General features: G+C 37.3%; 1 pseudogene; it reads right to left on the reverse strand.

Moving 5' to 3' along the window:
- Positions 1-33,218: 33,218 nt before the first annotated feature.
- On the reverse strand, positions 33,219-57,555 carry LOC119047021 (transcription elongation factor A protein-like 8; annotated as a pseudogene).
- Positions 57,556-72,089: the final 14,534 nt, after the last annotated feature.

Below are 72,089 nucleotides of genomic sequence, written 5' to 3' on the forward strand. Positions count from 1 at the left end.
AATCACCATACTGTTGTTTGTTTGCTAGGAGGTTTTGTGACTATAAGGTTTCTTTCTTACTCTCTTTTTCTTAATCCTTTCAACTTCTTCATCCAGCCCTGAAAACCTCCCTCCCTTCTGACAGGTGTCAGTCTTTTCTGTATGTATCAGTTTGTTTCTATTTTTTGTTAGTTTATTTTGTTCATTAGATTCCACATATGAGTGAAGTCATATGGTACTTGTCTTTCTCTGGTTGGCTTATTTCAATTAGCGTAATCTTCTCCAGATCTATCTATACTGTCTCAAAGAATAAGATTTCCATTTCTTCACAGCCTAGTAGTATTCCATTGTATAAATGTACCACAACTTTTTTACCCACTTATCTACTGATGGGCACTTGGGTTGCTTTCATAGCTTGACTATTGTAAATAAGGCTTCAATGAATATGGCTGCATATATTCTTTTGAATTAGCATTTCACAGTTTTTTTCCAGTATATTTCAAAAAGTGGAGTTGCTGGGTCATAAGGCAGTTCCATTTCTAATTTGTTAAGGAAACTCCATGCTGCTTTCCACAGCAGCTAAACCTATCTGCATTCCTACCCACAGCACGAGGATGCCCTTTTCTTTCCATCTTTACCAACAATTTTTGTTGATTTACTTAGGATAGCCATTCTGATGGGTCTGAGGCCACATCTCAGCGAGGTTATAATTTGCATTTCTCTGATGATTAGTGACATTGAGCATCTTTTTGTGTGTCTATTGGCTGTCTGTGTATACTCTTTGGAGAAGAGTCTATTCAGGCCTTTTGCCCATTTTTAACTGGATTTTTTTTGTGTTGGGTTTTATATGCTCTTCATAAACTTTGGATATTAACCCCTTATCCAAAAGGTTTAAGATTTTAAACCAAGGATTATAGTTTACTTCCTCCCTCCTCCCTTCCTTCCTCTTTTTCTTCTCTTCCCTTCTTCCTTACCTTCCTTCCTTCCTTCCTTCCTTCCTTCCTTCCTTCCTTCCTTCCTTCCTTCCTTCCTTCCAACTTCCTTCCAACTTCCTTTCACACTTTCTTTCATCTTTTTTTTCTCTTTTCTTAGTTAAAGCAATTCAGAAGTTTAAGTATTATAAATATTTTTCATCCAGTTTTGACACTGGGCCAAATTATCTAGGGACTCAGTGGTAGTTATATTCTTCCCACTAATTTGATTTCCTTTTTTAAAAAATCTTTTTGCTTTTTGCTCATTTAACTTTTTCTCTTGGCCAAATTAGGTTGTTATTATTACTATATTAGATTAGTGTTAGATAAAATAACAGGTTTATAGAAGCATGGTGGAAAGTAATTTGTTAAACTATTACATACTAAATTATCACATGAAAACTGTTTAGGTGAATGGTAGTACTTCTTAAAAGGTTTTTTTTTGAAATGATACTTTATTTTAATTTTATTATTTAAAGTTTCCAGCTAAAGGTGGTGTTAGAGTAAATTCCATGTACTTGGTTTCTGAAAAAATAGAGAAAATACTTGATTTAAAAAGCTGGTTTTCAGATACAATCAGTTCCTATGAGGCCATTTTACCCACTTTCACGCTCCGAACCATACATTTCACATGTCTTTTTTTGTGCGCAAAAAACTACATTTCCTCCTAACCATTCAGCTTTCTCCAAGATGTTTGTTTCTTTGGTCCCTTTTAGATTCTCATCATATTTGCTACATTCAAAAACTATAGTTTTGATAGTAAACTATATGATTCCAACATAAATTTATGGCTGAGCGCTTTCTGTATTATGGCTGCTGTACTTTGTGAGGTCAGTTATTTTTCTTTCCAATGCTGTCTGTGAAACTAATTCCCTAGTCCATGGTTTTCCTTCCCCACACATCATTCTCTGTGGGGGAAATGCCATACTTGGGAAATGTTTTTCTTCTTTAGTGGTAAATCATTGGAGCAACACTTACTCTGTAACTTTAAATGGTCTCTTTCCATAGTTACAGACCTTGTTTTTTGACACAACCCTACGTGTTTATTCTATTAGTGAATTAATAAGATCTTGTTTTGTTTCAAGAATCAGGGACCATTCTTCAAATTGGCTTAAACCAAAAAGGGAATTTATTAGCTGATAGGACTGAACATTTCAGCAGCACGATTGTATTTAGGCTCAGATATATGAAGGTGCTGAAAAATTTCTGTTACCTGTGAGCTACTTCTCCCATTGCCCAGTTCTGCCCTTCCCTTTGTCATCTCCACTCTCAGGCAGGTTCTTTTGGTGACTCCAGGCAGCTCTCGGGTTACACGCCCACTGCCTAGAAATCCTTGCAGAACGAAATTTTCCCTTTTCAACCCTCTGTTAAACTAATTAACTGTCTGTTAAACAAACTTTCCTGTACTGTCCTACTGGACTCGCTTGTCTCAGAAGTTCATCCCTGGCCAAGGAGTTTTAATACATTTACTGGTCAGGCCTGGGGCTGATGACGATGCCTGGAGCCTGGAGGATAAGATAAAATCCACACTGTGCATTGACTCAAAGACTGAGAATATGGAAAGGGAAATTTTCCAAGGAAAATTCAGCCTTGGAGATTTATACCTGATACTCAAGAAAGTGTTCATTGTGGACACTTTCTTACTAAAACTCTGGCAGTGTACCCATTCCTTGAGGATAAAATCTGATTTCTTTAATTGGCTATTTAAGGTCCTGATCATTGTTACCTCTTGAAACTTTAGTCCAATTACTGTAGTCTTATAAATTAGATGAATGTTTTTATTATGCTATTGTACTTGTATCTAATATGTTATCCTAGTCCATGACAATGTATCAGGCCATTGAGCTCTAAATGGTTTTGTTATTTACAATGTTTTGGAGTCTTTTAAATTATGTATTTATTTGTTTGTGCATCTAGAAGACTCAAAATCTGCGATTCTTTGTTAGTTGTGTTTTGGATATCACTTGCTTGAAAAAATTACAGAGAAAAAAGGCTGTTATGAATTCAATAATATATTCAAATATGATTAAATATATTAAATTTAAGGGAATATACTTATATGTTTTTAAAACATTTTGTACCTATATGTGCAAAACTTTATTTTGGGGAAACTGTGCATGTGGATTCAGGTGTTTTCATCCAAACCGCCTCACACTTATTGTTCCTCAGAACAATTAAGGTGGGACATTATTGGTTTATACCAGCTTTGACATCTCCCTTGATATTTCTACTACCATAATGTTAATTATAGTTTTATATATTAATATCCTGAAACCTTGGATTAATGATAAACAATGTAATTTTTATTTTTTAAATCTATTGCTACTTTGTGTAACCAGATCAATATATTTATCAGAAATTTTCTTTTCTGGTTTGATAGCTTTATTCCCAACTGTCTTTTGCTATTCTTAACATATCCTAATGTTATGACTTCCATTTTATCATGGGTGGGACAAATCAACATAGATAGTTTGAAGCTTTAAGCTTAGTAACAAATAAAATGAGCATATTTTAAATAAATCTGCTGACACTTAACTTTTTTAAAAAGGTAACGTTATGAACTGAAATGTATTGTTAAAACCTTAACTGCCAATGTGTCTATATTTGAAGATAAGTCCTTTAAATAGATAATTTAAAATAAATGAAGTCCTGAGGGATCCAAAATAATGGCAGAGGAGGTAGAAGCTATGCCCACATCCTCCCAGGACCAAACTAGAATTACAAGTAAAATATGGAGCAATCAACTTGCATAACCAACTGAACACAGCAAAAGGGAAATCTTCTAACCAAGGATTTACAGAAGAAGTCATGTTGAGACTGGCAGGAAGGTCAGAGATGCAAAAAAGGGCTGACCCACTTACATGGGCAGTGACTAAGGTTCTGGAGACCTATTTCAACTGCAAAGGTTCTCCCTGAGAAGCATGAGGCTTCAACCCCAAGCTGTATCTTTGGCCCAGAGCACCAGAGACAGGGAGAGTTGCCCACATAACATCTGGCTGTGTATATATTACCTGCTTTGAGGTTACTCTCCCTCCCTCTTTCTGTTTTTGTCTCTCTCTGTATGTGTATGTGATTACACACACATACACACACATATGAGTCTTTCAAAGCAGATCATGGTGGTGCAGCACTTAAATTTGTGAATATTTTAGTGGCCGAGTACACTAGAATCATATTATTTGCTAGTTTCATTTAATTATTTTTAGCAATGTTTTGGGGTTTCTAACATGGACTTATTAAATTTTCCAATTTTTTCTTCTTGGTTGTAACAAATTAAAAAATTGACCTAAGATCTGAAATGAAGCAAATTTTTATAGTATCAGCTTTATTGATGGAAAAGTTGGATTGGAAAGTGTGGTGGTGACCTGAGGCCACAACAGAACTTGCCTTTTAAGATGATGTAAAGTGGAGCTTACCTGGCTCTTCACGAGTGTCAAACAGAGGAGGTGAGACAGAGTTGAGACCTGCATGGACATTCTAGAGAGGGTGTGTTTTGTCTGTTCACCACATGGGGACCACATTTGGGCACAGACAGCCACGAGCAGGAGAAAAACTGAGCACGGTCAGCACTGCTTCTTTAGAACCCACTGGTAACGAGAGCCAATCATTATTCATTCCCTTGGGGAGGAGTCAGTAGTAAGATAAATGTGAATACTTCTTCCCCAGAATGAGCTTTATTAGCTAAATTTTCCTCCTAGGGACCATAGTAGGAATTTAGTAAGAAACAGACATGAGTTCTCCTCTATCCCCATTGTTATGATCTTGTCACACATAATCTGAGCTCCAAATCCTATCCCTGTTCTATATTTCATACAAATTATGCTCAGCCATGCTGCCCAAAACAGCTTACCAGAGATGGTACAGGCGACCCATGATGACATAAATACCACAAATACTGTACCAGCAACACAAGATCCAAGTAAAACCTTTCCCTTTATTAAATTTCTATGTATAATGCCACAAATAAAGTGCTCTTGAATTATAGTCAAAATGCTAACTGTTCAAATGCTTCATAGAACTCCTGCCCTGGTATTCTTATGTAATAGGATTACTCTGAACACACAAGCCTGAGATCTTGAAGCTATTGCTTTCTGAGTCTGCTTAGGACAGGTGAGAGTCCAGACCCAACAGGGCATCTGCTCTGCAAGCATGAGTGACATATTCAGGAAATGGTTGATTGTGACAGCTTTGCAAGTCAGTAAGTCATGTCAATTTCTTCAGAGTCTGTTACTCCCTGGATGGAGGATGGTTGACAACTGGAAGCAAGCCCTTCTGAAACATTTCTACTCACCAAGAAAGTCCCCTCCTTACACAAGCTTCAGGAATTTCTATACATCCTTTCCGTATTGAGTAAGGAATCAATCCATGTTAGAATAACCTTAGCAGGTTTTAAAATCCACAGATCCACATCTCACTTCAGATTGAGTCAGAGTCTCCAGGGGTGGGACATAGGCTTTGGTATACTTTAAAGTACCCCATGTTAAAATCTACTAAGTAAATAGAAGATGACCATTTAATGGTAGAATCTTTGCTCCTAAGCTCAGAAACGTGGCCAATGCTTCCATTAATTTTTGGCCAATTTATAGTGGTTCCCCAAGTGCCTCAACAAGGGCATTGTGCTCAGGAATACTCTAGAGGAACTACAGGACTGAATAGTTTCCAGACATACTACAGGCATGGGTTAAAGAATCATCTTCATGTTTCAGATTGTGTTTTGCACAATTAATAATCTTATTCTGAGTCACGTTATTTCCAAAATTAGTAGGTTGCCTATGTTTGAATCAAATTTCTCATTTGAACACCAGCATCCTAAAGAAGCACTTTGCATATCCTTAATCATTATACTCTTGAACAGATTCTTGGTGCCATGCAACCCTATCAAAGCCCTTTGTACCCAAGAGTTGTAATATAGGGCCTGTTTCACATTATTTAGCATATTTTTGCCTTGACATTCAGGAATTCTTGATAATATCACTGCTAGAGCCTGGTAAATTAAGTGTGTGTGGCCACAGACTGTTTTCTGAAAAGTGCATGATGCTGATCACTTCTTAGGGTTTCCAAAGGTCAGCCAACCTTTCCTTTCCTTTCCTTTCCTTTCCTTTCCTTTCCTTTCCTTTCCTTTCCTTTCCTTTCCTTTCCTTTCCTTTCCTTTCCTTTCCTTTCCTTTCCTTTCCTTTCCTTTCCTTTCCTTTCCTTCCTTCCTTCCCTTCCCTTCCCTTCCCTTCCCTTTCCTTCCTTCCCTTCCCTTCCCTTCCCTTCCCTTCCTCTTCCTTCCTTCCCTTCCCTTCCCTTCCCTTCCCTTCCCTTCCCTTCCCTTCCCTTCCCTTCCCTTCCCTTCCCTTCCTTTCCAGAAGAACCTGTATTTTATTTTATAGATTGAATACAGTATGCCTGGATCTGTTACTCTGTAGAAAAATATGCTTTTTAGGATTTTAATATTTAACACAAAAATGGCAACTTTTGGTGGTGTATTTCAATCCTGGTAGACTAAAGGCATTTAGCCAAATCAAATTAAGAAGTAAAATGAGTCACCTCTGCTCACATCACATTAGATGCATGCATTATATTCTAGATGCCTCCTCTGCATTTCTTGTCACATAAGTAGTTTCAGAGAGTGATTGATATGCTGGGATACTGGTAAAGAGGGACTCAGTCATGGAGGAACGAGAGAATCTGTAGTGAATTTATATGACAAAAAAGCAGGTTATAGACTGCTTGCTATCCAGAGAGTGTCTTTATTCTCTAATAGCTAGAATATATTCTAAAGAATAATGGAGAAATGCTGCACATACTTCATTTCTAAAACAATATCAAACTATTTACTGGCATAATAGAAGGTTAAACAATTTTTTTCTTACAGCTTCTATGCCAACAGAAGCCAAGAGCTAATGCCAGAGTTCACAGTATTCCATAAACATATGGCATGAGGTTGCTACTAAGGACTCTTATCAGCCCTCTACTAGCTCAGTAGAGATGGACTACTCACACCACAGGTGAACTAACTTCTGGATATCAGCAATTTCCCAGGAATAGGAAACAATGCACCTTTTCCACCTCACAGTGTGAAAATGAGCACAATCCTTCACTCCATTCTGAGTTCATGCCCCTTTGCAATATCATTCTGCAGCATTTCTCATCAAAAGGTGCAGTCTAGTTCCCTTGCCCCTTGAATTTGGGCTTGCAGAATGACTTGTTTTGGCCAACAATATTCAGTAGAAATGATGCTGTGCTAGTCTGCGATTAAACTTTAAGAACTATCGTGTGCTTCCACAGACCCCTGGGACCCAGCCACTGCCCTACAGGGCAGTGCCCTACCAGAGCAGGCAGGCTGTTGTGGGTGAGAGACTGCCACACCCAGAGCAATGCCAGTCCAGTTTCCCCAGTAGAGGGCAGAAACATGAGGAAAAACACACATAACGTCAAAGCCATGACCCCAGATGGCAGCTGACACATAAGGAGAAGTCCAGGCAAGCCAAGAACGGCAAGCCAAGAATGACCAGCTGAACTTGGCCTAAATAGCTAAACTAGGGAGTTGTGACTGAATGACAGTGGTTGTTTTAAGCCAAGTTTTATGTGTTTTAGTAAGTGGTAGTAGCTAATGTCATCACATGAAAAAGCTATATTTGGGTAATGTTTCTGCCTCAGTGTGTGGATCTGGGCTTAGGATGGAGGGATATTTATGTCCTTTCAAGCTTACTGTGACACTGAAATTTTTAGGTACAAATATCTTTATTCAGATCACAGTTCTTTCTCCCCTCTAGTAGGATACCTGTATGGCAAGAAAAGTAAAGTGCATCAATTTCTATCCCAACCCTAAGCTGGTAAAACTTAACCTTTTCACTCTTATGGCAATGGTTAGAAAAAGTTGATGTCTCAGGAGCCTCTTGAAAAATGGCATCAAGAGCTGCCAGTGGCCCTGGTGGCTTTCTCTCTCCTCATAGGTACCAATTACCAGGTATCAAAGGCATTTTATATAATGTAATGTGGGCACATGCACAACCACACACACAGATAGAATAGCTGAAGTTTTGGAAAGCACCATAATAGCCACCACTATTACTATTTCCAGATGAGTTTCTATGCTGGTATTTCAGAGCCAGAGTGACAACTTGATAAGGATTATTAAGAAGGAGGAGGAGGAAGAGGAGAGAAGAAGGAGGAGAAGGAACAAGAGGACAGCATCCCTCTTCCTCCATGCTAAATAAAACTATCCCCTGGGATGCTGGTTCCCAGGTGCTAGCTGGCTCACCCACTATTACCTTTGAGTTTCCCTAATGTTTAAAGGAGTTGACACTATGCCACAGTTCTTTCAGTGGTATAGGGGAAATTCTGACATTAAGAAGTACTTTAGGACTTCTGGCCAAGATGGAGGTGTAGGTAGACACACTGTACCTCCTCACACAACCAAAGGACAACAAAAAGTTTAGAAACAAAAAAACAACCAGAACTGACAGAAAATTGAACTCTATGGAAGTCTGACAACCATTCATCCAGGCTGGTAAAAGGGGCAAAGTTGGAGGCCCGTGGAGAGGAGTCACAGCAGCAAAAAGTTGTGGCTGGTGACCCGGTGTGCAGGCGGTGATTGGCAGACCCCAGACAGGGGGTGGAAATGATCAGACCCAATGAGATGTGCAAGGTGGCTGGCTGACCGTGGTCACACATTTGGGTGCAGATAAATGAGGTGAAAATGGGGAGTGAGACACTCTGCAAAACCCAGGGTCCCAGTGCCGGGAAATAAAGCCCCAAAGCACCTATTGAAAACACTTGTGGGGGGTGAGGTGCCAGGAGAGATTCACAGCTTCACAGGAGAGTTCGTTGGAGAGACCCACAGGGTCCTAGAATATACACAAGCCCACCCACCCAGGAACCAACACCAGAAGGACCCAATTTGTTGTGGGAAGCGGTAGAATGGACTGAAATCCAAGAGAGAGCAGAGCAAGCGCCATTGTTCCCTCTCTGACCCTGCCCCTATATACAGTGTCACAATCCAGCAATGGGGGTTGTCCCACCCTGGTGAACACCTAAGGCTCCACCACTCACTATGTAACAGGCAAGACCAACAACAATAAAAAAAAAAGCTCAAACAGAAGAATAGATCGAAGCCCCAGAGCCAATACATCTAAGTGACCAAGAGATAGCCAACCTATCAGATGCACAGATCAAAGCACTGGTGATCAGGATGCTCACAGAACTGCTTGATTTTGGTCACAAATTAGATGAAAAATGAAGGCTACACTAAGTGAATTGAAGAAAAATGCATAGGGAGCGAATAGCGGTGGGAAGAAAACTGGGACTCAAATCAATGGAGTGGACCAGAAGGAAGAAAGAAACAACCAAACAGAAAAGAATGAAGAAACAGGAATTCAAAAAAAATGAAGAGAGGCTTAGAAACCTCCAGGACATCTTTAAACATTCCAACATCCAAATTATAGGGGTACCAAGAGGGGAAGAGGAAGAGCCACGAGTGGAAAACTTATTTGAACAAATAATGAAGGAGAACTTCCCCAATATAGAAAAGGAAATAGACTTCCAGGAAGTTAGGAAGCCCACAGAATCCCAAAGAAGTTGGACCCAAGGAGGAATATACCAGGGCACATCATAATTACATTACCCAAGATTAAAATGAAGGAGAGAATTCTAGAAGCAGCAAGGGATAAGGGGACAGTCACCTACAAAGGAGTTCCCATCAGACTGTCAGCTGATTTCTCAAAAGAGACTTTACAGGCAAGAAGGGGCTGGAAAAAAGTATTCCAAGTCATGAAAGGCAAGGACCTACATCCAAGTTTGCTCTATCCAGCAAAGCTTTCATTTAGAATGGAAGGGCAGATAAAGTGCTTCTCAGATAACGTCAAGTTCAAGGAGTTCATCATCACCAAGCCCTTATATGAAATGTTAAAGGAACTTATCTAAGAAAAAGAAGATAAAAAACATGTGCAGTAAAAAGACAGCAAACTCACACTTATTAATAACCACACCTAAAACAAAAGCAAACCAAGCAAACACCTAGAACAGAAACAGAACCACAGAAATGGAGATCACATGGAGGGTTAACAACAGGGGAGTAGGAGGAGGAGAAAGGGGGAAAAGGTACAGAGAATAAGTAGCATAGATGGTAGGTAGAAAATAGATAGGGGGAGGGCAAGAATAGTATGGGAAATGTAGAAACTAAAGAACTTACGACAGATGGATGTGAACAAAAGTGGGGGAATGTGGGTGGGAGGGAGTGTGCAGGGTGGAGGGGAATGAAGAGGGGGAGATGGGACAACTGTAATAGCATAATCAATAAAATATATTAAAAAAGAAATAAAAAACAAATGTACTCTTTTCTTAGTGACTTGAAAAAAACAAAAAGAACTATTTTACACTTTCTCAGTATGGGTTTCATATATTGCCAAAACTGTGACTTATATGTCCAACCCAGGTGACCAATGTTCTTGAGGAAGCAAATTAACCGAAATCCAGTTTTCGAATTTGCTTGTGATTTCACATGGATCTTGGTACATTAATTTTGATAAAGGATGTAGAGTAGCTAGAATTTTCAAAACATTATCTCCCATGATGGGGCAAGTTAGGATATCTTTGAAATATGCAATGCCCGAACTTACATTGTCTTATGGTGAACATTTTGAAGCAAATGCAGGGGGTGTTTAGGAAGTGTGCCTTTTAGTTGTATTCTTTCAGTATTTTCTATATCAACAGTGGTAAAAGTGATGAGGAAGTGTTCTTAATAATTTGAGAAGGCGTATATATTCTTTACTTGGAAACATATTCTGTTTCTTCATTAGGACTAAAAATAAATGATGGGCACGGTCTTTTCTTACAGTAGTCATTTGAAGCTTAATGTATATTATATAGTGTCTTCTGTCTGTAGGAAAAAAGGTGGGATGTGGCTATAGAGACTGTGTAGTTACTGACATTAATTCTTACAGTAATGACCTTGCCTCACTGTAAGATGACCTTGCACAGCTCTCTGTGCAAGGAAGTACAAGGAAAAAGTTACCCATTTGGCATTTTCTTGAAGAAACTCTATCAAACCTTGGCAACAGTGTAAGATGTCTCCTTTTAATAATACCAGTTCATAAATTTCTCCATCTAATTTCAGTTCTGCTTAAATGCACTGAGATGCATGAAGGAATGGAAAAATTGACCAACCAAGAAACCAGGAAACCCAAGCTCCTGCGTTTTCCATAGCCTTGATTATTTGCAACCCTCCTTTGCCCATGTAATACACCCTAGAAGTTTCTCATCACTTTTTTTACAATGCTTTCCATGCAATTTAACATAAAAGACAAGTTTTTTGTGTTCTAGGGGCCCTTCTGGAAAAACACAGTTATTCCTTTGTATGTTGAGCTGTTATCCCTTAAAGCCTCAATTTCTAATGAAAACTAAGAACTAAGCAATTAGCAATCATTAACTTGGAAAAATATGAAGGCATTTTATAATTGCTAGAAATATATTTCATGGCATCAAAGTTAATCATTAATGTGAATTTATTTTTGTAAAACCTAGGCAAAATGGAGACATATCTCTTTTACTCAGAACAGTGAACTTAAGCTAGCTTTTATTTACTAAAAATTATCTTAGGTCATATAAACTTGAAAAGCGTGAGTTAGTTTCTATATTTATCTCACATTTACGATACATGTATAGACATACATAGACACAAACAGAGAACAGTTGGGTCCAAATTTTGTTTTAGATTCATTTTCAATTTATATCTATCCTTGACAAGTCAAGCTCCAAATGAGGATTGCCCTTTTAAAAAAAGGACAATCGTGTTTAATACCTCAAAACATTGGCCTGATGCCTAAATCACATCATAGTTTTATGCACTTGTCTAAGTCCTCTATTTGAAGCTTCCACAGAGTAATTAAATGTTTTCCATTTGTTTGGCCTAATTGTATAGCCAGCTTTTACTAGTTACTTACACAAAATATAATTTTAGAAGTATTCAAGGATCCCATTCTCTGCCATCTAAGTATTAATGGGGGGCTGACTGTCATGGGTCTTATTGGCCTGGGAGGCAGCCTTTCCCCTCATAATTTTGAGTGTGCAGGGGCTGTGCAAACCCCTGAAAAACTAGCCCTTGTGTTCACATCTCCAGATGAGCCAAATGCGGTGAATATTCCTTGGGACTGCTTCATACCCTGGAGAAAATTTTTCCTGAGGAAGCCCCACAAAGATTCTTAGTCACCTAAGAGTACCCGAGTGAGGACCACCCAAACTGGAACCAGAAGTTGCCCAAGGCAAGGGCCCCTGTCTTGTAGTGAACCTATTCCAGGGTGCCCTGCCCTTCTCTGTTACCACACTGGGAAACTCCCGGGGACCATCTTCACCAACCAGACTCAAGGATCCGAACAATTACCGTCGCTCCATTGGCCATTTGTGTTGGTGAACCAAGTGCCCTTTTTTTCCCTTTTGCATCCAAAGAGAGTTCAGTCTCTCATTTGACCAGCAAATATTTTTATCAGATTTTCAGTGAACAATCTAATTAAAATCCAAAATTAAAAGCGCAACCCATTTTTTCTCTTTGTTGACCTAAGAAACCTCCAAACCTACAGAGAATTTTTATGAGTTTATTTGAGTAAAACAGGACATACCTGCAAGCAAGATCTCAACAGACTGAGACTAACGCTTTCAAGATATGGCAGTTTGCAACTTCTTTTAAGCACTTGGAATTGAAGAGGGAATGCAACGAAGATTACAGAAAAGCAGGAAAAAGGAAGGCAGGGGTCGGATTACAGGACGGTTAAAGCCAGTGTGTGCTCTTTTGCAGATATTCACCCCTCAGAAGGAGGGGTCTGAAAAGAAGCATTTCAAAGAGGCATCAAACTAAATGCACACAAACAATGGACATGGCTTGCTTAAGGCAAAGATGAGTCTTTTATAAAAATTCTAAAGAAGTTACATTCCTGGGGTGTGACTACCCACCAAGACCTGCCCAGTTAGCAATTTACGATAAGACAAACTTGGAAGTTACTTTCCAAACCTTTTTTTGTTGTTGTTGTCCATACCTCATTACAAAAATACCCAGGGAAGAAAAACCCTTGGTTAAATACCACAATGAACTTAGTTCATTCTCTAAAAAATTCTAAGGATTACTAAAAATATAGGACACTTAAATTGTCTTATGTGGGCACTAAAGATGAAAAGGTATTATAATAAATCTCTGGTGGATTTATAATAGTCCGATTAGAATGGGTAAATCAGATATTTGGAAGGTAATGAACAACCCATTGATTTTTTTTTTGCTAGAGGAACAGCATCTCACCATTCACATCTCCCAAACACTGACAGCTAATTACTATCAATTTTGTTCATCTGATATATGTTTTTCTATTCTTTTTAATGAAGCAAACTGAACTGAAATATTGATTACGGGAGCTGGCTTTCAAACATGAATTTGAGACATCTGGGTTGTTTCTGGAGCTGCTTAATGCAATGAAGGCCTGAGGGGTGAGTGCAAATCATAGATGAAGGAGGTTACCTGAGCCTTGCCAGAAGGTTTTAAGGTTTTAAGTAAATTTACAATTTTTGTTGGGCCTCATTCATAGCCATCCTGGGCCACATGTGGCCTGCGAGTCGTGGGTTGGACGCCCCTGTAAGCATTAAGTACATCAAGAGTAATGGGTGATAAAAGGTGGATGACTATAAGATAATTGTAATACTGTTCAGTGGTCAGAAGGCATAATATAAATCTGCACTTTACACAATATTAAATTGATCTCCAAAGTATTATGTTGAAAAAACAAACCAATCATTTATTGTAAATTATAAATCCAAAACTTCATCAATATCACAGATATATACACAGGTATGTGAATTTATGAAAAATGGCCTAGGAGGACATACATTAAACACGTCAGTGTGGATGCCTACAAGGAAGAGGAATAGTATGTGAAATATAGGCTGAAAGGGAAAAAAGAATAAATAGCTATGCACAGACAAATAATAATAAAAGGCTAATGAATGAGAAGTAAAAATCAAATCATGTGTTGCAGCTACACTCCAAAAGAATGAAATGAATGAAATTAAAATTAGTTAGTAAGTGTGAAATCTCTGTCTGTTTTTTTTGACCAATCAGCAAGTTTCGTGAAGAGAAACCATTTTGGGGTGGCAAGTTGTCAAATTTATCCAATTGGATTATCAAGGGGAATTAAGATCACTTTGGATTTGGAACGTCTTTAGAACTGTTTTCAGGGATTCTTCCTGGAAGTGCGAAAGGACACAGGACAGTGATGTGGATTGCTCACGCAGTTGGTACAAGCACCTCGCAGCACTTGCTGTGATTTGTGCTTCTTGGTTTACTGTTTGTTATCCTTACCATTTGGCACAGAGGAGCACAGTGCCAAGAAGTGAGAGGATGGGAATCAGATATTGCTGGAGAGAGGTTTCTCAGTATTTTAAATAGCTGTTCAAAAATTAACATTGTTTTACTTGCCTCTGTTAATAATGGAAGACTATTTATCCTGTGCTGAAAGAGGACTTTTGACTGGACTAATTGATAACATGAAATAATGTATATACAATATGACAAACTAAAGGAGAAAGGAGCAATGCATCTCAGAGGCCACAGGGGCTGAAGAAAACAGCTGAACTTGAAACTGGATGGATTGTGTGCTAGTCTGAGCTCTCTTTTTTTTAAGCACCTGCATCAGTAATTTGGGCGTGATAGTTCCTTCAGTAAAAGATAGCAGATTATAAAGTCCTAGTTGTTAAGGTCAACTTTCTATGTGGAAAACATGTTCCCTTACTAGGAAATTGTTAGCAATCTTAGCTCATGTTGACGACTGAAGGACTGACAAACAGCTGTATTTGATTTCTGAGCACACCAGGGAAGAAAGCAACTGGCACATGGACATCTAGATGGAAGTGAGCTTCATGTAAAAAATACTTTCATAAAATATTTTTAGTGGTAATATTATTTAGATAATTGTGGCTTTACAAACTCCTTAATAAAGTTACACAAAAAATTATGGAAACATTAGATAGCTACTTGTGTTACTAGACCCAGAAATAACAATGTTACTATTTACATATCTCCATAAATTTTATAAAATATGTTTTCTTATGTCATATTATTTTTAACTAACCACAATTTTCCAATAGAAAAGGTTTGGTATTATTCCATTTAGAATTTGGGAAGCAGGTTTCTGAGTGATTTCTTTAAACAGGCCACATATTCCAAGTGTTTGAAAACCACTGCTATAGTGAAATGATTTTCTTTTTGTCTAGGTCTCACATGCTCCTAAGTTTCTTGCGTTGTAAAATAATAAGCTTAGTAGTAGTAAGTCAGCTTTGTCCTGTTATAAATATCCATCATATTATTTTTTTAATTTATTGTTTTTAAAGTGAGAGAGGAAGAGAAACAGAAAAAGAGATAGACAAAGAGAAACATCGATTCGTTGCTCCATTCATTTATGCATTCATCCATTGATTCTTGTGTGCGCCCTGCTCAAGTACCAAACCCACAATCTTGGTGTATCAGGATGATGCTCTAACTACCTGGCTAGGGCTCCATTATAATATTTTTTGTCCTGAGATGTAAAAGTACTGGATCCCATTACATGCAATACAAATACATAGGTTACGGTTCAGTATAAGGAGGTCAGTATCTGATAGCATCCATTAGAAATTTTGGCTGTGAGAACTAGAATAATAAAATTTTAAGGCTTTTATCTTATAACATCATAAAAATGTATACTTACAGAGAATGTGCACTAGGATAAGTTTTATGAAATAGCAAGCCTGCCGCTGCACATATCCCAGTGGTGATGACATCTTCTATATAACTGGTATGAGTGTGTCCTTGCCTAAATGTCTAATCTATGCAAGCTACTCACTATGTATGAGGTGGGCAATTTGGAAGTGATGTGAAGTGTTCAAGGGTACCAGAACATGCTGATGCACTGAGGCAGCATTAAAGCTTGAAGCCTTTTCCAAAGATGCACAGTTTACTCCATGATACTGTTTTGATGGGCTTGGCAAATTTTCCCAGTGCCCAGTAGAGGGTTTATTTCCCAGTAATGGGTTGCTTTTCTCCATCTTGCTTTGAAAACCTCTGGCAGGGTGCAGACTGACAGACATGAGCCTGCTTCTGCCATGGCTCTGAGGAGGCCATCTTGGTCTTGGCCTTGCCCTTCATGACAGAGGTTACCTCCTCAGCTAGCTCTCAGCTGCTAGGTCTATCTTCCAGGAATGTAGCACATTTGGCTATTAAATGGTCTCTATTGCTATAATGCTGCAGTGTTTCTTTCTAGATAAACCCTGGACTTGTTTCATGCACACACTTCTGTTTAAGAATGTATACATGGCCTCTAGAACTCCTCCAGGCCCTCTGTAAATATCCCACAGAAGAGGGGGGTTTCTCTGGGAATTCTGACTCTAGTTCTTAAATTTAAATATGAAGCCAAGTAATTCTGTCTGCATCTAGGAGTCAATTTGCATCATCTTGCAAAAAATTAGCCACTTTTAATAAACCTTACCTGAGGATATGTTTATTGATTTTTAGAGAGAGAGGAAAGGGGAGAGAAAGAGAAACATGGATTGGTTGCCTCCCATGATCAGGGATTGAACCCACAACCTAGGTATGTGTCCTGACCAGAGATCAAACCTACAACCTTTTGGTGTATAGGATGATGCTGCAAACTGAACCACCAAGCCAGAACAAAAAAAAATTAGCTATTTGTAATGATGCAGCTCTCAGAGGTGAAATGGAATAGCATATGTTGATAGAAATATAGAAAAAAAAGAATATACATAGTGTAAGCAAAACATACTGCAACACACATTAAAATGATGTATAGAAAATAGTCTGTCATTTATTAAAAATATTTTAGGCTAAGATCTATAGGGGAAAAAAGCAAACCAAAAAAAGGAGAGTCTAGCAGCCAACTATATCTTGGTGTTCAGCACTAAACTGAAAAACCTTGTATGGTTGTGATGTAAATATTTCTGATAGCTGAGGTTCTGGTGAGTGCGGACTGCAGAAAGCTGAAAGCCTCACCACTGTATCCCCAGCATGGTCCCCACTTATGTTCAAGCTGGAAAGAGGTTTGCTAACCTCACTCCCTATTTTCTGATTCTGGTGGGAGGAAGCTTATGGAGTGACACAGGCAGAAGCAGACTTATGCTCCCTGTGCTACATGAGACCAAGAATTTGTCTTAATTATTAGAGTAGCAACTCAGGAGAGGAGAATTATTCTAGTGCTGTTTGAATACATCAAAATAGGTGGATAGTAATAATCTTGAATCAGAAAACTTGATTCAGACCAAGTATCTGAGGCTCATATTCAATAGTAAAGGCAAGAGAAGCTTGCAGCAAATTTTTGAGCAATGAAAAGAGGGTCATGACTTACCTGGTTCTCATGAGAAAAATGACCTTTCTAATTTGGGGAGTTAGTGAAAATGAGATATAATTAGATCCTTATCTCATCAATGAATATGTACACAACTAGGGAAAATATATTCTCATATTTTATACAAAGTAACAATAATGAACATTTACTGAATTTTTATTACGTGACAGGCATTATTCTGGGATTCTTTTCCATGCAACTTTATTCTGACGCAGATCTATGGGTCAGGTACTACTATTGATTGCACTTTACACATAATAAAACTAAGGCTCAGAGAGGTTACTTTGCCCAAGATTAGTAATGGAGCCAGGACTCAAACCTAGACACGTCACCTCCAAATCCCCGATTCTTAACTGTCATACTGTAGAGAACTGTACATTTACATGTGCTTGAAATACTCTAATCCAAAAAATAAAAACCGATGAACTGAAAAAATGCTGGTAGAAAACAGGCATTTGGAATAAGTCTTTCTAGAAGCACTACAAAATCTTGAGAATGGTTAGATATACATTTAGACATAAATTTTTAATAACATATATTTTAATTTATGAAAATAGGAAATCATGTGAGGTCTTTGGTGATAATTTCACATAAAGAACAGAGTTCAGAACTAATTTTTTTGGTGTGGAATATATGATTATTATTTCAAGCTTGTCTGCACATTGACTCACATGCAGAACTTAAAAGAATTTATGAATGTCTGAGTCTCACTCCAAAGATTTTCACTAATTTGGTGCCAGGGGTGGTCTGGCCAACGGGATTTATGCAAGCTTCCTGGGCGGCATCTACTGCAAAAGTTCATGACTTGACTTATGGCCAGATTTGTGACACGGCCCAAGCACTCAGGATGGAGTCAGGCTGACCTGCGTTTGAATTCATAAACCCACACGTGTGAATTGTGATTCTGGGGGACTCACTTTCACTTCTTAAGACTGAGTTTTTCTCATACATACAATGGGGATAATAAAAGCAGCTAACTCTGGATTTGTAAAATGCATATATATATCTCTGGACATTACATACATGTTTCTTAGCATAGTGATTGGCATGTCACGAACACACTATACATTTCCGTATTTTTTTAAAGACAGAAAGAAGATCATAGGTGATATTTCCCCCAAGTCCCCTATAAATTGTGAGACAATTATGTAAAATATCAATAAAGTGGAGCTTTTCTAATCTGAATTTAATGGTTTATTTGATAACTTTGGATATCATTATCTATCATCTATCTATCTATAATATCTAGCTTTTTAGATTTTTTAGAGCAGAAGTTCATCCTCATTTGCTCAGAACTCATATTCCAGGGCAGAGTAGAGAGTCAAAGAGCATGCAAATGTGAAAAAGGAAGCTTTTTATCCTCTTTTTTTACATTTCCCCCCACTAAAGGTCCTTTTGATGACCTTGATTCCTGGAGCAGGCATTTGATTTGATGACATGTTAGTCACATCAGTCATTGCCCTAGGAGGCACCGAACCACAAGTCATTCTATCTTTCTGTGAGGTCTTATACTGACTCCTGACTTAGCTCTAACATCTGCTTTTCTGATTCTGCTTAATTCCCTATTCCCTGGTTCATAACCATGACCATATGAAGGTTTCGTGTTCATGCCTGCCATAGCTACTGTTCCCAAGTGCTGTAGAACATGAGCACTCGGGAAACAGCACTTGGGGGCACAAGCAAGTGCTTCAGGACATGCTGGAGTTACTGCAAATATCTTGGCTACTGGCCTTCTTCACTGGACCAGAAACATTTAAGAATGTACCAAGCTCTTCATTTTATCCCAATTAAGCAAGCATGCTTAAAAGGGGCTTGTTATGTACTTCCTTTCTTATTAAGTAATATGATAAGACTGTAGTGTAGATGATGTTTAGACAGGCAATAGAGAAACCATCTTTTAAATCTAAAGTATAAATACATATTTGCTTTTTAAAAATCATAATTGTTAATGTTTTAAAAGAAGCATTTTTAACTTAGTTGTTATGCGAAGGCTGAATTCCATGCATTCTCTGTGTAGTATATCAATAAATTGATAGAGCGTAACAAACTTGTGTGGTTGATGTTATTATATCTCAAGTTTACAGCTAAAGAAGCCAAAGACAGCCAACTAGAAATTAGTAAAGGTAAGATTTAAAGGCAGAAAACCTGGTTCCAGAAGAATGGGGTAATATCCTGGTAATAATAAATAGCAAAGGTTTACAAACACAGTAATGCCCTTTCTAACGGTGTGCAACAAATCCCTTTCATTTTTTCCTGGCATTTGAACACTGTCAAATGATAATATTGGGCTTGTTATTTCTTTATTTAACTCTGTTAAGAGATGCCTTTAACAAGGGCATTTTGGTCATTAAATTATCAATAATTAAAGCTTTCTTAATTTACAAAATAAGCAATCTGAACCAATGCTTCTCTGATTTAGTAGGTATATATACATTTTTGGGGGGAGTTGGTGAGTTGCCTTTTAATTTTGAAATTTTTTTCCCTTGAGGGGGCCTGTTCAATTAGAGAATTGTCTCTGAAGTAAACTTCTACCTTTACTTCTTCCTTTTCCTAGTGGCTATTCAACATCTCAAAATTTTTTTCTGATTGCCTTAAAAAAATGAAAATCCTGAGTTTTGTCAACTTTTACAATGAACTACTTAAATTGGAATTAGTGATAAATGCATTTATAAGAAGTTTTAAAAGGCTCTAATTAATATTTACCTAGAAACATCCTAGATAGAGCAACCTTGTCCCAGCTTGGATCTCTCTTTGTTAGTAGGCAATTATTACCTAGTTATCACCAGTCCTAACCAAAAATGCACATGAAATAAACCACATTAATTTAATAACCCAAAGTCCTAGGCTTTTTTCAAAGTGTACATGCAGAAATTCCACATGGCTCCCTCAGGTACTTCTGTGGGCCCACAGGTGTGTACTGTGGGAATTCACACACCTGTCATCATCTTCAACACCAGAGGCTTCTCTGAATTTTTGCCCTTTTGTTCCGATTCCTCTGTGAAGCTGCTAGAAGCACCAATGTGGATGGTGGCAAACAGCATATTGAGGACATTTTAAGAACAGCAAAGTGCACAGCAAGGGTACTGTCTGGGGATGTGTCCAAAGCTGCCCATCTTTGTAGGGCTGATGTGCTGGGTCCTGGGTAGGCAAGGAGGAATCACCATCTCAACAATTTTGCAGTGGTGTGTCACCTCTGTTCAGAACAGCAATATTTCTGCTCATTCTCTTAGAAAGTGGCAGCTCTCTTCCGCCCTGCGTCATTTTCCATAGAGGGTGTAGAGCTAGTCCATGTGACTGGCCAGATGCCCTGCAATAGTTTTCATTTCTCTTCATCAGCTCTTTCTGCCCTGGATCCCTTTCTAAAAACTAATACTAAAACTCTCTCTCTAAACCTCTGCTGAATCCATACCACCTTGTCCTCACTCAGAAGTGCTTGGAACTGGAGTGACAGTTACACAGCTACACTCAGCAGAAACATTTTTCCAGGATTTACATCTATTTATTTTTCCATGGCTGAGAACATTTTGATTCCCCCAAATCATGACTCACTTCTTTTGGGGAATAATTAGAAAAAGAGAGAAACTGGAAATAAGAAAGGGAAGTAAAATAGAAAACAGATTAATAGTAGAGGATCTTGCAATAGAGTTTAGGAGTTATAAAGGTCAAGAATGTTAGAGCTGTACTCCTGAGATTATTGGAAAAATTGAACTTAAGATGTTCTGTGGAAAGGCAGACTGTGAACAAACCCTTTGGTCAAAAGTCACTGTTGGCTGAGCTAAGCTTCTATAACCCCATGTGTCAGGAGACAGATGTTGAAAATACCTTTCTAGGATAGCTGAATATATTAAGTAAAGATTCCCTCAAATTGTTGTCTCAAACAAATTTTGTCAATTTCCAGCACTATAGGGAAATTAGAGGATTGCAATAACTCTGGACTGTATATCAAATAGCCATTAACATTTGGATGAAAGCTTACTTCCTGGAAAATAAAAAAAGCCTTTTAAGCATATGCATTTTCTGCAACTAAAAGTAAAATATCTTGCTGAAGTTTTGGTGAGAGAAAACTCAAGCTATTATCTAGTAAACCAAGGAATAGTGAATAGAAATGAATTTTAATGTGTTAATAAGTTGAGTTCTGTAATACATATTGTATATTTTACTTTATAAAATATTTTTATTTTGTGATCATGAAAATCACTCCTTGTATGTAACTTTGATCCCTTAAATCCTGTTTCCTCCAGATGCTCTTGTCTTTCTTGTTAAATAAGACCAAGTCTGCTTTTTTTCCTCCATACATTCATCTTCATAAGGTGAATGACTAGCTACAAGGTTTTATAAGATTTAAAGATTTTTCTCCTTTTGAATTACAAAGTGTTATATTTTTGTGAGTTTAATAAAAATTCCACTATTATCAAGAAACCCTTTTTTTCTGTTATTGAAGAATCTGAAATATTGGTCTCCATTATGCTTCACGTGTCATAGGGGAACAGTGATAAAAGACACAGTGTGTCAGGATCAGTGGAAAGTCTCCTCACTGGCCCTGACTGCTGTGGCTAAGTGGATTGGGTGTCATCCTGCAAAACAAAAGGTCACTGGTTCGATTCCCAGTCAGAACACAGTCCTGGGTTGCAGGCCAGGTCATGGGTGAGGGCATTCGAGAAGCAATAGATGGATGTTTTCTCCCCATCTCTTTTTCCCTCCCTTATCCTCTCCCTTAAAAAAAGATAAATAAAATTTAAAAAAAAGCAAAAGAAAGAAAACTTCCTCACCTACTTGTAAGAGGGTATGAGATTTGGGAGAGAGAAGGAACCCAACTGCATTCCACCTCGCTCATTCCCAATGGTTGGGAAGAGAGGTCATTTTACCTAGGGCTTGGGTGTTAATAGGAGCTCAGAAAGTATCCAGCCAGGTACTATAAAAATAGAAACATTTACTGAAGAAGATATAAGATACAAGAAACATGTCTTGTGCACAGGACAATGACACCTCAGACCCCTTTAAAATTATGACCTTCTTGAGGAAATATGGTTCACTGGTGGAGGTTTGAATATATACCAGAGCAGATGTTCCTTCTGCTCTGGTAACAGAAGCTGTGAAATGAATTTTGTCATACACATTTCATGCCAAGATCCTATGTGAAAATCTCAGACACAGTAGTTTTTAGAATCCCCAGATCAGCTTCTAGTTCTTGCACCATCAGTCATCAGTCTGTGGTGATTGCAGCCTGTACACATTCAAAACTCTTGGGTGCTCTGCTTGCTGCAGGCCTTCTGGAACATGGATTATTTTCAACAGATTCTTGACCATCTTTGAAGCATTTCTGCCACACCTTATTAGTACTGCACTCATCGTGTCATTGCCAAAGCCTCCTGAATCACTGAATAATTTCCTGAATCATTGAACATGGAGAAATGTTCAAGCTTAACACAAAATTTGATGCAGATTTGTCGGTTTACTTGCTCAGTCAGTTTGAATGCAATCACCACACAGTACACATGCTCACTCAACAGTGTCTACTGCACCCACTGACTAGTACAGTGAAATCATCATTGTTCACACATGCAGTGTGTGTGTGTGTGTGTGTGTAATATATTATATATATGTCTTAATCCTGACCTGAGAATATGTTTATTAATTTTAGAGAGAGAGGGAGGGGAAGAGAGAGAGGAACACTGATGTGAGAGAGAAACATAAATTGGTTGCCTCCATGTGTACCCCAGAGGATCAAACCTTAGGTAAGTGCTATGACCAGGAATTGAACCACTGACTTTTTGGTTTCCAGGGTGATACTCTAACAGTCACATTGGCCAGGGCAGGAGTATATCTTTTTTTTTTTCATGTGAAGAGTAGAGAGCCTGAGTTTATAAGACAAAAGAGAAAGCAAACCATGGCAGATTTCCTGAGAAAGGGGTTTGGAATACGATATCAGTAGGGAGAAAGGGAAAGAGAAATATGAAGAAAAAAGAAGAGAGGAAAGAAGAGAAATTGAGTACCAGAGTAGCTGGAGGGAAAAAGGAGAGAGAGATGGCTACCTTTATGCCAATTGCCAGGACTATAGCCTCTGTCTTTGGCAACTAGGAAAATTAATTTAATGTTAAAATTCTGGAACTTTCCTATGCTCTACTGCTCCATGAAGATCCAACAGATTCTCCCTAGAATTCCTATTGCATTTTGGGGGTATGTTTGGTCTGGGGAGACTAATGAGGCAGAAAGAATGTCCTTAGGAAAAGTGAAGATAACTGAGCCCTGATCATCTTACAAGGATACCAGTGAAGATAGGGCTGTGTGTCATTTCCCTTTCCCCTTCCAAATCTGAGCACTCCCTGAACTTTTACCCCAGGAGGTCCCAGAGGCTATGAGCTAGCATTCCTTGAAATCTCTAAGAGCAAGTTCTATCTCTGCAAGATTGAAAAGGAGGCCCCGGACACTCCACCTGCGGACGGCAACCAAAGCAACTGGAAGAGATGGTTGGCTCAGCAGGGACCAGCTGGAGACTATAAAAATGACAGATAACACATGACTAAATGAGCTCAAGTAATGGTTGAAAACCCCACAAAAGTGCAGTTTTGAGAGAAAATTTACCAGATGTTGGAGGGACTAAAGTTTAGAGGATGGTAAAGTAATTATATATTTTAAGAGGTAAGAGGTGGACATAAATCCCCTTGGAGATCACAGAGATCCAGGCACCAGTGTAAAGATATCTGTGCGTATTTCCCCAGAGGCCCATTAGGTGGTTGACCAAGACTCTCCTCTTCATTATTAAAAGGCAGAGGGAATAGAACCAGTCTGAGGAAGATCTTCACAATGAAGCTAAAGCTAGAGATGCTGCATGTTCTCTCAAGTTTTGTGACATTCGATCACCCACAACCATTCGAGGGAAGGGTGCTAAGTGCTGGAGTGAGTGTTAGTACTTGAAGTACTAAGAACTGAAGCAGCATTCCTGTCCGTCAATCCCTCCTGCCTTGTTGCCAGGCAGTTTCCTCCTGTGCAACAGAGCCCCTTAGACTGTCCTCCTGGGAGGGTAAAAAGAGAAATGTCAATTTACAGACAGAATATGGAATCCAAAAGCTAAAGGGATCCCAATGAATTTCTTATCCAAATGTCTCAGATAAAATACTAGCCGAGAAAAACTGTTTCTTACACATTGTTAGAGTTAAGGAAAGAGTCAGGATAAAAATTCTGGTTTCTTATTCCAGTTGCAGGATAATGTCCTCTACCCTTGTCCAAGAAGCTATAAAGAAGTGAAGAGAAAAAAGTTTTTGGATTCCTTTTTTTATTTAATCATTTCTTCTGGTTAACTTCCCCATGGGGCATGTTTTTTTTTTTCTAACTTTAGCACTAAATCCACATTAAACATTGAGAAACAAATCTTGTTCCTTTAAAAGAAAAAGCAAATGAATGTAATAGAAGTCTGTTGATTTTCTAACTGACAAAAGACTTCAGGGGCTTATATATTAGAGGGGTCAGCTGTGAAAAATGAGTTTCCATGTCTAAATATTTTATAGATACTTTTACCTAATATTATTTCCAGAAATGCATATTGTAGATACATAGGCAGTTTTCTAAACAGTTACTACTTGGAAAATTGGAAGTCCGGGTGGTCCTCCAACCACTTACAGGAATGGCTCTGTGTGACTAGGTGGTTGAAAGATTCAAGGTCACTCCATAATTCTACACCACTGCAAATGCTATTGTTAGAACTTCTGGTATACTGAAGTTCTTTCTAATAATGTTAGATTTATGATTTATCAAGATGTCATGAAAAGAAGAAAAAAGATTTTAGAAAGCAATAAGAATGTGGTAAACATGGAAAGTGTGTATATATATATATATGCCATAAAGAGCTAGTTTTAAATGGTTTATTATTATGGCACATGTATTTAAGTTATATATAAATTCAGGGCTGACAGACATTGAGTTTTGTTGAATAACCACTGTGCCAGTCGGTGTTTCAGCATGAAACAGAACTGCATCCAGATGGCCCAACCGAAGACTCTTAGTAAAGGACTGCTTACGGATGTGCAGGCAACAAGGGAGCCGAGGGTGACATGGAGGGAACCGCGGGTACTCCGCAGTGGATGGTGTTATCATCCCCACGCCTGGAGGGCAAGGGAAAAGTAACATGCTACAGAGGGCCATGAATAAAGGGCCACCTCTGAGGAGACATTGTCATGAAGGAATGCAGGCAATGCCAGAAAACATGGACCTAGCACGTGTGCATGTGTGTGTGTATGTGGGGGGGAGAATAGCGGTGTGGTTACAGAAAAAGGAAAGAGGAACAAATGACCCCAGTGCCCCAGCCTTTCTCCACTCAGTCTTGGATCTCTTGCCCATCCCTTCCTTTGGTAAAACCCACCGGAAACCAGAAAACAAGAAACCTGGGGGATACATGCTCTATGGAAGCAGTTCCCAACCTTTTTGGTACCAGGGACCAGTTTCATGGGAGACAATTTTTTCTATGGGCCAAGGTTGGGGGGATGGCTTTATAGCCTGCCACTAGTTACAGCTTAATTGTCACTTGCCCCACTCACTGGTAGGGTTTTGATATGAGTCTTCAAGCAATCGACTTATTATGGTCTCTGTGCAGTCAAACATCTCTGCTAATGATGATCTGTATTTGCAGCCATTCCCCAACAGAAGCATCACTGCCTCAGCTCCACCTCAAATCATCAGGCATTAGATTCTCATAAGGAGTGTACAGCCTAGATCTCTCCCATGCACAGCTCACAGTAGGGTTCACTGTCCTATGAGAATCTAATGTGGTGCTGATCTGACAGGAGGCAGAGCTCAGGCAGTAATGCAAGTGATGGGGAAATCCTGGAAATACAGATGAAGCTTCACCCCCACCCTGCCCCACCTCACCGCACCTCCTGCTGTGCAGCCTGGTTGGGGATCCTTGCTCTAAGGGTCTACTGCTAGGGGCACGCAGCAAGACAGAGAGAGGGTGGAGAGCAGATCTGAAAAGATAAAGAGAGAATGACCACTGCAACCTCAGATGTGAGGATTCACATAGTGTTCTCCACTGACCCAGGACAATAGAGAGATGATGGATGGAAGCCTGCTTACCTAATGCAGAGGGAGGACAGTGAATGATTCCACTAGTGAAGTAGCCATCTAGTAAAAAAATATGTCACTAGTACAGCATTGCAATCTGTGTTCTGTGCACTGTGTCTCTGGTGTTCTCTCTATTATTGAGGGCAGAAGTTGATGTGAAGGAAGTCTGTTAACAGCTCGAAACTCAGGTACATTCCTGGGGTAGAAATCACAGTTTAGTGAGATGAATGTACTGAGAGTCAAGATGCCTTGTTTTCTCACTATCTGGACCGTATAACCTGGCTACCTACCTTCTCTGAAAGTCAAATAACATGCAATAAAATGAAGAGGCTGGTTCCAAGAGCCTCTGGATTGAGAATGTTAGGAGTTCTTTTATCAGTCTCCCTCAGACTGTGAACTTCCTCCAGTATTGGAAGGTTAACTTCCCAGAACATTGAAGTGATAGTTTATGTTTGTTTTAATTTTCCTAGACATCAATGTCGTGCTGGATTCTTCCTTCACCTTTCCTAGCATTTACTTCCAAATTCGGAATATGCTTCTCTGGCATTTTACCCAGGTGCCCCATTCGGATGTGATCCAGGCGCTGCCATGCAGAACTGGAGCCCTGCACTAGTCCCATTACGTCCTGAACAATCCACCCTTCTCACGTTGAATGTCACAGAGAAAGGGAATCAGCTAATGGACTCCTAACAGAGTTGTATGGAGGGTTCACAAAGTAAACACATGTAGATGAACTAAAATACCCATATTTTGATTTAAATCCAACATATATCAAGTGCATACTATAGTACCAAACATTATATTATATACTGGGGATGAAGCAAGACAGGACAATAAACGTCCTCAGAAAGCCCACAGTTTAGATTTTAACTGTTAAATATATATAATGTGAGTGGGGCATGTTTCTTTTATAAAACGTTAGTTTTGTTGAGATATAGCTTTTTAAAAGGCAAAACCGTGAATCTCACAAAAGTAAAAGGAGCACATTTATAGGTTTTCCCTAATTCATTAATTAAAGAGTTAATTAATGTTCTGTACTCTCCAAAAAATGTTTTGTACTCTCCAAAAAAAGTATGCTGAAGTCCTAACCCTCTGAATCTGTCAATGCTAACTTATTTGGAAATAGGGTGTTGGCAGATAGAATCAAGTTAAGATGAGGTCATGTTGGATTAGGCTTGGCACTCAATCAAATGACTGGTCTCCTTATATGGAGGGCTCGTGAAGACAGAGGGACCCAGAGACACAGTGGAGAAGGCCGTGTAGCTACGTAGACTAAGGCTGGAGTGGTGCGGATGCAAGGTAATTCCATGTGTAGCCAACAACCACCAGAAGCCAGACCATTTGTGGCAGGATCTTCCCCTAGAGACTCAGAGAAAGCTCAGCCCTACTGATATCTTGATTTCAAACTTCTTGCCTCCATTAACAGTTAGAGAATAAATTTGTGATGTTTTAAGCCACCAAACTTCTGGTACATTGTTACCGTAGTACTAGAAAATTGATACACAAGAGAATTAGTAAAGTATTAAAAACTTTTCTAATTCAAAGGAGAGTGCAAAGAGCAGATACATCTACTTACGTGATCAGAAATTATGAAATTCACTTTTAAAATAGCTGAAAAAGTGACTTCTTGGAAGGAGAATCAACTTATCTCCTCTGGACAAAATTCATTTGCATTTCTGTAATCAAGAAGTACGTACATTATTACCAGTTTTCTGCAAAGATGAAAAGGTGCAGATCACTGTGAGCTGTGCCAACCCCCAGGGTGTGGGACACACCACAAGACGCCTAGTAAACCCCCTTAATTCTTTTGTCAGTGTATTTCACAGTTCAATCAAAATCAGAAAAATTCACCAATGGCAAAGTACTCATAAATTTCTCATTTGAAATAAATTCTATTGTTGAAATCTTTGTCCAGTTTTTTGGTTTTCAGTTCTCATATTTCTTAATTGGTTATATTTTTATTGTAACAATTTGTTACTAAAATGTATATATCTCTTTCCCCAGTTGCAGAGGTACCCCACACCCTAGCACATGCTGTTGGTGTTCCCTTTCCATCACTGTTCAGTTTGTATTCTATCTTCCAACCTTACCTCTTCCTTCTCAACAGTCTTTCAGTCTTATAGGGAGTGCTGGTCCTGGTGCTCTGTGTAGGAGTTCCCAGAAGTTGCTCCCGTCCAGCTATCTGGGTATCACTTAACCTTCAGGGTAACTGACTAGGGGTGTGTACATGGTGGGGTTGGAAGGGAGTCCTTCATTACCAGTTCCGTCTGGAAAAACAAATGATTGCTTCCAACAAGTACTGGTCCCGATTAGACCCACTGAAAGCAGCACTCTATGAGAAGCCTCTGGAATTAGTCAACAGAAAATACGTAATCTTCCATCATGATGCAAGACTGCGTGTTTGTATGACCAGGCAAAAACTGTTACAGATTGTCTGGGAAGTTCTGATCCATCTGCCATATTCACCAGACATGGTACCTTTGGATTTCCATTTATTTCAGTCATTATAAAATTCTTAATGGAAAAAAATTCAACTCTCTGGAAGACTGTAAAAGACACCTGAAACAGTTCTTTGCTGAAAATAATAAAAAGTTTTGAGAAGATGGAATTATGAAGTTGCTTGAAAGATGGCAGAAGGTAGCAGAACACATGGTGAATATGTTGTTCAATAAAGTTATTGATGAAAATAAAAATGGGTTTTTCATTTTTACCTAAATAGAGAATGAATTTCTTGGACAGCCCAATTCTTTCCATCAGGAGCCTTGTTTTATACTAGAGTATATTGTTGTTATAGCCCGTGGCTCAGCTATGTAAAAAGCCACAGATAACAGCATGAATTCATATTTGTATACTACACAGCTTGCAAGTATTTGCATATGTACTCTCTCATCAAATTCTCATATTATTATCTATTGTGTCTATTTTAGAGTAAATGAGTCCAAGATAAATTAAATGCCTTGTTAAAAGCATTTAACTCACACAGCTAATAAACCATAGGTCTACTTTTTTAAACATCATGTGAAGAAATTCAAGTAAATGAATATTCATGCATATGCTTTTGTTTCTAATGGAAAGTAAAATTATATTTAAAAATGCTGCAGGCATTTTAATAGGCATTTTACTGCAGAGCACTGAGGAAATGAAACTAGGGAAATCTTTAGTTAGCTTTGCAAATCATCTGAAAGCATTCTATTTGTAAACACACTATTTGGGCTGTGAAATTAGCATCACCTCCACCCACATTCATCAGTTCTCCTATCTTGGATTACTTTTACCCATCTTCTCTTACCGTTCTTTTCTCACAAGGTTAAAAAGAACACATCACCTGTCTAAAGAGAGCAGCTTCACTCAAAATCATAAATTTCATTTAAAAAAGTTGAACAAATGATAATGAAGAGGACCAGCTAAATATATTACATTTCTATTACTTACACTACCAGAATTCATTAGATCCACTGCAAAATTACTTTTAATACTGTCCTTGTATCTGAAAGATACCAAACTAGACATCGAATACTTAGTTTTCATAACTGATTTAATGTGCATTTGGACCAATTCGTAATATAGAAACAGATTACATTACAATTTGTTATACCATTTCAGAAGATTAGAAATAGACAAGTTAATGGCTGAATTTATTAGAAACCTAAACAAATTAAGGAAGTGTGGGTTCTGAAAAACAAGAAAATCAACTAAACTTTCTATGTGTATGATTTTATTAATATCCAGACATTTTCTTATTCAGAAATAAACATCATCTAGCCACTATTACAAGGAAGGGACTGTTTCAAAAACAGAATTTTTGTAATAATTGAAATTTACTATTTGGGAGCCAATGCTTTAATGTTATTATGGATGACAGTGTCTCCCAAATATATCATACTTTTTTGTGACTTCTTAAATAGAGAGCACTTTCCATATCATTATGAAATGATTCATGAAGATAAAATTGATGAGTGTACTCTGTTATAAACCAACTCCAGTAACTGGTAAAATATGAAGAGCTATTTACTCCTAAACTAAATAACCCCAAATTGCTCATATGTTTGAATGACTCCACTTGCTTTTTAATAAATGCATCTTTCCTAAAATTTTAAACATACAGCAAAGTTGAGAGAATTTTATACTAAACACCCACACACCCAAACCCTAGATTCTACTTTTCATAGTGTGGGGACAATGTACTCACTCTATCACACATCCATGCATCTATGCATCCCTCTCTCCATCCTTCTATTTCTATTATTTTTCTTATATATTTCAAAGTAATTGCAGACATTAGTATATTTCTGTTTAAATAATTCAGCATACACACCTTTAACCAGAGTTCAGTATTTAATACAGCTTCTTCTTTTGGGATAAAATTTATGTAACAATGACATACAAATATTAGACATACAACTTCTGAGTTTTGACAAATACATACACTAGTATAACCAAATGCTATCAAAATTTCATTTTGTAATTTTCTTTCAATTTAAACAAAAATTGTAGTGAAGAACACAACAAAAAATTTACCATCTTAACCATTTTAACTGACATTAAATATATTCATAATAATGTACAACCATAAGTACTATCCATCTCCAGAAATTTTACATCTTGTAAAATTGAAACTCTACACACATTAAATAATAATCCACTATTTATCCTTCCTCTCAATCTCTGGCAACCACCTTTCTACTTTCTGTCTATGATTTTCACTATTTTAATTAACTCATAAGTGGAATTATAGAGTATTTGTCTTTCTGTGATTGATTTATTTCAGTTAGCATGCCTTCATAAAGGTCTATTCATATTGTAGCATGTCAACATTTCCTTGCTTTTTAAATCTGAACAGTATTCCATTGTATGTCTATACCACATTTTGCTTATCCATTCATTCGTCAGTGGACATTCAGGTTGCTTCCACACTTTACTTATTATAAATAATGTTGCTATGAGCACAGGTGTACAAACATCTTTTAAAGATCCTGCTTTACATTCTCTTGGGTATATATATACATATGCGGACTTACTAAATCATGGTAATTCTGGTTTTGTTTTTGAGGAATCACCATTGTTTTCCACAGCAGCTGAATCATCCCCATCAACAGTGCATGAGAATATTAATCACTCCACATCCTCACCAATACTTCTGATTTTTTTATAGTAACTATCCTAATGGATATGAGATGATACCTTGTTGTAGTTTTGATTTGCATTCCCTTGTGGTTAATGGTCTTCAGCATCTTTTTATGTTCTTATTGATCATTTGTATATCTTCTCTTGAGGAACAACTTCAACTTTTTTGCTCATTTTTGAATTGAGTTTGAGTTTTAGGAGTGCTATGTATAGTGTAGATATTTACCTCTATCAGATAAATGATTTGAAAATATTTGATTACATTCCATGGATTGTCTTTTTAAACTGTTGATAACAGTTTTTTGATGCACAAAATGTTTAAATTTTTATGAAATATGATTTGTCTGTTTTTTTGTTTGGTTGCCTTTATCTTTGGTGTCATATCTGAAAAATCACTGCCAAATCCAGTTTCATAAAACTTTTGACATATATTTTCTTGTCAGAATTTCAGAGTTTTAGGTCTTAAATTTATGTCTTTGACACATTTTGAGTTAATTTTGTATGTAGTGTTAGGTAAGTGTCCGACTTAATTCTTTAGCATATGGATATCCAGTTTTCCCACCATCATTTGTTAAAAAGACTGTCTTCTTCATATTGAATGGTCCAACATATTCATCAAAGTCATCTGACTGTGCATGTGAAGATTTTTTTTTGGGGGGGTGGGGCATTCTTTATTCTGTTCCAGCACTATGCTGTGTTGATTATTATAGTTTTGTAGTAAGTGAATTTCACTCTACTTTAAAATCAGAAAGTGTGAGTCCTCTAGGTTGTTCTTATATTTAAAGATTGTTTGGGTCATTTGGAGTCCCTTGATATTCTATCTGTCCTTTAGGATGGGTTCGTATTTCTATAAAAATTATCATTGGGATTTTGATAGTGATTGCATTGAATATGTGCATTGCTTTTGTAGTACTGATATCTTAATTTTAAGTCTTCTAATCCGTGAACACGGAATGTGTTTCCAATTATTTATTTTCTTTCAGCTGTATTTTGTAGTGTATTTTTTTAAAGATTTTATTTATTTATCTTTAGAGGGGAAAGAAAGGAGAAAGGGAGAGAACTGGCCTGCAACCCAGGCATGTGCCCTGACTGGGACGAACCGCCCGGCCACCACGAGCACGCCAGCCAGGGCTGTAGTGTATTTTTTCTATAACAGTTGCCAGTTTTATTCCTCTGACTAAGAGATCCAGTGGTGATATGAGGTTTACATTTAAGGTTAATAGTTATTTCATCAAGAGTTTAGGTGCCCCCATTGCCTTATAAGTTGGTTTCAAATTACTTATTCTCTTAATTAAAGTTTTTTAAATTCTTTCTGTGACATGTGTTCATTAAAAATTACATATGCAGAAGGAAAACTTGTACCACACAGAAATAAGCACAGTTAGGTTTTTGATGTATGTACATAAATATGTACACACACACTATTTGGGATTTTTATCCTACCTAACGTGAGCAGATACTAAATAAGCTGCTTTGTAACTTATTATGTTTTACTTTACAATATGGAATGAACATATTTTCATGCACTTGTTTGAAACTTCCCAACTGAAAAACAGACCTGGAGAATGGGTTAAAATGCAAAATTCAGTAAGATGCTGGTAACAAGGAACCTACCTAAAACAAAATTTCACCAGACAATTAAAAGTAAAACAAAGGTAAAAGATACATCAGGAAATGCTAACAGAAAGAAAGCAGGGGCCAGATTTTACTATCAGATTTAAAAAAAAAGAATTCAGAGCCTAAAGCACACAGGATAAGGACGTCTGCGTGAATGTCTTTGCTTCCAGAGCATCATCACAAACTTGTTTCTTGGTCTTCTTATTTCTTCCGTAATCCTCTCCAACTCACCTACTCCTCTTAGCATTTCTTCACGGTCCAAATGCCTAACAGGACTGTCCTTGTTAAATCCCTGGACAAGGCAGAGTCAGCTCATTTCTAAGGTTTCCTTCTGCCTCCTGACTTACACCTTCTTCAGAAGATTGAGGATTTCCTTCTGCCTCCTGAGATACATCTTACGAAAGTTGGTTTTTCTCAGCCTTTGGCATGTTCTGTGGTTTACCCTCATTTTCTAAAGAAGACTTTTGAATGTTGAATATTTTTCTATTATTTCCTTTTCAAATAAATTAATCCTGCAGGAATCCAGAAAAATTTTCTCCTTTTTCCTTCAGTCAATTTGTGTCACTCCCCAAACACCTAGAGTCCTGAAAGGACCCGGGAACTTTATTCCTCTAGCAATAGGGAGTAATATTTTGTAGTTTTTGTTGTTTAAGTCCTTCAGCTTCATAGTTAATTTCTAAATATTTTACTTGCTATTTTTGTGTTCATATTTTTTATTTCTTCATAATTTAGTCTTGCTAGGTTTTGTGTTTCTTGAAATTTGTCTATTTCATCTAGGTCATCCAATTTTTTTGACATATAATTCTTCAGAGTACTCTCTTATAATCCTTTTTACTTCTGCAGAATCAGTGTCCCCATTTTCATTTTTGTTTTTGTAAAAATGTGAGTCTTTACTTTTCTTAGTTAATCTAGCTAGTTTTACCAGTTTTGCTGATCTTTCTAAATCCCAACTTTTGGTTTTATTGATTTTTCTATGTTACTCTTCTATTTTCTATTTCAGTTACCTGTGTTCTAAATTATTCTCTTCCTTCTGGTAGTTTTGGGTTTAGTTTTTTCATTTTCTAGTTCCCTAAGCTGTAATGTTAGGCTATTGCTTTGAAATCTTTTTTGTTTTGTAATGTAAACAATAAAATAAAGAGCTATAAATTCTCCCTCAGCACTCCTTTCACTGTATTTTACAAGAATAGGTGTGCTGTGTTTTTGTTTTCTAATTTTCCTTGAAATTTTTTTTTGATTCATTAGTTTTTGAAGAGTATGTTGATTAGCACTGGCCAGGTAGCTCAGCAGGTTGGAGCACTGTCCCATACACCAAAAGGTTGCAGGTTTGATCCCTGGTCAGGGAATATCCCTAAGTCATGGCTTCGATCCTCAGTTAGGGTGTAACTAATCGGTGTTTCTCCTTCTCTCTCTCTCTCCCACCTTCTTCTCTCTTCAAATCAATGAACATATCTTTGGGTGAGGATTTCAATAAAAGAAACATGTGTTGCTTAATTTCTGCAGATTTGTGAATTTTCCAGTTTTCCTGGGAAATGCCTTGTGCTCAGAGAACACATTTATGACATCTGTATTTTTAAATCTAATGACACATAATCTGTGGCCTAATGTATGGTCTAGTCTGGTAATGTCCTATATGCATTTGAGAAGAATGTGTATGCTTTAATTGGGTAGAGTGTTCTGTGTATGTCTGGTGGATATAGTTGCTTTATTGTGCTTCTTTTTAACTCCTTTATTTCCTTATTTGTCTTCTGTTTGGCTGCTATATCCATTACCGAGTGTAGGGTACTGAAATTTCTGTTACTGTAGAGCTATCTATTTTTCCTGTTAATTCTGTTAATCTTTGTTTCATATATTTTGATGGTCTATTATTATTATGAAAGTGTTTATAATTACTATATCTTTTTTCTGTATTGAACCTTCTATTGATATATAGAAGGTTCTATTGATATATTGATATATATTGATATATATATGTCTCTTGTAAATATTGTGACTTAAAGTATACTTTGTCTAATATTTGTATATACACCTGTGCTTCCTTTTGGTTATTATTTGCATGGAATATATTTTTTTCATTCTTTTACTTTTATTCTATTTGTGCCTTTGGAATTGACTGGCATCAGGGTGAGAGCTGGGAGACAGCTTTCTCTCAGACAGAAATGCTGGCAGAGGCCATTGTTACTTTTCTGAGCCCTTCCCTCACAGAACCATAGAGTTGGCAGGTGGGCACCATATCTGAGACTCCATCGACCTGGCTCAACAGTTTGCCCCACCCTGGTGATTCACTGAGGCCCTGCTCCACCCAATTTTTGTGTTACCCAACTGTTTGCAGTAGCTTTTCCACATGAATGGCTTGTCTTGGATCATGCTTCAAACTTTCCTAAATTCTCTTAAATAAGCAGCATCTGGCTTTGATGAGCCCTGTACCTCTTGCTAAGTTTCCCTAGGCCCACCACTAGCATCAGCTGGTCTTGGTTCACAGCTTGGCCTTGCCTGGGTACCTCCACATCCAGCAAAAATAGTTGTCATCTGGAGATCGCTCTGTAGTTTACGCTGTGTAACCACAGACAGAACTCAGGCAGTGGCTGATATAGATGTGCCAACAGCAATCAAGGCTTAACTACAACAGGAGAGCACACATAGCCCACACGATGGGTGTACTTTGAGTACCCATCCTGGGTGATAGGGGGTGCTGTGCCATGGACTCTAGAGGACACCTACTACATTAAGCCACTCTATTAAGCCTGGGAGATGTAGCAGCTCTATCTAATACATAGGAACAAACAGAGAAGGCTGCCAAAATGAGGAGACAAGGCAATAAGGCACAAATGAAAGAATAGAACAAAACTCCAGAGAACAAACTAAACAAAATGGAGACAAGCAATCTACTAGATGCAGAATTCAAAACACTGCTTATAAGGATGCTCCGGGAATGTAGCAAGAACCTCAATAGCATACAAAATTCAATCATAAATAAAGGATACACTGCTTGAAATAAAGAACAATTTACAGGGAATCAACAGTACAGTGGATGAAGCTGACAAAATAAATAAATGAAGCGAGTCTCTTATAGATAGCATACAATTAGATTATGTCTGTTTCCATTCCACCAATCTTGTGCTTTTATTGAAGAGTTTAATCCACTTACACTTAAAGTAATTACTAATAAGGAGGGACTTGCTTCTGTCACGTTACTGTTGGCTTTATGTGTGCCTTATAGCTTGCTTTGTCCCTCCTTGTCAGCATTACTGCTTTCTGTTGTGTTTAGGTAATTTCTTTTAGCGACACATTTACATTTCTTTTTCATTTCCTTTGTTTTTATTTCATGATTTTGTCTGTGTGGTTGCCGCAGGGATTATATTTAACAACATAGAGTTCAACTCTCTAGTTTCTGTCAGCTTAACTTCAATTACCTGCAAAAACTGGTGGGTTACAGCCTCACCCCCTCCCTTTTCAGTGGTTGGTGTCCCACAGTTACATTTTTCTATACTGTGTGGTGCAACATATGTTCTACCCCTTCAAATGTATCAGCACCTTCAGTCATGTAGAACACAAAAGCAGAGTTGCAAGTTGTTGTTACAACAATACTAGCTTTTATAACTGCCTGTGTATTTACTTTCCTTGAGATGTTTACTTTTTCATATAGCTTGAGCTATTGTCGGATGCTTTTATTTCAACCTGCAGGATTTTCTTGACAATTACTTACATGGAAGTTCTAGTGGTAACAGACTTTCTCAAATTCTGTTTAGTAGACATGATTTAATTTCTCCCTCACTTTTGAAAAAGTTTTGCCAGATTATGGGATTTTTGGTTGACAGTTTTTATTTGTACTATACTATTAAAATTTTTTACTACAGTATTATAGTAATTAATATGATTAAATTACTATATTATAATTACTATAACAATACATTATTACTATATTATTAAATTATGTAATGTTATTTATGTATTTTAAAATTATGTTTTTGCAGATTTTAGTAAGTTGTGAATTTACTTTTTTTGTTAGGGAAACATGAATGCAAAACTTTAGATCGGAAAAGAAATGAAGATTTATAAATAATCTTGATAAAAACAGAAGTAAATATAAAATGTTGCATAATAGACAGACTTTACAAAATCTAATTAACAATGAAAGTATCACAAGTTTTTAAAAATTCGGTTTCACGAAAAATTTAAAATGATAAATAAACACCACAACCCTCTTTTTCCCATTCCTATCCCTTTCAAGTTTCTTTCTCCAAAGATACTTCTGTCATTTTCTTTCTAAAGTCCTCCTAAAAATTTATACATGTAACAGCATATGTATTAAATGTAATTATATATTACATGATTATAGTTACATATTACTTATAATCTTTATGTGTCTGAGGCCATACATGCTGCTCAGACTTCAGATAGTATAAGTGATATTTCTATAATAGTAAATAATGATACATACCATGTTTTGGTCAATTCGATAATAACTTTTTGTCACAACCTAAGTTATTTATTTACTTATTCATTCATTCATTTATTTACTTACTTTTCTGATACTCACTTTATTACAGTCATCTGGAACTGAAACTACAGTATCTCCAAGGTGTGCCTCTACAACGCAAGCTCTGTTTACATGTACAGATTATTTTATTTGTCATCGCAATCATGTGAGACAGATGACATGGACTGATTTCTCCATTTTTCAAAGAAAGCTCAGGGACCTGAGGAAATGTGTTCAAAGTGATACTGCTTTAATTGTACAGCTGGGATTCAAATGTAGGTTTCTCCGACTCCCATGCCAGGAATCTCCCCACCCTGTATGGTGCCTTTTTCTATAGGGGAAAAGAGTGGATTCAAGGACAACATCATGCACTGGAGCAATTCATTCTTTCTGCTAATGACATGCCTCCTTTACCATATATTAAATTCCCATATATATGGTGTCTGTTTCTGGAATATTTTAGTTTCCCAATTTAATGTACTTATCTAATCCTTCATAAATATCATGCCGTTTTAATTATTGATAGTTTTAGGTTTAGAGTATGCTATAATATATGGCAGAAAATGTCTCCTTTCCCTTCTTTTCCATTTATTTCTCTTGACATTTTCTTGGTTCTTCTTGCTTATTGTCTTTTCCAGGATAAACTTGGAATCTATTCATCAAATTCCAAAAAGAAATTGATTGGAATTTTTATTGAAATATATTGAATAACAAATCAATTTGAGGAGAACTGTCACTTTGCAATAGTGAATCTTTTTATGCAATGACCCGGGGCATCTCTCCATTTATTCAATTTCATTTTATGGCCCTTGGTAAAGTTTTATGGCTTTATTCAAGCAGGTCTTTCCTATTTCTCATTAGATCTATTCCTACACTTATAGTTTTGGTTGTGGACATGAATAGGTATTTCCTCCCCGGAGATTTTGTGATTAGCTATTGCTGATGTAGTAAAAATCCCTGGCTGTTGTCTGCTCTTCTATTCAATCCCCTTCTCAAACTCACTTGTGAGTTTTAATGGCTCTTCAGTACTCTACCTTGGGTTTTCTAGGTATAAAATCAGGTTGTCTTCCTTATCATATTTAAGCTGTTCTTCTTTTTATACCTTTACCCCCCACAAGGACTCTATAATCTACCTCATTGCCCTTATATCCTGTCTTAAATTGTAGTAATGTCTGTGTATTTTATTGCTTTCACCCGATTGTCTGAGAATAGAAATTGTCTTATTTACTCTTATGCCATCTCTCCTCAAGACCCCAGCGTATTACTTGGGCAAACTAATTTAGTTAAATACTGACTTAAAAATAAGCATTTAGATTGTTTCCAGATTACTTTAGCCAATGCATACAATAAGCAAATCACTTACATGAGTATTATTGGGCCACAAGCTTTCTTTCTTTTTTTAATATATATTTTTATTTTATTGATTATGCCATTACAGTTGTTCTATTTCTCCCCCTTCATTCCCCTCCACCTTGCACACCCCTCCCCCACCTTCCCCCCTTTAGTTCATGAACATGTGTCTCAAGTTCTTTAGATTCTATATTTCCCGTACTCTTCTTACCCTCCCCCTATCTATTTTCTACCTACTGTCTATGCTACTTATTTTCTGTACCTTCTCCCCCCTTCTCCTTCTCCCACTCCTCTGTTGCTAACCCTCCATGTGATCTCCATTTCTATGATTCCACTCCTGATCTAGCTGTCCTCTTAGTTTGCTTTTGTTTTAGGTGTGGTTGTTAATAACTGAGTTTGCTGTCCTTTCACTGTTCATCTTTTTTATCTTCTTTTTCTTAGGTAAGTCCCTTTAACATTTCATATAATAAGGACTTGATGATGATGAACTCCTTGAATTTGATCTTATCTGAGAAGCACTTTATCTGTCCTTCCATTCTAAATGAAAGTTTTGCTGGATAGAGCAATCTTGGTTGTAGTTCTTTGGTTTTCATGACTTGGAATACCTCTTTCCAGCCCCCTCTTGCCTGTAAGGTCTCTTTTGAGAAATCCACTGACAGTCTGATGGGAACTCCTTTGTAGGTGACTGTCCCCTTCTCTCTTGCTGCTTCTAGGATTCTCTCCTTCATTTTAATCTTGGCTAATGTAATTATGGTGTACCTTGGTGTGTTCCTTCTTGGGTCCACCTTCTTTGAGACTCTCTGAGCTTCCTGGATTTCCTGGAAGTCTATTTCCTTTGCCAGAACGGGGAAGTTCCCTTTTATTATTTGTTCAAATAAGGTTTCCACTTGTGACTGTTCCTCTTCCCCTTCTGGTACTCCTATAATTCGGATGTTGGAGAGTTTAGAGATGTCCTGGAGGTTCCTAAGCTTCTTCTCATTTTTTTGAATTCTTGTTTCTTCATATTTTTCTGTTTGGTCATTTTTTCCTTCCTTCTGGTCTGCTCTCTTGATTTGAGTCCCAGTTTCCTTTCCATTACTTTTGATTTCCTGTGCATTTCCATTCATTTCAATTAGTTTAGCCTTCATATGTTCCTCTAATTTGTGACTAAAATCAACCAGTTCTGTGAGCATCCTGATCACCAGTGTTTTGAACTGTGCATGTGAAAGTTTAGCTATTTGTTCATCGCTTAGATATATTGGCTCTGGGGCTCTGAGTTGTTCTTGAGCCATGTTTTGATCTGTTTGTGCCTGTTACTTATGAGGAGCGGAGCCTTAGATGTTCACCAGGGCGAGGCCACCCAGGTTGCTGGTTTGTGATGCTGTATGTGGGGGTGGGGTCAGAGAGGGAGCAATGGCGGTCTTCTCCGCTTGCCCCCCGACTGTTTATCTCAGCACAAAGGTGTGAGCCCGCTGCCCTGAGCCAGGGCCTGTGAGGTCTGTCTGAATGCTCATCTCTTCACTGGTTTATCTACACGCAAATGCATGACTGCAGACACCTAGCCGCTTCACGTAGCTGCCCTGCACCTGGGTTCTGAGCCCTCGGCTGCCTGCGTGCCGTCTGGGTTGGGGGATTTTTTTTTTGCCTGACCCGCTCTGCTGTTGGCTTCTCTCCTCACAGGGGTTTAGCTGAGCGGTTTGTTGTTTCCGGACTCTGTATTGTTCATTTTCTGTGGTTTGGTTGCATTTATTGTTGGTAAAACTTTATTGTTTTTAGATTTGGCTGTGCAAGGAAGCAAAGTGTTTCCACCTATGCCTCCATCTTGGCAGAAATCCCTCCACATGTTTTCTTAAAAATTAGTAATTTATTTTTCTCTGAAGGGAAAATAGCACTATTAACAGTGTTAAGCAAAATCCTTGGGAAAAATTCAAAATAGAGTGATCAAATTATGAATTTTTTCCTCAACAATGTAAGGATCAAAGGACTGAGGAAAATATTGCCAAAAATAAAAATCAGTATCTTCAGTTGGGTACTTGCTTCCAAGATGACCCTGAAAAGAAGGAACATTGGTGGTGGCCCAAAGGACCACAGCTATGTGCAGCCTATTTTCTGCATCTGCTGTGCCCAGTGCATGCCCATGCACTGGGGTCACTAAAAAGTTCATGGTTAGAGACACACAAGAGGCCACAGGCATTAGGGATATTTCCAAAGCAAGTGTTTTTGATGCCAATGTGTTTCTCAAGCTGTATGTGAAACTACATTACTGTGTGCACTGTGCCATTCACAGCCAGGTAGTCCGGACTCATTCCTGTGGAGCCTGGAAAGACAAACCCCACCCCCTCCCACACTAATTTGGACCTGCATAGGCTACGCAACAATTTCCACCAAAGCCCATGTAAGGAGCTAAGTCCTTGAGGACCAAAGAAAAATTCTCTGGAGAAAATAAAATGGAAATTGTACTGAAAAATATTAATCTACATGTACATAGAGTGTACGTGTACACAGAGTCTCTGGATTGCTACTGTCTGATCTCAATGCCTGGTAGGAAATGGGTCCTCACATTGAGCACAGACTCTGACTAAAGGTAACTTGGCCAAACAGACTTTGTGGAGACAAAAAGTAGGCAGGGAGTGTGTACCAACTGCAGGCACAGAAATGATTATTGTGATGTAAGAGGTTTATGATCACAGACCCCGCCAAACTAGATGCTGGGCTGTGCAGCTTCACATGGGGAAAGACCAGGGATAATGAGGAGGTGGAAGAAGGAGAGAGAGATTATGATCCAGAGCCTTTTTCTGAGTTTTGCAGGAAGGAATTAGTGAAGTAGGGTAGGTGTGCTGAGCAAGTTTAGGGTTGGATGGTTTGAATAATTTCAGTTGGTTCTGTCGGGGTAGGCTCGAATTGTCTGGTACCTGTCCTGGGGTGACTTACAGCAGAGGGAATATTGGCTTCTTGTGGGAGAGGCTGATAAAGGAGATAGTTGAGGCTGTGGGTTTTGGATTGGTTGGCTTCTATGTCAAAGGCATACTAGCAGGGGAGTAATTTGCTATCCGTAGGAATTAACTCGCTCTGGAAAAAGTAGTGCCTCCAGGATCAAGGCCCCAAAATTCAGAGCATCAAAAATACAGAAACTAAGGAAATATGGACAATGCAAGAAGAAATTAAAAATCAAATTCAAAATGGAAGTATAGAAATAGCTGGTTATAATCCTTTTAACCTTTTATTTTTGAAAATTATTAAAGGTTTTCTCTTAGGTAATTCATTTAAGATGTTTATAGCAGAGAAAGATTAATTATCTAATATAAAATAATAATAATAATTTAAAATTTGTTCCATAGTTGTGTTAGGCAAAGTTTCATGTACCTGACATTTTGAATGCAAGTAGGAATTCTGGTAGTAGTATTTCAACATGAAATAATTTTCATATGAAAGTTTGACTATTTTTTCTGGCTGGCATCATTAGGTCTATGCTAATTATTTTTTCAGATTTTGGTGGGAGAAATATTTTGTTAGAAAAATCTTTCCATGAAAAACTTCCCAGGGGAATGAAGTGGGATTCAAAAGAAATGTGTTAGTGATATCAATAGCTTGGCCAGACTTCTGGGAGCACGCAGAGGGTGGGGTACAGGAGAGGCCACCGGAGGAGACTGCGAGCCACCCAAGGCAGTGAGGCAAGGCAGCGGGCGGGGTCACGGCGTCTAGTAAACCAAGATGGCACTTTGTGAACGGACCAGCCCCAATGCAGAGTGTCCTGCTCCTGGTGGCAGATCCCCCGCCCTCAGGAAAGATGGTGACAGGAGAAAGTATTATACTGAGCACATGTGAGGCTAACAAGATAATTGGATAGGGGGAAAAGCCCTCCTATCCCCTTCAAGTACCTGAGTGGTGTCAGGGAACAGGGGAAAGCAGGCACATGTACCATAGAGGGCGGAATGGTGGCAGGGAGGTATGGGATCAAAGCAACCTGTCAGTCTATCCTGGGGAATAGAGGGGTTGGTGGGGGTAGTGGGAGTGGGCCCTCCTGGAGTTCACAGAAGTTTGGGAAGTTAATTGGGCACTTTTGAGAAAGCACCTGGCTCCTCCCACACCCCAAACTAATATAATCTCAATGGAAGTAATGGAGGCTGTCTTTACCCACTTCCCAAACATACTGGCTGGTGCATTTGCAGGATCTTGTGACTTTGGAAGCTGCAAGGCAGATGGCAGTGCCAGCCCCACATGCAGGTTCCAAGAGGGAATTTGAAGCCTGCCAGTAGCTGGAGAAAAGCAGAGCTGCCTGGGTGACCTCTTGGCTGCCACCTATGGTTCCTAATGGATGTTACTTTAAATGGGAGAAGAAACTGTGGAAACTGGCTTTGGTTTTGGTCTGACTGAGAATACCTGGGCTTTTCTATGGGTTTCCTGGAGGAGATGGGCTTTGAGACAAGAGTCTGCCATCCTCCCATATTGTGCAGCATTTGAATAAAAACCTTTCCTTTCTCAGCAAACTTTGCCTTTAGAATTTGCCTGTTGGTGGTGGCAGGCGTCCATACATAATAGTAATGTTATACTTTGGGGATAACATTACTATTGTTATTTATTCACAAAACCACAGAACTTTAAGACATTCACTTACGCTGTATCTCAGTTTCCTGATCTGTAAAATGAAATACAGTAATTCCATCTCTGCTGATATCATGTTATGCTACTGTGTTATCTGTATCAGTCTTGGAGTTTTGTATTTTAGTTTTGAGTTCCATATTTCAAGCTATTTGCTCAACTTGTTTTGTTTGCATTATCTGCACCCCAGACCCTGGTTGAGCCTCTAGCAGTCATTTTGAACGAGACAACCCCGCCCCTGAGAGACAGAGTGCACTGGGCAGACAAGAGGTTCTCCCTCACATCCAAACTGGGTCACGTCAGAACCCTTTTCATGGAAAGGTAACATGAGAAATTCCTGTTGATCTTGAGCCGAGATATCTAAACTTAGAGCTTTGAGAATTTCTAGTCCAGTGTTTAGGCAGCAGAACAAAACAGTAAGCAAATACAAAAGAAGGAGGAGATTGAAAATGAGGAAGAAGACAGAATTGTTATGCAGATGGAAGGAGGCATGAGAAATGGGGAACTTTGGCTTGTGATGGTTTTCTGATCCCTCCATATAGTCTTTTGTGGGTAAGATGGATTCTCCGCATTGGTGTAAAAAGGATTCCTTTGCATTCTTCTAATTATGTCTCTCCTCTTACTTTTGGGCTAATAAAACTCAGGTTTGTTTTGGTTGATCATAGCAAAGGGAGTCTTAATTAATGTGTTCAGATACAGAAGGATAAAACACTTGGGTGGGGCAGGAGAGTGGCTAGGACAGAGAAGGGGTTCAAATCAAGATTTCAGGAGGAAGATTACAGAGCAGATTATCATCCTGGAGATTACAAGACTTCAGAGGTAAAAAAGTGTTCCAGCATTTTAAGACTATTGTATAAAAAGGAAGATTATGTATTTTTTCTGTGTGCCCCAGGGGAGATATGGCCGATAGCCATACAGAGGTAGACTGCAACTCAGAGAAGAATCTTCTGAGCTGATCCATTATGGTTTTTGAGTTCCCCGATACACAATGAAATCAGTCAACTCAAGACAGATATCCTTTGGCAGGATAGTGTAGAGATAAAAATATATGTAGATAATTTGACTATAAGAATTTAAGTCTTATTTTAATTTACTCAATGAATTAATATTTCCAGATAACAATGACCCACTCCAGTCTGGGCCTATTACAGCTTTGTATATTTCAGAACGTCAATGAACACTGAGAACATTTTATCTTCTAATGTTCCTTAATTGTTTTGTACTTGGCCTATCTTCCCAGATTATAAAATCCAGATTTTAGGCATTCTGCTTATGTATCTTGATAGAGATACCCTAAATAAATATTGTTTGAATTGAAATTTTTACAGAAATCTTTGACAAAACCTTGGAAAAATATGGCACAATTAAAATGTAATTTTCTCAAAGGATGCCGGCACTGTCACTGTTTCACCCTCTCTATACTTCCTCGGAGAGCACAACCTCTGTTCATGACGTCACCCTCCAAGGGAGCTGCTTGCTTTAAGTAGCTGACATACTTGTGTCTTGGTCTGTTGAACAATATCACAATGGTCAATTTTCCCCAAAAGTAACATTTTTAACTGTATGTTTTTATCTTGGGTCTTTCAGAGCAAAGATAAAAGTCATTTAAGTTCAAGTTTATTTTCATGAACTTTATTAAATTGCAGAAAGCTCTGCTATAACATTAAAGAGAGCCTCACATGTGCTATGTGTACTCCAATTGGAGATATAAGTAATAGCTTCGAGCATTTATGAATGGTCTCCATGAATGAAAATACAGCCTCGACTTAACATTTGTGTGCTGGCTATATGAAAAAAGAACTGATATGTTTAAGTAACAAGATATAATTTCTGCCATATTGAAGTTGATTAAATGTCTGCCAGATTTAATTTTATATTATTTTCTCCTGTCCCCTTGCCATTTAAAATTATAATTAAAATTTTAACAACAAAATAATTAATTGAGTTTTTTATTTAAAGACATCAAATCGTGAAGATAAACCAAGTCTCTTATCTAGTTAAAAATCCCAACATTATTGGGCAAAGAGGAACCTTTTCTTTCTCCTGCTGACGCCCGAGGTAAGTATCACTTCCTGCTGAAGAGTCAAGGTCCTTTTTTTTTCTGCTGGGGTCACCAGCGTTCCCCGAGTGACACAAGTGTGAGAATTCTATCCTCTAGCCTCCGTTTTAAGTGAGGTTTCTGATTATTTGTTTTCATAGTTTTTAATTTGTGAAATTTTGTTTTAAAAACTGTTTAGGTTTTCAGTGAGTTTGCACGGAGAATTTGTCTTTAAAATATTGAATATTTCTCTAGGTCATGTTCTATATCTTTAATTATTTTGTACCTTCCTAATATCATTCAGATGAGTTTTATATTCTCATCAAATCCTTCTTATTAAATGTATTACTATAATTTTTAAAAATAAATTTTATTGTTATTTTAAATGGATGTTCTTTAGGTAACATATTTACTAAGTGATTTTTATTACTACTATATGGGAATCTCACCAATTTTATGCTTATCCTGAAGCTAGTTAGTTAGCTATGTATTAATTCTATTTTAATACACTATTTTCTTAGATTTGTTAAATATAGTAGCATATAGGAAAAGATGATTTCTGCCAGTATTTATACCTGCATAATTTTCATTTTTTGTGTTGTGGCATTGGCATGTGTCATAGTTGCATGTACTATCTCCCTGAAAATTTCCGAACTTAGAATATAGTCTAGAATCTCTTTTCGTTAGCTTTGAGTTTTAATAGCATTCCTGAAAGTCGACATAAAGCACATATATTTCACTACTCTTGAATAGCTTGCATAACACAGGATGTATCTGTTTCTTAAGGTTTGGTGGAACTCATCAGTTACACCTTACATTATTATGTATGGTTTTAGGAGAGTTTATCTGTGGTCTTTATTTTCCATAGTGAGAACAATGGTTATTCTTTGTGAGACAAATTTTGTATATTTCTAAAAAAAATGATTTTTGTGATAATTTCAAATTTACTGTTATAAAGTTAGACATGGTACTTAAAAAAGGATCTTTGAATATAATTAGGCATTCCGTATAATTCCCAAATTGTTGTTGGGGAAAGTCATTGAGAGCAGTGATCATCAGCTGATCCATGAGCTAGACTCAGGCAATTGAAACTCCTCACCCCCTCCCACCACCTTGGAATGTATGTCCTGCCCACCATTCCTACAGTGGGAGCCATTTCAAGGGCTAAGCCTTGAGAGAGCAGTGTGCTCTTGAGACCATCTGGATGGCATATATGACTGAACCCAGTTAAAGCCTCTATAGAAACGTTAAGATTCTGGTGGGTGGATGTGGAGATCTACTCATCTTGCAGTCACCCAAGACAAATCTTGTATACCACTAGAAGTAAATTTCTTTGCATATCAAATCTGCCACCTACAAATCTGGAGTGGTCTGCTTTTTCTTTGGTTTTTCCTTACCCTTCATATTCAGGGGCCAGTTTGGAAATGAACAATTGTTTGTTTGTTTCATGTCTTTAGTTTTCTTAATTAAATTTGCTGAAGGTTTCTCTGTGTTATCTAGTGGGCTGCTATGGCCAGTTATAACCCAGGAGGTCAGGACCACATTCTCTGTTTCTCACTTTTCCACTTTTTTTCTTACCTCATTTACTTTTTACCACCTTCTTTTTCTCTTTTTTATTTCTTGCAAGTTTTCTATGTGGGAACATGCAACTTAATGAACCTAATAACTGCCAAAATGCCCCACCCCCCAGCACTTAAAAAAATTCCTAGCAATCGTTAAGTTCTATCTATAGTAGCTTAAAAGTAATAAGTGTAAAATTTCCTTTATGGTTTATAGAATGTTTTTTAAGTTGTGGGTTTTTTGAATTGTTCTGAGTGAATTGCAGTAGTTGGAATTTTTAGTTAATTATTCACCAAACAGATATTTAAACCTTGCTTCTTCCATTATTTTCTCTCTTATCTCTTCTTGTAGATTATTTTTATTTGTTCCAAAAATGGCTTCCCATATTTCAGGGACTGTGGTCAATATTTTTATTATTTTTCTATTGGATTTTAAGCCACAAAATAGGTTAGCTAGGACTTATCACTGTCTTTGTTAGCACTATCACAATAATTTTGTGTTTTTATTAATTCCAGATGTCCTATTTTGTTCCAAATATGAAATAACTTAAGAGAACTAATAAACATTAGAGGAAGTTTCATTAATAACATCCTCCTCTAAGACACATGTTAGACTTCATCTCAAACAGTCAAATCCACGGACAAAAGGAGAGGTCATTTTTCTATTATTGTAGATGTTAAGTGAGAAATCTTCCAAACACGCTGCATAATTTTTGATTTTTACTTTACAACTTTTGAAATAAAGACAAGATGTGGTTTATCATTCATAAATTATTACAGTAATGTGTTATTTGAGACTCAACATTTAAAGGCTTTAATTTTTAGTAATAAAATGTAGTATGTATCTACTTAAATTGTTAGTGTTATGCACACTTTAGTAAAGGGCAGCTTGAGTTGTTCTCTTTGTTTATTTTCTTACTTCCATGGAGCAAAGGAGAACTTTTAATATGATGATAAATCTTCAAAATAGACTTTACACAAATATGTATAGAGGTTGAGGTAACATTCCAGGTTTATTTCAAATTTTAATTAGCTTAGAAAACAACTATTAATTTCACATAATCTCACATAAAATAACACTAATGAGAACTCTTTGTTTCCTTGGTAAAATCATTTCTATAAAATGTGTTGGTACTTTTAACCCTAAATTTGCTTCATATGCATCAGCATACTGATTCCTTATACCACCTCTTCACAATTCAGTCTAACAGGTCCTTTACTAGACATTAAACAACTGGAGGGGCATTCAAGAAAGAAGGCCAAAGGTGTTCGCCAAGAACATACTTTTTGAAATAACGGTTTATCTGCTTTTGTCTTGATTGATAGTGCTCAGCCTTGTAACTGCTTTTTAATATCAAAGGAGATGGTTCTCAAACTCACACAGGTTGTACTGGTATTTTCAGTAGGAGAACTTGGAGCCACACACTGACTGCCAGAATTTTTCCACTCTGGACTCTCCAAGAGGTCCAATATTTCTTGCTATCCCTTATGACCCAATCCCAACAAGTTAAGTAATGACTATGTGGTAATTTATATGCTATCATTAAAAGGTATCTTTCCACGCTGATAAGATCTTCCCCATGTTTGGTCCAAGAAAGTGAGAGAGGGAGGAAGGGAAGTAGGGAAGAAGGGAGGGGGAAGTGGGGAGAGAGAGAGAGAGCACAAATAAATTTGTATAAATGGAGAGAGAATGTGTACGTATTAACAAGGGTGGGTAGTAATCAGAGAAGGATTTCTTGAATAAGAAAAGCAGAGAAAATAGGCACTTGCTACCAACCTAGTTCTTCCTGATGTTTGGGAGTCCAGTCCATAAATCTCACAATTTTCTCTTGTTCAAATTACGCCCTCAGCTTGAGAAATGCTTAGAGCCTTGTCAGATTTCCTTTGGGGAAGTAAATGGTAAATAGTGCATTACAGGTAGAAATAGCTAGAGAACTGCTCAAAATTTTGCTAACAGAACTTGTTTTATTGACAATAAAACTTACACAGGTGATATAATATTTGAACACTTCAGAATCACACTGGCCACACTGTAATGGCAAATATGAAGGGTACCTTCTCATGGAATCCAGAACCTTGTCTTATTTCTGCATTGTTTCACTCTTTTAAAGACAGAACAATGTTGCCTTAGCAACAGAAGAAAAATATATTTTGTATACACCTGCTGTTTATCTTGTATCATTTCAAAGTACAATTCAAATATGCTGGCATGCAAAGTGATCCTTAATTTAATGAATATACAGTTTTCACAGACCTGCTATAAAATTCTATTTAAATTAGTTTTCAAGATTGTAGATGGTTAGATGTAGAAAATAAATATTCACTGTTAATGAAATATATTAGCATAATAACTGCCTGATTAAAATTTAGATGTTTATATAATGAAGTATGGACACAAAGTAGCAAAATCCCACTTATTACCCACACTCAACCAAAAATGTCAATAAAATATTTAAGGATATATTAAGAGGATATATATAGTTCATTTTTCAAATTATGCATCAAGCCTCATGCCATGTACTTCAATGACCCAATGAATAAAATAGCTGTTTCTGTTCACAGCTAAGCAGACCTAATCATGTAAAGTCACTTTAAAATTAAAGGTTCACTTCACTTCAAGTGAATCTGATTATAAGAAAACTTGGTCTTATCCGATATGTTATCTCACAGGGGAAAGAGGGAGAAGCACCACCGTGTGCCAGGCGCTACCACAGGACCCTTACCTAAGTGAATTCACTGCTCAGCTGTCCCTGGACAAATGAATTCTGTTACTTGCCTACAGAATGGAAAGAGAGACCCCAACAGGTGAAATCTGTTTCTCAAGATTCCAAAGCTGTGGAAGGGGCCTGCTTGCCTTTTACCCTGGGCCTCGGCCTCTCCTTCATTTTTCTGCTTGTGCTTTCTTTGGGGATCTATTCTGACACGTTTTGTTTTTTAGATGAATTATCTAGTTCATTAACATCAACTCTAATTTCAGATATATTTTATTTTAAATACTTTACACTACTGTTTGTTTCACATGTTTGATGGTTTCCTTCCTCTTTTGATTTCTTTTCTTTAGACTTATTATTCTAATTTTTGCCTTTACTAACCTTAGAAGTTATGTATGCTTTTATTTTTACTTTAGTTATTACTTTAGAAATTGAATCATTTATCCTTTATTTATTAAAGTTTAATATAGTTTGGAACTTGTTTGTTTTCCAGAAAATAAATCTGTTTCTGTCATTTGTTACTTCTGCAGTTCCCAATCGAGATTCTTGTTTCTTCATAGGCTTGATTATTGTTCATTGTATGCCAGACATTGTATTTGAAAAAAATTATTATAGATAAAACTTGAGGACTAGGATGGTGTTATTTTCTTCTAAAGAAGGCTTTTGTTCGTTCCTGCCTGACATTCCTAGAAGGCCTGGGAGTCTCCTTAATCCATTTAGATGAGTGAGTAATTCAAAGTTAGGATGCAACTTGGCCAGACCTGGTAGATACCCGTCAGGTCCTCACCATGCTCCAGAGTTTAGAGACACACCTCTCAGCTGCTTCGGATGAACATTTGCCCCCCTTGTCCCACGAACCTCTTCAGCCTTTCGGCCTCCCTAAATCCCTACTGCCTCTGGGATGATGAAAATCTAAGAGCAATTGTTCTCAAATGCCTCACTCACATCTCTGGATTTCCATGGTCTCTCAAGTCTTGGCCCAGTAATTCAGCATGACCTTGTTAGCTGTCCAGTTCCTACAAGCTTATGCACATAATAATTATATACGTATTTTTTCTAGTTATCCTCTTTGGAAGGGTCTGAGTTGCCTAGAACCTGAAAATAGGAAGCCTTTTTTTTTTGCAATTCAAATATTATTCCAAGTTTAAAGAAATACTAATTTTTTCAATTGCTTGATGAACAGCTAATAAACAAGTAGGTATTCCCATATGTTTATAATTTAAATACCTTTTCTCTGAAATTGTATGTTTCTAATAGGATAAAAAATAGTACTGAACAATTGGCCAACTTCAGAAAATACTATCAGAATAGCTTCTGGTTCTGAAATGTATGTGACTATTTAAAAATATAGTTTCACAGGCAAGCTGACTGGGGAAAGAGGTTAGAGATGATATATATCACAGCCAGTTAGTGGTGTGGAGCTTGAAGTGTGAAGAACGGTCAAATTACTGAGGCTTTGATAAGGACTTTGAATTTCCTTTTTAAAAAAATGGAAAACCTTGACAAATTTTAAGCAGCAGTGACAAGATCTAATATATAGTAAAAATAAAAAATTGCCCTGTCTGCTCTATGGAGGATTCCTGGCAGGGGATGAAGGGGGCAAGGTTGGATCCCAGAGAGGAGTCGGTGAGAATTACTGCAGTCTGGTCAGAGGGGACGGTGGCTGAGACCAGACTGTGCCAGCGTCTGTGGATAGGAGTGGACATATTTGAGATACTTTTTATGAGGACATATGTTAGGTCATTTCATTTTTTTAATGCTTCTCCTTGGAATACTTTTCTTCATTCTTGGATGGCGATATGTTTTTACTCTTCAACACCTTATAAATTCATGTCCAAATTTGGAAGGTTGAGAAAGTTACCCAAACTGTGAATGTGCACAGCATTTTTTATACTGCATTATAGGACTTTCTGTGCAACTTGGTAACTCTGTTAATTTGCATGTCCTTTGCTATCACTGTGCTGTTCAAGGACATTGTTTATAGCATCACAGCTGTGATCCGTGGTGGCAGGCAAAATGACCAGCACCAAATACATGATCAGTAAATGCCTTCTAAATGAGAGCTCATTTGTCGTTTGTAAATATCTTACTATTTTGATTGCTTTCCCTTTGAATAGTTTTTGCTAACGGGGCTATCTGTTCTTAGAAATAGAATATTTAAAGTAAGTAATGCACTAAATATCTGTATTTAGAAATGTGCTTGTCTTTTGTTACATTTTATTTAGTTTTTAAATATTTTGTTGTTCATGCTATTACAGTTGTCCATTTTTTCCCCCTCGCCCCCCTCCACTGAGCCTACCTCCAACTCCCACAGGCAATCCCCACACTGTGGTCCATGTCCATGGCTCCTTCATGCATGTTCTTTGACTAATCCCTTCACCTTCTTTCAATCAACTCCCCCTCCCCTTACAGCTGACAGTCCGTTCTATGATTCCATGCCCTTGGTTCTGTCTCACTCATTAGTTTATTTTATTTGTTAGGTTTTTCTTATAAGTGAGATCATACGATATTTGCCCTTCGCTGACTACATTTAGCAAAATAGTCTCCAGTTTCATCCATGCTGTCACAAAAGGCAGGAACTCCTTCTTTTTCCTCTTGTGTAGTATTCCATTGTGTAAATGTACCACATTTTTTTAATCCACTCCTCTATTGATTGGCACTTAGCTTGTTTTAAAATCTTGGCTGTTGTAAATAGTGCTACTATGAACATAGTGGTACACAAATTCTTTTGAATTAGAGTTTGGGTACTCCTTTTTTTTTCTTATTGACATTTTATTTGTTTCAAATAAGCATTGAATATATGCTGGGCATGCAAACAACAATAACTGTGCTTATAATGATAACAAACACCACGTATTGGCTACCATTTTTATACATTATAAGGTATATTCCGAGAAGTGGAAACTGGGTCAAAAGGCAGTTCCATTTTTAATTTTTTGAGGAAACTGCATACTCTTTTCCATGGTGGCTACACCAGTCTGCATTCCTACCAACAGTAAGTTATGGTTCCCTTAGTGCAAAGAAGAAAGTGAGTAGTCAAGTAGATTATTGTTAAATTAAGAGTGAGCATTAAAATTTATTTTATTGCAGTGATGAGGAAGCTAGACTGATTTACTTTGGTGTTAAAATGGAGGTTTCATACAGAGCCAGAGCTGTTTTGTGGGACAACCAAATGGAAGAATTATAAACAACCATGGAAAAGCCTGTACTTATCTCCAAAATCAAGATGATGGTTTTATGACCAGAGTATATTTTCATGCTAGAGTAACTAGAAAGATGATGTTTTCTGCAGCAAACTTAATCTATTATTAGCTCAGATTTTATTTTTATGTTTTTCCTTAATTGTAAAAAAGTCTGTCTACCTGCATACATACAGAGCTTTATAATGAAATACATTCATATATTATTATGTATGTGTGTATACATTTCATGTTATATGGAACATATTATATATGCATGTGTGTATTTTTCCTTTTTCTCATTTATTTGCTTGCTTTCTCTTTTTTCCCCTCAGTTGGATCTTACTATTTTGAAAACTAGATCCTTAAATATGTTATCATTATGATTTTTTTCTTGTAAAAGGCTGTAAATTCTGTTTTTTATTGACATTGACCCAAATGTTATCCAATCAGAATTGTTCAGTGGGATGTAAAAATCTGAATGGGAATTACAGCTGTTACTCCTTATTTCAAAAAGCTACTTATTCTGAAAGCTAATCTGCCTTGATTAATGTTTTATTGAAAATACAAAAATCTACATTTATTGATTGATCTAAATTTCTGATGAGTTTTCCTACTTGCTTGCTTATTTATTTGCTACTTATTTACTTACCTGTTTGTTAGTTTTATCATTTCTGGGGGACCTGTAAAGACACTCATAGAGATTTACTCAATGAAATTGAGCAAAATAAGTTCTTCAATAAATGCACCTCATGGTCATCTGGTGCCCAACTTGGTCCTTGGTCTCTGGGGTGACTTAAATGTGTGGTGACAGAGGTTTTGCCTTCTTAGAGTCTGTCTTTGGTTTATTTAACTTCTCGCAGATCTGCATTCATTTTGTTTTAGAGACTGTGAAACAGTCCACTTGTGGATGACATTTGGGTCTGTTCTTGCTCTGTATATGTTTATCGCATGTTTATAGGACTGGGAAATTCCCCAGTGACTGGTACACACTTCTTTGTAAGTGGATCAAGAAAATGACTTTAGTCCAGTCTCAATTGTGTTTGAAAACATAACCATTGAGGATTTATGAACATTTTGTGCCTTGATACTGAATTTGTTATGTTTGCAAAACATTTTAAAGTCAAAATCAGAATTTCTCTTCTGAAAGAGCTCACCTTCCTTGTAATTTGTGAGATGTTCTGCTGTTTTTATTTCAAAACATTGCTGCTGGTTAAAATTGTAGTCGAGATTATCATCATTTTGTCTTTAGGTCTTTCTATAATGATCACTCTCCTCTGACAACTCATTGATTTTGACTTCCCCAAATTTAGGTATCATTTGACATCATTACCAAAAACAGACAGTCATAAAACTCTTTTTGGGAAACTGATTAAAATATCCAGAAGACCTTAATCTAGAAACAAATGGTTCTGTGAAAGCAGACTGCTAAGTCAAGTCCTAGCTGTAAATACTTAATTATACAGACTTGACTGTAACTTATATAAGGGAAATTTAATTATAGCCAGTGTTATATTTTCTGGTGGGTGTGCTATAAAACAATTTTCTTTTTCCTTGGCTTATTTCTAATCCTCAGGTTATCAGGCCACACATGTGCAAATTAAAATAAAGTCTCTCTGAATGGTATCTTGTCCCAACCAACCTTTCAGAATTTTGAGGAAACCAAACCTTATGGAAAAATCTTAATATATCTCATAACCGAATGGTCATCATCAAAACTTAAAAATGGTTAATAGATAGAAAATAGTGATTATATATCAATTTGCTTTATATTCAGAATTAATTAGATAAATGGTCAAATATTAAAACATACTTTTCATGGCACCATAGTTATTTGTGTATTTGAATAAAAATCTATTCTTTGTTCCACAAGAATTTAATTGGATAAACTAAAGTTTGTATCCAGGACCATTCCAGAAATGTTACATTCAGAATTAAATTTCACATGGAAAGTAGACGTTACCAGGGGCTGAGGGCAAAGTGGGTTGGAGAGTTTTCACTTAATGTGTACAGTTTTGGTTTTGGATATAAGCAAGTTTTGGAAAGAGGTAGTGCTTACTGACAGTTTCACAACATTGTGAATATAATGAATGTCATTGAATCATATGTCATTTAACCATTTAAAAATGGCTAAAGTGGGATTTTTTGTTATGCAAATTTTACAATAGAATTTTAAAAATTACTAAATTAAGTGAAATAAGGTTATTAAAAGGAAGGGGCTCTGTCCCACCTTTGGAAAAAGTGCCTCAAAGTCCTTTCAGGAAATTGATCTGATATTTAGTGTCGAATGACAAAAAAAGTAAAACTTAGTAACACATTCGACGTCCTTTATTTAAGGGAACACAGTCCTCTGCGTGGGGGAGTTCACTGCCTCCCAGCGCTAGCAGACTCTTCTGTGGGGTTTCGGGCAGGAGCGAGGTTTGGAGAGAACTAGAAGCAGCAATGCAGAAACCGGGCATGACTGGCTGGGAGGGAGCAAATTTCCCGGTAAGGCTGGAGTAAGGTGAGCTGGCTAAAGCCCAGGTGGAAGACTGTGGTTAATATATGTCAGGTTTCCTAGACCTTGAGGGTGGGTTGACTTGGATTTAGATTTGTGATGTGGGCCAGGCCCCTGAGGAAGCCTCCACTTTGTGGGTCCTGATACACATGCTTCCTTTATCACTACTCTAATATTCATGAGCTCCAAAGCCTTAGAGATGGTAGAGAATTTCACTTCCTGGCAGGCAAGGAACACCGGTGAAGCTGACGACTTTCAGAGAAAGAGACACAGTACTCCTGGCACCAATGAAGGAACAATACACATTCTTACAGCCTTTAGAAGGGTTCCAGACACAAGTGTGCTCTCTAATCATAATATCTTATGACTTTATTTTGTAAACATACAATAAGCTATATTAATCATCACTTCCTGTTGCATGTAAACATAAAGAGACAAAAATAGATCAGAGCATCGAACTAGTTATACTGAATCAGAAAGTTATGGAACGAACATACTTGGTCAGACAGAGCCCCCTGATGCAGGATTCTTACCACGGGGCAACTCAGAACAAGTGAAAGTGAGATTTCACAATCTGACTTGGAGAGTCTATCAGGGCACTGAAAAGATTTAAATTTCTAAATACCTTGTATTCCAAGAGGTAATCGTGATTGACAGGGCAATTCTAAACCTTCAGTAGTCCCAAATATGCTAAATTGCCGTTATTCCCATCAAAGGCAGAAAGTTTGATTCTTCAATGGAACAAACCCAAACTTTATTCAGTCACAACTTTATTATTGCATACTGAGAGTTTTAAATACAGCCTTCACATTTTATTCAGTGATCATTCTAAAATATGAAATCTCTTGCATAATGCTTTTGAATTGCAAATAAAACAAAACGAAAAAAATAAATCATACCTTACAGTTATCAAATGTCTATTCTTCTATCTTTTTTAACTCTAAGATAGCAAATGCTTTGAATTTTGTAGAAACCTGGTTTGTTTCGTACCTGTGAAAGTAACTTTTGGTGGTGCATAGTTATAAAGCCTTCAACTCACTCTATTTGGGTTTCCATAAAACCTGCAAAAATGTAACTTTGTTCCAGACTTTTTGTAGCTGGCATTATATCTTTCTCTCTTTTTTTTTAAATTTCATTTTATATTCTTTTCAGATTTAGACTAACTCAGGTGGCCAGTTTTATATGAGGTGACAGTTTGGCTATAGTCTTATTTATGACTTTGATCTTGCATTTTTCTTTTTAAAATGGTATAGTTCCGTTGGAGTTTTACATTTTCTGTCACTTAAGTCACAGTCTCCCATGACTTCGAATTTGGGTTCTGGATGCTTTTCATCTTCTTGCTGTGCTCTCATGTTACCTTGGCTGTTCGTGGTATCTGATTGGTTGTTTATCTGCCTGACATGTGAGGCAGTGAACTCTTTTCTTGTTTTGATACTGCTTTGCTCTCAACGATTTAGCAGATTGACAGATAAGGTACTTTATTTTGCATTCCAGTAGATGGTGTTATAGTGTAAGTTTTTATTTTCTCTTACCTGCACTGTTCGCACCTCTGAGATGGAGGTGGAGCAGCATGGCTTTGGTTAAGGAAAATGCCAGCCACCCACTGTAGCAGCATCACCTCAGTTATAGGGTGCCACCACTGGGGTGGGGAAATAGGGTGGGGGTGGAGAATCAGTTTGGTGAGCTCCCAGCAATTCTTTTTAGTGATGACTGCTGGGTCCACTGTGTTTTTGGAGGATCCCTACTGTCTCTAGGCTCTGCCAGGATGGGTGGGGCTGGGGAGGCGAGTTCGAGATTCAGGGGCTCCACTCTGCCATCAGCCGCGGCTGTCAGCACTGCTGTGCCGTTCAGGTGTCTCAGCTTTCTCTACCAGGCTCTGCCATGATGGGGACGCGGAAGGGGTACCTTTCCTGCAGGGTCACTGGCTCCGCTGCCTCATGCACCAGGCTGTAGTGACGGCCGCAGCCTGACTTCCCTGCCTCTGTTGTCCCTGTAGGAGCCACAGTGGGTGCCAAGCTGCATCTACAGCCCTTCACCCTGTCCCACCTGTCACCCTGTCCCATGTTCATGTGTACAGATGCTGGATCTTTCAAGTGTGTTTGTGTGTTGAGCCAGAAAGCTTTTGTTGAGTTATTGTCTCACCCGTCAAAAATTTAAGGGAAAAAGCAAAGGAGTCTTCTCACTCCATACCAGGGATGACAACCTCGTGAGAGGTCTTTTGTTGAGACAGTTAGAGGCTGCTGCTTCATTTCCCTGGTCTCTTCCTCACATTTTTTGGCCTGCTGTAATTTATTTTAGGAGATCTCAGAATTTTTTTCTCTTGCCACTTTACAGAAGTACGTCAGGCTGATTACTTTTCCCTGAAGAATAATTCAGGTGACTCGCTGGAGTAGTGAAGTTCAACAATGGTGATTAATTTCAAACACTTTCTTTCCCCATTCCTATCGAGAACTCTTATCAAGGGAGGAGTGGACTTGAATTTTCATAACGAGTGTTACTTTTCTTTACCGTACTTTTCTAGTCACTCACTCATAACTAGCTGCACCATACCCTTCTGTCCTTTGTCTGGAACTGGAGATGGTACTTACACCTGAATTTAATGTTACCGAAACAAACCCCGCCCAGCGGGGTCTTTTTTTACTACGGTTCTTCTTTGCCCACTGACGCATTAGGCACTGTGGCTCTCAATACCAGAGTTCGGTAAAAAGGAAATGAACTATTTATTCAAAGGTTGTACAAGTTTAGAGTAATGGTGGAATGTCGTCGTTAACCCCAAAGTCCCTTTAAAACACGCACAAACACAGGCACAGTCCCGCCTCCCCTTGCCAAACCATACCAGTCAGGGGGACCGTAGCTCAGGAAAAGAAAATAGAAGTCTGTAGCTCAGCTAAGGTCCTGTTCTTAATCCAAAACTGCATCCTCATGGTGACCCAGGGAACCCTTCTGCATTATTTCAAACCATTGAGAGAGTGAGGGCTCTGCATGGCTGCCACATCTCACTTTCCTCTTCCTAGGACACATGGTCAAGGGAGCCCCCTCTCCACTCCCAAAAGTGCATGTTAAGTTCCTCATTATTGTTGCACCTGGGTTTAAATCCCAGTTCAGACCTTCCTTTGGTAACTCCATTTCCAACTCCTCCCACAATTGGCTACGCCTGCCAGTAGTATGGTCTCTTCAGTTGTTGGCGGCCATTGTCAGTCTGGGCAGCTGTGGCCCTGTGGCATGGAGTGAACCACCTCCAAGCTCTCTCGCAGGTTCTGTAACTGGGGAGCTGCCTCCGGGATACATCACCGATCAGAGTCGTGCTATTTCCTGGCTCCAGGCAGGCTAGGAAGCGATTGATATTCAAAATAACTCTCAATCGCTGTGCTGCTTTTCCTAACCCCCCAGCTAGGCCCATATGGGGCCCCGGGGTCTCTCAGTCTATGCCCCATTAAGTCTGCACTCTGTTAAACCTGCACTCTGTTATACTAAGTTGTCTCTTACAGTTACTCATTTTTCTTCAGGTGTCTCTAATTTATAAATGAGGTAGATGTGTTAATAAACTTCTGTTTGTTTTTCTCTTGTAAATCTGTCTTAGAGTTCCTAGATTGTTGTCATAGAGTTCCCAGATGAGAATTTTGACTGGTAGAGGGAAAATTATTTTATCTCCCTTGAAACTAGATACTACAGCCTAGCTGAATTAAAACATAAAAGTGATCATCACAACAAATCTTGCCATGTTTGGTGACACACTACACCAATAATACGATTCCAGTGCTAGTCCCAGACCCCTAAGGGTGAGAGTCTCACCAGTGGAAGAAATCTGGAGTAAACCTTAACCTTATTTACAGGTTTCTTTATTTCTTTAACAAAACTTATTTGGTACTTAACATGTACTCAGTGTAGGGAAGGGAAAATAAGTACTCTCTGCCCTTCTAGGCTCCTAGCTAAAACATCTTGTAGTGATAGATTAAAAAGGAAAGCACATGAGCATAATAACATGTATAGCTCGTGTATACATGGAAGATAAGCAGAGAAACTGAATCGAACTCTACAAAATGGCTCCAGCCTCGACCTTACAGGCTGTCTCCATCTACAGAAAAAAGAAAGATATCGAAGAGAGGCAGTTTTGGGAAATTATATGAAAAAATATAGTAAATGAGTGTATGGTATTATGATGTCAATATTAGTTTGCACCTTCTGTATAGATAAGGGTTTCTGGTGGTTTACAGCATCCTCTTCTTCTTGGTACAGAGAGAGAGAGAGAGAGAGACACTTACAAATGGAGATTTTCTTGATAAGTGGAAATTTTCCTTAGAAAAGGGTAACACAAGTCTGTTTTCAAAGCTTCTCCTTAGTCTGTTGTTTCTTAAAAAACTACTGGCTTAGCCCCAGCCAGTGTGGCTCATTTGGTTGGAGTGTCATCTCATGGACCAAAAGGTTGCAGGTTTGATTGCTGGTCAGGGCACACACCCAGGTCGGGGGTTTGGGCTCCAGTCAGGGAGCCTACTAGAGGCATCCGATAGATGTTTTTGTCTTGATGGTTCTCTTCTCTGTCTCTCTCTCACACACTCTCTTCTCCCTTCTTCTCTCTCTAAAAGCAATGAAAAAAATGTCCTCAGGTGAAGATTTAAAAAAATTATCAGCTTGAAAGTAATCCTTATAGCAAAGAGACCTATTTTTGAGCGACATAGCTATTCTTTGTAGACATTTTCTAAGCATATTGTAACTAGTCAATTATTTAAGTAACATAATGCTTTGGAGAAGGTTTCTTTATCAGACTTATTTTACATATTGAAATACATGAAAGTTGATCAACTTGCCCAAAGAACAGAGCCCAGATCAAATCTGGAGTCTGGCTGAATAGTAAATGCATTTACTACCCTGCCACACTGTCCTCGTGTGTTCAATAAATTTCTCTTAAGAAACTGGGTGTCTGTGGCAGCTGAAGAAATATTAATTTCCTATCATCCATCATATGAAGGAATTTTAAAATATTTTCTTAATTATTAAACTCATGTAGTACAGCATAGTGTTGGCTTGGTGCTGTACAGAGCATTCCACTGATTTTTACCACTTTGACTCTCAAATACCATTTGCGAGAGCTGTTTGAGTTCTGGTGGTATTTTATGAAACTTCACCACTGGGTTTCAGTCAGCACTTGTCACTTGTTATCTTTGTCTAGCAGCCATATTCATGGGAGACTGTGCTCTGGCCTCAGGCCGAGCTTAGCGACTTTAACTTAGTTTAATCAGAGGCTAGTGTAGTTACCATACTATATAGGTCAACATCCTAGATAGCAAGTCTCTTCTGCCCCTCACATAGTAGAGAAATTATCTCTCTAGAGACCTGGGAGACCAGGCCAGAGAATGGCTTCCATGAGATGGTAAGAAAGGAGCACCTCAAACAAAGTTTTTTACAAGTTAGTGCAGTCTCAGGAAGCAAATAAAAACCAAACAAATAAAAACACCCCAAATCAAAACAGGTAAAAAAAACAAAAATAAAAGGTGAAAATTGAAATAGAAAATGACAGGAGGAGAAAAATGTGTGAATAGAAAGAGTTAACAAAAAGAAATGAAATATTGCTGGTCTAAAATGTTTCCAAAATAGCTACATTGGTAAAGGATGAAGGTCGATGTTATGAAAAGTTGTTTAGTTTATATGCACAAATGGACAACAGGGAGGCTTCTCTGGAAGACAAGTGTTATTGTTATTGTTTACAAAAATATAGGTTTGGGGAAATATAGAAAAGTGCAAGAAGAAATTTATGAATAATTCCACCACTCAAAATAACTTCTAATATTTTGACTTTTATTCCTGAGTTCTTTCATACATTTTACAAAATAGTTTTTTTTAGTGTAAAATGTCATTGTTAATAAGAGCAGCATTAATTAAAAAATATAGTTTCAGAAAACAAAATAAAAAATGATGACTTTAAATGTATACAAATGAAAATGTGTATGGATGAGAATATGTGGTAGTTGTGGTCATAATTTTTATATATACTTGAATCCTCTCCTGTATAAATACTTGAACATTTATAGAATAAAAGTTTTTCATAGTAATACAACTCACAGTGGGCTGTACTTTAATAGTTGTTCATAATTCTACCTTGTGGATTTATTGTATTTATTTAACCTTGTATCATTGCCAGCATGTAGTTTGATTCCAATCATAAATAACTCTTCAATGGGTGTACTTGTACATGAATCATTGCCAAGTGGATTTCTAGGAGAATTTGTTACAGTTTTATAACAGTGTCTAATGAGAGCTTTTTAAAAAAAATGTCAATTTGTTTCTCAAATCGTGTAGGGATACTGCAAGCAAAATAGGAAGTAATGAGGATGCTGAAACTCCATTTTTTAGTTGAAAGAGATTATATCTCAGAAGAGCTGAATTTAAGCCCTAGTTTTACCACTTCCTTTTGACCTTGAACAATATTTAACATTTCCCAGTTTTTCTTTCTATAATATAACACAAAACCCTTTTTTTTGCCTACTTTACAGTGTATTGTATGACTCCAATATCTGAAACTTTTTTGAGAAGTGCAAAGTGCTATAATTTTAAATTCAGATAGAATAATACCAAAGTGCTTTATAACTGTAGAATATAGATGGCAATCCAGAGCCTGGGAACTGGGGAGTTTGAAGTTAGGGTTAGATCATCAGAGATCTCTGATTTATTTTGGATTGTTTCAGAAGAACATAAATTTATGTTACCAGAGAACTTTGGGCTGATTCCATTTTTTTTTGCATACTGCAGAATTTTTTCACTTTTTATCTCAGATATTGTGTTATTTTAGCAATTCAAGTACATGGCAAGTCAGCTTAGATTTGTTCTGAGAAATCTAATTGTGAAATAGTTGTGGAAAGGGAAGATGAGGTTATCCAACTGTGAGAAACTTTTATTTTTTGAGAAAGAAAAGAATCATAACAAGTGTATGTGAAAGCCAATTATGAGAAAGAAAGATGTGGTGGCAGGGTTCAAGTGGTATGGGAGTCAGAAAAGCGAAGACAAAAATTCGTAAAGTACTGAGATGACTCTGGAGGTGTGGCCAGAATGCAGCCGGGGAAGAGAGTTCTGGCTAAAGAAAGGAGACAGAATGTTAAGTCACAAAGTGATATTGTCTGAAGTCCACTGAGGAAGAAAGGAAATGTAGAAGAGAACATCCGGAGTTCCAAATATTTTTTCTAATTTTTATTATAGTTGACATAAAATATTATATTTTCTTTAAGTGTATTACACAGTGATTAGACTGTATATAACTTACAAAGTGATCACCCTAATAAGCCCAGTACCTATCTGACACCACACATTATTATTACATTATTGACTGCATTCCCTATGCTGTACTTTACATCCATATGACTATTTTTACAACTGGCAATTTGTATATCTTAATCCCCTCCCCTTTTCACCCATTTGCAAGCATCAATTTGTTCTCTGTATGTTGTTTCCATTTTGTTTATTTTGTTTTCTAGGTTCTGCTTATACATGAAATCATATGGTATTTGCCTTTCTCTCTCTTATTTCACTTAGCATAATACCTTCTGGGTCCATCTGTGCTGTTGCAAATGGTAAGATTTCACTATTTTTTATGGATGAGTAATATTCCTTTGTGTATATATGGCACACTTTCTTCACCCATTTGTCTATTGATGGACACTTAGGTTGCATTCATATCTTGAATATTGTAAATAATGCTGCAATAAACATAAGAATGCATATATCTTTCCAAGTTAATGATTTAAGTTTCTTAGGGTAAATGCCCAGAAAGAGATATATTGGGTATTCTGTGTATCATTATAACTTTTATATTGAAATCCATTTTGTCTGATATAAGTATTGCTACCCCAGCTTTTCTTTTTTAAAAATATATTTTATTGATTATGCCATTACAGTTGTTCTATTCCCCTCTTCATTCCCCTCCACCCTGCACACCCCTCCCCCACCATTCCCCCCTTTAGTTTATGACCACGTGTCTCAAGTTCTTTAGATTCTATATCTCCCCTACTATTCTTGCCCTCCCCCCTATCTATTTTCTACCTACCATAAAGTGCTTCTCAGATAAGATCAAATTCAAGGAGTTCATGAGCACCAAGCCCTTATTATATGAAATGTTAAAGGGACTTACCTAAGAAAAAGAAGATAAAAAAGATGAGCAGTGGAAGGACAGCAAACTCACAGTTATTAACAGCCACACCTAAAACAAAAGCAAACTAAGAGGACAGCTAGATCAGGAGTGAACCATAGAAATGAAGATCACATGGAGGGTTAGCAACAGGGGAATGGGAGAAGGAGAAGGGGGGGAAGGCCCAGCTTTTCTTTTTAATTTTATTTTTCATAAAATATCTTTTCTACCCCTTTATTTTCCATCTCTGTGTGTCTTTTGGCCTGAGATGGGTCTTTTGTAGGTTGTGGCATATGTATGGGTCTTGTTTTCTTATCTATTCAGCTATCCTGTGTCTTTTTTAAAGATTTTATTTATTTATTTATCTTTAGAGGGGAAGGAGAGAGGGAGAGAAACATCAATGTATGGTTGCCTTTTGGGTGTCCCCTGCAGAGAACTGGCCTGCAACACAGGCATGTGCCCTGACTGGGAATCAAACAACGATCCTTTGGTTCACATACCTGTGCTCAATCCACTGAGCTACACCAGCAAGGGCTATCCTATGTCTTTTGATTGGATCATTTAATTCACTTGTATTTAAAATAATTATTGATTTTATTCATATTTTTTATCTTTTTTCCTCTTCTCCTTAAAGAAGGCCCTTTACGTTTCTTCTAATACTGGTTTGGTGGTAATGAACTCCTTTAGCTTTTCCTGGTCTGGGAAGTTTGTTATAATCTATTCTTTGATTCTAAGTGATAATCTTGCTTATAGAGTAGTCTTGGTTGTAGGTCTCCCCCACCCCCCTTGCTTCATGTATTTCTTTCCAATTTCACCTGGCTTTCATAGTTTCACTAGAGAAGTCAGCTGACAATATTATGGGAATGCCCTTACAGGTAAGTATCTGCTTTTCTCTTGCTGCTTTTGAGATTCTCACTGAGTTTTCACTGAGCACATCTACTCTTCCCCTAAGTTTATTGAGCATTTTTATAACTAATATTTTGAATTCTAAATCTGGTACATTGTTTGTCTTCATTTTGTTTTGTTCTTTTTCTGGAGTTTTGTTCTGTTCTTTCATTTGAGACATGTTTATTTGTCTTCTCATTGTAGCTGCCTCTCTGTGTTTGATTCTATGTGTTAGGTAGGTCTACATCTCCCATCATTGGAATAGTGACTTTAAGTAGTAGGTGTGCTGTAGAGCCCAGTGGCTCAGTCTCCCTGGCCACCAGAGCTGGTGTTCCAAAGTTGTCTCTGAGTTGTGCCTTGCATGGGTTTTGTGTGCCCTTCTATTGCAGTTGGATGTTTCTTTCACACATTGATGTTTCTCTCCCACCTCTCTCTCTTGCTTCCTCTCTCTCTAAAAATAAATAAAATCTTTAATATTTTTTTAAAAAGAAAAGAAAAAAATAAGGGACTTAATTCTTTCTGGTGAAAATAAGCAAAGAAGACTTACCTTCCCCCTTTTTTAGAACATTGCCTCTAGAAAACTTGAAAATTCTTTCTCTTCCTCTTCGAAATATGTGTGAATCTTTTAAAAACTTAAATAAGCCTCTTGCCATGCTTATATTCCAGGATTGTCTTTTGCAAGGATGTGGGCATCATATCTTTGAAATGTAATGAAGGAAGATGTGACCCTATTTCCTAGTTTCTGTGTGTTGGTAGAAGCATAACTTTGTTGGGATTCACCTCACACCATGTCACAAAACTGCTTCCTATCATACCTATAGGAGAAGTTTCTTATTCTTCTGGATAAAAATCTATCAGCTAACATAGGTGGTCACTTCAATTTTCAGGTTAGTTTAGGATGACATACTTGTGACAAATGGTGGAGTTAAGTCCTCTTTCTTTTATTTTTAATTATTTTATTTATTAATTTTTAAATCTTCACCAAGGGTATATTCATTAATCTTAGAGAAAGAGGAAGGTGGGGAGAAGAAAAGGGGAGAGAGGAGGGAGGAAAATGAAAGACAGCAAGAGAAATATTGATGCAAGAGAGAAATGTGGATTGCTTGCCTTTCAAATGTGTCCTGGCTGAGGACTGGACCAGCAGCCTAAGGATGTGCCCTGGCTGGAATCAAACCTGTGACCTTTGGAGTACAGGACAGTGTTACAACCAGTGTGCCACACTAGCCAGAGAAAGTTCTCTTTCTTGAGAACTAGTTCAGGTTCACATCAGAAACATAATGGTGTGTATCTTCTTGGCTACAAGAACAGAGGGATTGACTGGTATCTTGGCATTGTCTTTAACAGATTGCTTGTGGTGCATAGCACATTTTGGTTTAATGCTTAGTCAATAATAAAGTTGTTTTCCTTTTCTTCTGCTTTTGTGGAGAAGGATCCTATTTGGGAGGAGAATTTGTTTTTAACTGTATCTCCCCAACAACCCAAAGTTACAGAGCAGTGGTAATGATGAAGCAGTTTTGCAGTTAGTCACCAAGTTCCCAGTTGAGAGTTCTGTCCAATAAATCACCTGCTACTAACTAAAGAATACCTGTTTAGATGTACATTGTTGACATTTTAAAAGTATGTAGAAGACGGTGTGAAACTAGGAATATTCATAAAGGTAATTGTAAAATACTGTTTTTACTTCAAAGGAGATAATGACTTTCTGAATTTACAAATTCATTTTAATATGTCAAATAGGGGAGAATTGATGAAAATTTCTGAGATACACCTCTAGTACTTATTTATCTTAAAACTGGAAGTTTGTATCTTTTGATCATTTTCTTTTAATTTCTCCTCTTCTCCACTCCTTGCTACCTTCTCTCTCCTCTGGTAACCATGAATCTGATCTCTTTTTCATTGAGATTTAAAAAATTTTGTTTTGTTTCAGATTTCACATGTAAGTGGATTCACAAACTATTTTTGTCCATTGGTTCTCACTTAGAATAATGCTGTAAAGGTCCCACTTTGTTGTTGTAAATGGTAGGATTTCTCAATTTTCTATGGTTGAATACTATTCCACTGTATACATCAATATCTTCACCCATTTATCCAATGATGGGCACTTAGATCGTTTCCAAATCTTGGCTATTGTAAATAATGCTGCTATGAGCATAGAGATGAGGATATTTTCTCAAATTACTCTCTTTTGGATATATTCTTAGAGGTGGGTAATTCTATTACTAATTTTTTCAGCAGTACTGTTTTCCATAGTGGCTATACCAATTTACAATCTTGCCCACAACACACGAGGGTAATGTACAGTGTGACTGAAGGTAATATTGCTGTGTGATATACAGGAAAATTGTTCACAGGAAATCCTAAGAGTTTTTCTTATAAGGAGACAATTTTTATTCTTTATTTTTAAAAGTTGTATTTATATGAGACAATAATAATGGCTGAGCCTGTTGTAATTATATATGTAGTTAATTTTATATATATACTTTTATATGTAATTGCATGTGTATGTAATTGTATATAAGTCTATATATAATTATATTTACATGTAATTATATGTATATAATTCATATGTATATATAAATTAAATAATCATGTGTATACCTTAAATTTACACAGTGATGTGTATCAATTATTCCTCAGTAAAACTGAAGAAAAAGGACTGAGGTAAGAGATAAGACCAGTACCTTATTCCTATCTATGAAGTTGTGAATAGAAGGTACCAGAAGGAGGGCAAAGTTTAGGATTATTACTAACTCAATTTCTGATCTTCTCAGCATCCTTCTTCCTCAGGTGGCTTCTAAATTCCATGATGTTTCTGAAATGCTTTATGATTGGCCACATGGTTTGATGGGTGGAGAGTAATTTAGGGGAGCTTTCTGGCTGCTGCCATTAATCTAGGGACCACATTATCATTTCCTCAAATGTAAGACATCCAGTCTGGATCTTGGGTACAGTGAGCCATTGTCGCTGCCATCTTCATGATGTTCACATCCCTGACTGCTCTCTAGTTGAACAACCACTGGTACTGGCACCGAGAGCCTCAATTTTCTTGTCACAGGAAGCAAAACCCTTTTGGTAGCTGGCTCTTTCTCTTTCCACTAATTGTTGAGAACTTCTTGGTAAGTAATACAGAAACAGTACATCTTCATTCTTCTTGATGAAGGTCAGGGGGTATAAATAAAATCTGGGAAAGAATAATATGAGCATACTTCACAATATTATTTTATGACAACTTTTCTCATCTGCCGTGAATAATTCATAGAGTTATTCTCAGGAATAAATATGAAGAGAGAATAGAAGATGTAATTCAGATAGCAGAGTACTCCCTAATTGTCGAAAAAATTATCACAAGAGGCTGATAATTCAGAGTGTGGTAGAGAGAGACTGAAGTACACATTAGAAATATGAATAAAGTATAAATTCTTATAGCAAACTAATAATTCCATTTTCACAATTATTTTGAAATGATTACAATAATGCCAGTTATGTGCTTTTCTTTTTATATAAGAAACTCTCTCATGTACTTAATGGCTGTCCCATAAAAATGTGTTCTCTGAATTGTGCAACATGCTTGAAATCTCATTAGTCTATACTTTACCAAGTTTTTATTATATTTTGTTTATTTCTTCATCTAGAAATTAAAGAACAGTTTCCACATTAGACATATGCATTTACTTATTAACAGAAACATTCTATGTGCTTGGAAAATTTGGAGGCAAAATTTATCCTAAATTTATGCTCTGCTAAATATTATAAACATTAAAGAAATTCATATGCTCTGTAAAGGAAGAATTTCTATGAAGTTAGGCTACAAAGCATAAAATGGGCTAATTTAGGAAAGTATAATTGGAATCTTCTAAATACATAAAATATTGTCACATTGTGAAAGAATGAGGGTAGACTCCAAGGGCAGAGTCTACATTTTTAATATGGTATAAATATTAAAGTACATATTTGTACTTTAATATTTGGGGGAAAACATCAAAAAAGGGAAAAGAAATACTACCTTGGACTTGAATGGTAAAGGTGAAGTGGAAATGTTGAGTTTTGTGTCTTGTGTGGGTGGAAACGAATAAAAATGAAAAAAAGGGGGATTTCCAGTCTCTAATAGTTTACATGGTGATATGGGTGGAGGGAAAAGAAAATAATGAGTTTTCCTTAGAACATGTTGGGTTTGTAATTTTTGCAAGGACACTAGTTAGAGAAAAAATTCAGGGATTATTGTTTTAGAGGTGACAGAAAAGCTACCAAATATTATTAAAGTTATAAATTATAAAAATCTGAAAAACAAATATTCGGAGATGCTAGGTCAAATGAGACATAAGAATAAAAAAGAACCTCTAAAATATGCACTGGCTTTCCAAACTAAGTTTAAGTTAGAGGAAAATGAAGAATCAAAATCTTAAAATATGTGAATAGTTTGAAACCAACTAAACATAACACATTATTTCCACCAACATCATTACTCTGTGGACTGTGGTAGGCAAAGTTGTGAATCAGATCACACGCCTGGCAATTCACCTGCCACTTTCTTCAGTATGAAAGAGCCCCCAGATGCCTTTTGTCTTCAACTGTGTTCAGGCTTCTTCTGTCATGCCTCCTCCCTCAAACACCCCCTGCCCCCAGGATCTCAGAGCCTTCCTTGTTAGCCCCTGTACTCCCACTTTTTCCATGAAAACCTTGCAATCTTTTCTACCTCTCCTCTTTTTCTTTACTAAACATAAGCTAAATGATCCAATGCATGATGTGTTCAATATTAATGAACACTACTGTGATTATTTCAGTATCTTCGTCTCCAAGTAACACATAAACATTTTTACTCTAAAGGCATGATTGCAATTTTAGACACTCAAGAGGATGAAGAAATTGACTGTGCTCAAGCTGTACAAAAAGGCACTCTGATTATTTACTGTAGAAGAAGTTAAAATATTAGGTTTGATTAATTATAAAAGTTACATCATTTTAGGAAATTTCATAAATAGAACAATAAGAAAGAAAACCAAGTTGCTTGGGAATAATAACATATATTTCTATGCCTCTTTTTTCATGCATATTTATTTTCAGTATCACCAACATCATTCTCATCTTTTTCCCATTTTTCCTGCTTAAAATTGATTGAGCACCCACTATGTGCCAGCGTATGGATTAAGTTCCTTACAGGGACTAACTTACTTAGTTCTCAGTGCAACTATGCTGTCAAAATTATTTTCTGCATTTTGCAGAGGATGAATCGAGACTTAGAGAAGCTAAGGAGCTTCCTCAAAGGCAAACAGCTAGTAATGGAAGAAGCAGGATATAAAATCTGCACCACCTGGACCCGGAGCTGTACTCTTGTGATTATGATATGTAAAATGGTACATTGTTTAAACTCTTGAAAGGGCTCTCATAATAAACAGATTATCTCTTACTAACATTTGTATTATTTTTCTTTTAGTCAGATGTTTTAACCTGTATCTTTTGAATGCTAATTGTGGTGAATTTGCTTTACAACAATACTTAGGGTCATAATTACTTCATAATTAGAGTAACCCTTCTATCCACCCTTCATTTGGAAAAAGGTTTATTTTTGTTATTCATACTTTTGCCCTTTTCCTGGCACTAGGCAGCAGTGTAGTTACTAAACTCAGGTAACTGCACAGTACTTTTAGAATGACTGTGTGCCCGGAACTGAGTTATGATGTCCTGGATTGAGTAGTAAAGCCCTTGATATTTTCTAGACACAAAGTATACCAAGAGGAAGTATACCAAGAGGAAATTTGAAACTTTTAGGCAGTGCTATAAGGCCTGCTGTGGGAACCACACTAATGTTCTTTCATGACTAAATCAACAGAAGAATGAAGCTTCTCTTACATTTTTCAAATCCAGATAGTCTCTTTTGTGTTCTTTGGGGTTAAAATCACCAAATTTCGCAAATAAAATATAAGATGCCGAGTTAAATTTGAATTTGAAATAAACAACAAATTTTTTAGTATAAATATGTCCCAAATAGTGCCTGCAATATAGTGGTGCTTTAAAAAATTATCATTTATCAAAATTCTAATTGGGCATTTAATATTTTACCTGTCAGATGTCCTTGGTGAATCTCCTTGGTCTCAAACACTTGTTCAGTTATTTGAGTGATTTTAGAGCCTTCCATTAAAGAAAAAAATAATGTCCTCCCCCGGGTGCACCCTGTAACTTCTCACAGGTAGTGCTGGGCACTCCTCTGTCTTGCCTGAACCATGAGGTGGTTTCTTCATGACTCCTATTAAATGGCCAGGTGACGTATGCAATAGTCTCTTCCAACAACACAGATGTGCTTATTAAAGAGCTCAGGCTGTGAATAAGACACTGTTTAAAGGGACACTTTAAAGGTCGTGCTCCATTCTCCTTGGAGATTCTGATGTGTCCTCCTGTAGCAGAACATGGAAGCTATGGAAGGTGGGATTGGAGACTTTTCAAAGTGCATGTATTTTTATGCATGTACTTTATTGTTTTATTTATTTAATCTTTATTTTTTCAATTATCACTTAGTCCTCTTATACCTCCTCCCCCCAATAATCACTGCACTGTTGTCCATGTCTATGAGTCCTTTTTCCTTTTTGCTCGTTCTCTCCACCCCTAACCTCCCTCCCCCACCACTGTCATCCTGCATTTTAATAATATCTTATATATTTGCCTCTACTGATCTTTAACATTTTACTCATTATTTTACTTTATACTATGTTGGTTTTCATATAAATTTATAAGATGCCTTAAATCATATCTGGTACCATGTGCCTTTTGATGTGGCATAATATGAAGTATATAGTACCACTAGGATATATTATTGGCCCAAACAGTTGAGTGTAATTAAGACTTTAGTATTAACTTTTACTTACAGACTACTAACAGAACAAATTAAAAAACACAATGTTGTAGCTGAAGTCTAAAGATTGCTTTCCAATGCATAAATCTTATATTTATTCCCTGGCATAGTCCTCTCTGCTTGATTCTAGGATGACCTTGAAACTTGTTTTTTGACGAATGGAATGTTGTGGAGATGACACTGTGTGTGACATCCAAGACTAGGTGATAAGAAGACTTGCAACTTCTGCTCTCGGAACACTTACTTTGAGAAGTTCCCTCTTGGAGTCCAACCTCCATGCTGTAAGAAGCTCAAGCAACACTGCAATGCTACATAGAAGCATTTCTGTGGACAGCCCACTGCGTTCTCAGCGGAGAGTCACTACTCACTTCCAGCCATAAGGATGGTTCTCCAAACTAGACATTTACTCTAGTCAAGTCTTCTGATTCTTGATGTCTGGTCATCATCTAACTGAACCTACATGAGAGACTCCAAGTAGGAATCTCACAATTGTCCAGTCAATCCATAGCATTGAGAAAATAGGTAATATGTTTTAAAATTGAGATTGTTATTTAACAATATTTTAAGTGTAATATACCACAAGGAAGTAGACAAATAAACCCAGAATGTAGAAAATTCTGCAAGACAACTGACTGTTTCTTTAACAGACCTATGGCAAATTTTTTTTAATTAAAGAAAAATGCTCAATTTTAGATTAAAATTCACTTCAGAAACATAACATCCAAATACACGTGGAAACTTCTTAAATCTTAATT

This window comes from Artibeus jamaicensis, unplaced genomic scaffold (genome assembly GCF_021234435.1).
Source record: "Artibeus jamaicensis isolate MK-2021 breed Jamaican fruit bat unplaced genomic scaffold, CSHL_Jam_final contig_466, whole genome shotgun sequence".
Classification (NCBI taxonomy): Eukaryota; Metazoa; Chordata; class Mammalia; order Chiroptera; family Phyllostomidae; genus Artibeus; species Artibeus jamaicensis.